General features: G+C 32.1%; 4 protein-coding genes, 1 non-coding gene and 1 pseudogene across 7 annotated transcripts; 2 read left to right on the top strand and 4 right to left on the bottom strand.

Annotated features, from left to right (window-relative positions):
• The first annotated feature begins 10,465 nt into the window (after positions 1-10,465).
• Positions 10,466-13,652, top strand: LOC146898768 (serine/threonine-protein kinase RHS3-like). The gene is made up of 4 exons (XM_085734832.1): positions 10,466-10,586; positions 11,499-11,580; positions 11,708-12,408; positions 12,625-13,652. The coding sequence occupies exons 2-4, from the start codon at positions 11,560-11,562 to the stop codon at positions 13,496-13,498; spliced, it is 1,596 nt and encodes a 531-aa protein (XP_085590958.1). The 5' UTR covers positions 10,466-10,586; positions 11,499-11,559; the 3' UTR covers positions 13,499-13,652.
• Positions 13,653-18,528: 4,876 nt separating this feature from the next.
• On the bottom strand, positions 18,529-22,698 carry LOC146898767 (putative disease resistance RPP13-like protein 1; annotated as a pseudogene). Its single transcript, XR_015022077.1, has 2 exons — positions 18,796-22,698; positions 18,529-18,664 (listed from the first exon to the last, which is right to left on the bottom strand). The product of XR_015022077.1 is annotated as a putative disease resistance RPP13-like protein 1 (transcript).
• A 6,657-nt stretch (positions 22,699-29,355) lies between these two features.
• On the top strand, positions 29,356-35,928 carry HUA1 (floral homeotic protein (HUA1)). Its single transcript, XM_085731754.1, has 11 exons — positions 29,356-29,772; positions 31,436-31,674; positions 33,014-33,073; positions 33,168-33,290; positions 33,535-33,750; positions 33,867-33,904; positions 34,008-34,054; positions 34,132-34,262; positions 34,592-34,651; positions 35,045-35,176; positions 35,537-35,928. Exons 1-11 carry the CDS (start codon positions 29,460-29,462, stop codon positions 35,720-35,722), a joined length of 1,545 nt encoding a protein of 514 aa, XP_085587880.1. The 5' UTR covers positions 29,356-29,459; the 3' UTR covers positions 35,723-35,928.
• Positions 35,929-37,433: 1,505 nt separating this feature from the next.
• TRNAD-GUC (transfer RNA aspartic acid (anticodon GUC)) lies at positions 37,434-37,505 on the bottom strand. Its single transcript has one exon. It is a non-coding gene; the product is annotated as a tRNA-Asp (tRNA).
• A 1,683-nt stretch (positions 37,506-39,188) lies between these two features.
• LOC146898764 (uncharacterized) lies at positions 39,189-47,209 on the bottom strand. Of its 2 annotated transcripts, none has more exons than XM_085739050.1 (22): positions 47,022-47,209; positions 45,687-45,853; positions 44,869-44,948; positions 44,490-44,576; positions 44,327-44,377; positions 44,113-44,230; positions 43,692-43,748; positions 43,516-43,580; positions 43,342-43,425; positions 43,203-43,253; positions 43,043-43,105; positions 42,856-42,902; positions 42,620-42,689; positions 42,446-42,508; positions 41,756-41,845; positions 41,623-41,661; positions 41,255-41,482; positions 41,071-41,156; positions 40,762-40,810; positions 40,598-40,678; positions 40,390-40,483; positions 39,189-39,575 (listed from the first exon to the last, which is right to left on the bottom strand). In XM_085739050.1, exons 2-22 carry the CDS (start codon positions 45,802-45,804, stop codon positions 39,400-39,402), a joined length of 1,797 nt encoding a protein of 598 aa, XP_085595176.1. In that variant the 5' UTR covers positions 45,805-45,853; positions 47,022-47,209; the 3' UTR covers positions 39,189-39,399. The 2 variants fall into 2 exon arrangements, with proteins under 2 accessions (XP_085595176.1, XP_085595177.1); XM_085739051.1 differs by lacking the exon at positions 47,022-47,209 and adding an exon at positions 45,942-47,011.
• Positions 47,210-64,867: 17,658 nt separating this feature from the next.
• Positions 64,868-71,123, bottom strand: LOC146898763 (auxin response factor 4-like). Its single transcript, XM_085733475.1, has 12 exons — positions 70,996-71,123; positions 70,770-70,870; positions 68,750-68,848; positions 68,596-68,652; positions 68,131-68,280; positions 67,528-67,612; positions 66,577-66,667; positions 66,221-66,394; positions 65,971-66,087; positions 65,599-65,671; positions 65,345-65,486; positions 64,868-65,224 (listed from the first exon to the last, which is right to left on the bottom strand). The coding sequence occupies exons 1-12, from the start codon at positions 71,036-71,038 to the stop codon at positions 65,055-65,057; spliced, it is 1,302 nt and encodes a 433-aa protein (XP_085589601.1). The 5' UTR covers positions 71,039-71,123; the 3' UTR covers positions 64,868-65,054.
• Between the last annotated feature and the right edge of the window lie 966 nt (positions 71,124-72,089).

Below are 72,089 nucleotides of genomic sequence, written 5' to 3'. Positions count from 1 at the left end.
GGATCATATAATGTGAAGTTAACTAGGGTGTAAGTGAAATTCGGATTGTTTAATCTGAATTCCTTCAGCATAGGATTCTTTTGTATGGTCCACTTTGCACCGACAATTTCTATGGTCCACAATGGCCAAATACCTCTATAAATAAGTGTTTTCAATTTTCATTTTCATTTCCAGCAAAGCACACAAACACACCAAATAAACCATGAAATTTTTTGTCATTATGCTGAAGATTTTTTCCGTACGGTCGCAAATAGATAGCTCTCTATTTGACTACATGATGAAGATCTTCAACATGCTGTCAAAAATATATAGATAGATAAATACAAAGAGGTTCTAACTCTTCATGAGCTAGATCTTGCTGCCTTGGTAATATAAATATCATGGTTGGAAAGGCAGCATGATTTAACTCAAAACAATCATCTTGAAACACTTTGTCTTTCAATGTTATGTTGCAGATCTGATTCTGAAAAGGTTCTTATGAACTTGATCAAGTGGGCATTCCGATCGAAATATGTCAGTTGGCAGGTCAGCTGGATCGAGTTCAAAAGCACCTCTTCGAACACCATCGTATAATATTATGTTGTTTTAAATTGTTTACTTGTTTTTATATGCATTTTTTAATTATTTTCTATGTCATCTTCCATGAAAACCCTCCAAAAATACAATCTGGTGCCGTTTGGGTTATATAATCAGATTTTTATTTTTTTTTTGTGAAATTTGGATTATATAATCCGAATACACTTAGTTTTTTTTGGATAGTAGCGTTTCACCAAAAAATTGGAGGGTTAGTGAAGTGTTTAATGCATTTTTGGACGGTTGGACGGTGAAACACGTTTTATTTGACTATAGTTATGATCTAAGATTTGTTTTAGCCTATGAATAGGCATGCATCTTCAACAAATTCCTTCATTCTCCACTTCACCTCTTTTCTTACATTTTCTTCAACATTTTTTAGTTTTTTAGGAGTGTTAATGGTGTCATGGTCAGTGTTGATCGTACATATAATTCCTGTAATTACTTTGCAGCTGATGCGGGGATTATACGACGGTCAACAGAGACCTTTAACATCAAAGAAAACACAAAAAATCACAGATCGAAGTAATTCAGATTGTATAATCTGAAAAAAGCTAACAATCTAGTTCGGATTATGAGCCCGTTTGTTATAGATTTTTTAAGGAAAAAATCACTTTTTAAAAAAGAAAATCTGTAAAATAAAGAGCACCCATAAAAAAAGGACTATTACTTTTCCCACCCTATGTCATTCACACGCGCCCTCCGTTTTTTTCCATTTGACCTTTGGTTCAGATACGATAATCCGAAAACTTCCGAAATTGCATGCTTCCAGACCAGCTTTGACATCAATGTCAAAAGGAGGGTGTAGGTTCGTTTGGAACATATAATCCAAACTTTTTTTACGTATTTCAAAATATATATTAACACTCTGCAAATCAAAAGGGCAGGAAAAGATGCGTAAGTTTTCAGATTCTATAATCCAAAAACTTTGAATATATATATATATATATATATATATATATATATATATATATATATATATATATATATATATTGAACCCAGAACCTAGCTGAAGTTCACCACATTTGTCACCAAACACTCCCTAAACCTCCAGAGACACACCATTTTGGGTGAAAATGTGATTTGGAGTAGCAATCTGGTTATCAAGATGCGTTAACATCATCATTTTCATCTGAATGCAAAGGTAATTTTTATATAAACCTTCCCTCATTCGATTTCTACGTGCTTTTATTTTGAATTTTGATCACGTCAACAAATCTATACTGGAGCATTTCGGATTATAAAATCTGAATTCTAACAATGTAGTTCGGATTATATAATTAGAACAACATCAGTGCAGAAACTGTTTGCATTTTCTGACCCTACTTTCGCATTGTTTCAGTAATGGATGTTCATGTTGATGCCTCCATTGAATTAACACTTGATATTGAACCTCCTACGGAGAAGTAACATGTCTCCTAATCCTCCTAAGCCAATTCCAGTTAAAGTCCACATACCACACAAAGAACAAATCCCACAATGGATGCATGAATTTATTGAAAAGGTGGTGGATGTAACTAGTGATGGTTATTGTGGGTTTCGAGAAGTTTCGGGTCTACGTAACTTGAGTGCTAACAATCACCAAATGATTTGTTACCAGTTGCACAAAGAGCTAATAGGTGAATGAAATGCTCGCTATCGGCAGATGATTTATGGTGATATGAGGTATAAAGAGGTCTTGGGCGCTATAACCTTTTTCGGTAATGGTCTTGAACCACCGGATAAATGGATGACCACGTCGTCGTTCTAATGTCTATTAAGAAAGAGCGATCTGAAACCTTTTTTCCTCTATAAGGTGTGAAGGGATTTCAAGAGAGGTTTTTCAAAATTTTAATCTCTTAGCGGAACAAATCTTTTTAAAACGAATCTTGATTAAATCATTAATCACAAATCTAACACATACTTAAACAATTTAAGGATCTATGTGTTTACCTCTTGAAGAGCAGAACCTTTGTAGCATAATTGTTTGAATCAAGGAAGGAAGGATGATAGTGCATTAGTGTTTAGGAGGAATCCCTAGGTTAGTGAACTAACTCCAAGTTCTTTTACTAGCCTAGTTTCCCAAAATATATCCACCCTTAACCTAAACCAAGTTATAACCCTCAAAGTCCTCTAAGTGTGTGAATAACTTTAACTTGACTGTTTATTTAGAATTGTTTCAAATTTATACATTCATGTGACGACTGGAGTGGGCAAATGTCATGACCAACCCCACTGGCTTTAGGAGATACATACATGTATCATAAAAAAGAGTATGGCTGAGAATATAGGTTCCTTTCACCAAGCCGAACCCGCTTGAATGTACTGTGGTAAGTTAGTTGCTGCTCTGCTATAAATGTGATGAATGAATCCTAAGAACAACTCCCGAAAAGGTATGTTTTCCTGAAAAAATGCTAAGAATAAATTATGTTTTTCTTTCGTTACTTGAGGGCAAGCAACATTTTAAGTTTGAGGTTGTGATGATAGGTCATCTTATGTTATTCTTAGCATGTTTTTCAGTTATTTTTAGTAGGTTTTAGTTGCAAAAAGGAGGAGTATTAGAACAATTACCTATGATTTTGGTACTTTTGTAATATTTTATATATTTGAGTCTACAATTCTAGTTTCCCGAAACATAACAATTTTAGGGGTTTTTAAAGTAATTCACAAAGAAATCATGCAAATCGGCAAATCAAGAACATCTAAAGAATTGTGAAGATTTACGAAGTCAAATAATAAAGACTCAAGAGGCCTCAGGAGACTTACAACAGAGAGGAATTTTGTTCCTAAATTCTGAGACAAGTTATTTGAAGTCGAAGACCTGAAACAACGGAAAATCAGAGAATTTGGGCCCAGGAGAAGACCCCATGCGCCTAGTATACGAGAATGTTCCTAGGACATGGAATTGGCATGCCATGTGCCTAGGGCATTATCCATGCGCCTAAGGCATGGCTTTTTCCATACACTCATGCGCTAGGCATGCTAGCCATCCGCCCCGTGCATCTAAAAATGCGGGGTGCAACCGTCTTTTCCTACTTTCGTGTTTGGTAAATCCCGCACTTTTAGCCCAAACACAGGTAGAAACTCTCACTATAAATATCATCCTTCCTCATTCAGAATTTCTCGTTCAGAAATGTGGCGGTTCAAGAGAAATGCAACTTTGGAGCTTCAGAAGAGTTTCTATCTTCTCTTTGATTTTCTAGGGTATGTTTTTATCTTTAGTAATTTGTTTTAAGTTACCATGTGTAACTAAATATTTTTAGGTTAGAGTTCTAAGATGAACCTCTATTTATTTTTGTTGGATATTTATTTAATATAATGTCGTTTTTATTTTATTTATCTTTTGTTCGCTATTATGTTTTATTAGGAAATTCCTTAGTTTATTTCTATAGTAGGTGCAACCCTAGATTAGATACTTAGGTTGTGACAGGACCTAATATTGTTAGTTTGCTTCTTATATCTTGATATTTATAACATTATACTAATAACTATTTGTTTAGGAAGTAATTAGTTAGTAATTAGCCAAAGATACCGAAAGAGAGTTTACCCTAGTAGTAACTACTTATGAGGTGACATTACAAAGATTGAGTAGTAAGTCTGCCGAACCTTGGATGTAACTGATTAGTAATTAAGGAAACAAGTATCTGCTTGAAGGAAATAAGTTGTAGCCTGATGAAACCATTCTCTTAAACCCTTAGTAAGGTAGACGTAGATTAGGGTTGTCTGTTTGTAGAACTACTAAGTAAGGGAGGGAGGGTGTGCTATGAGTGTCCTAAGATTCATAGATGGGTTGAACTAATGGAACCTTGGCCTTCATTGCCTTGGGAAAAACTAGAATGCCAATTTAAGTTTATTATTTCAATTACCTTAGAGACAGTAAGACCCCGCACATTAGGATCACCGTGCGATCAGTAGGTGCAACCAGACTTAGGAGGGATAAACCTAGTTAACTGGGATTTATAGACCCCACACGTAAGGATCACTATGTGATCAGCAGGTGCAGCTTCCAACCTTCTAGGTTAGTCACGTCCCAACGGCCTCATCACTTGTATAATCTACCTGCTAGGTTATTGAAAATCTTAATCCAGAAGATAAGGTTGTTGTTGGGAAGATGGTGTGAAGATTGAAAAGGAAGATAACTTTAATCTTGATGATCTTGACCAAGATCTTCAGGCGGTTTAGATTAAATGTATATCATTAGGTAAAATGTGTAATGATATAAATTCAATGTTTTTGGTATAATGATATATATATATATATAATGATTTATTTGTATAATTTTATCATAATTGTATTTTACATAATCTTATATCTTAAAAAAATAATGAATTCACAAAGACATGCAATTCTGTCCAGTTCTGTCTACATTGAGTGTGTTCGAATTTTATAATCCAAACTGAGTTCGGATTATAAAATCTGAAGGGTGTTTTCAGAATAAAACAGGGCGCACAAGTAACTCATAGGTGGGAAAAATAATAGTCTAAAAAGAGTAATAAAGACAGTCCAATATTTAGAAGGAGACCAACAAACATTATAGGCTAAGTCATCAAAATCAAATGGCCGATCTTTAAACAAAACACATGCATAACTTTATTCTTATTGTAGTCCAATATTTAGAAGGGCTAAGTCATCAAAGTCAAATGATGTAGATTTGGACTAATAAGATGAAAAATATCCGCTCCACCCAATGGGAATAAACTTTGTTCTTATTGTTGGGTTAGGCTACTTTGAAGTGAGCAACTCTATTTTAGAGAATAAATTGTGTAATATGAATTGTTGATATTATATGCACATGCATAACCAATTATAGGTGGTTATAATATTAACCCTTAATTTACTCATGATAGAAGAGTCAAATTCTACAGCGCACCACTTTAATAGTAAGGATAGACTAATACTTGAAAATCATTTGAAATAATAAATATAACTTTGTCTTTCAAAAGTAAAACCTCACCGTTGAGATGATAATTTGATTGGTCGTTGCTCGACGAAAAATTAACTATATTTATTAATTTGTGTGCAATGGCCCAAAAGTTTTATAATTTAAGATGGAAATTGAACTTGGATAGATGATAGTACAATACCTAATAAACATGAAACTAAATTAAGTGAATGCAATTACCTTATTAATTGCCTCCACCAACTATATAATGTGATAGTCCATTTCACATGAAAAGGATCAATTATTCTAACGATGACAAGAATTTGCAGATGTGGGAGAACTAATTGAAATGCTCCCAAATCCATTGATTCCGGTTATCACTACCATGTTTGACCCGTTTGAAGTGATTTGGACTATCTCATTCACATGTTGGTTGATTCAGTTAAAGAAAAGTAATTTGTGTGTTAATTTATTTGGAATGCTCCAAAATTTGACTAGTCACAATTTTGATTACAAACCTGAGCACTATGCACCATTCTGAGTGCACGAGATTGTATTTTGATTGTGTGATTTTTTAAGTTGTCATAGTTTTTGGGTTCTGCACCTGGGTCAGATTTGTGCAAACCGGTTGAGCCCTAAATCCATTTTAGACTTTACATGCATTATTTATCCATATAATGAACAATAACCTTATATATATGTACCTAATTTGAACAACGCCGGAAAGAATACACCGGTAAAACACTAAAATCAGAGACGTTGTCTAGTATCCTTTAGCAAGACAAGAGAAAACCAATAAGATAAAAGTTGTCATCGCAAAATACAAGAGAAAAAGAAGAGGTAGAAAGAAGGCTCTATCATGATGGGAGAAGATAAATAAATCAGAGCTAATGCTGGAAGAAACAACTTGAATGCAACCTATATAAAACCGGATCAACCCGTTACCAAACTGGATGAACAGTCACCCATCTCATTCCAGCAATAGTAGAAAATGCAGATGAATGCAGACAGAAAAATTAACCAAAAACCAACATGTGAAGCTGAAGCTAGCAGTGAAAATTGAATATGGAAGAAGAATATGTATTGTGATAACTGAGAAAAAAGAAGTAAAATAAATGAGGTTTGGGTTGAAACTTGATAAGATCAAATGAAGAGGATGATAGATGATAGATTCAAAGAAAATCTAATCTTTGTAGGGATACAATGTTGTTGTATGGGTGAGGGTGGTTAGGTTGTGTCTATTTATTATGGTTGAAACGCTTGGAGGGTAATGGTGAAGACTATAGAGGCATGCTCAGTGTGTGAGCAACTGGCAGTTTGTAAAATTGTGCAAAAAAAAAACAAACTGAGCAATTAAAAGTAAGATTAATTTCAAACACAAGCTTGGAAACTTGTCCTACTCTTGGCTTGACTCCCATGTGCATATGTACTAAACATATGGTAGCACCCCAACAGCATCCCCTATATAAATCAGTAGTACTATATATGCATGTGAAGGAGAAAATAACATAAGCAAAAATTAATTGCTTTTTTTTTTTTAACAATGATACATGTATACAGTAGGTTTTACAACACTTATCCACGATGATACATTTTTCCCACAATATGACAAATTAATATTTAAATTCCAATTGAAAGGGATGTCTACGTCGAAAACTATTACCTCCAATGAAGGGAACTTATGAAGAAAAAAAATTATTTAGAAATTTTTATTTACTTTAATTGTACTATTCTTGAATGCCAACATTGATATCCTAAATTTAAGGTAGACATAATGCAAGCATTTTATAATTAAGTGAAGCAAAGGTAAGAATGCAAAACGGGAAAGACATTGTGGCCTTATTTTCCATTTATTATTTTGTTGCAAATTTGTAATAACTTTTTAAGGAGTAGGAGAATATTAAGACATAGAATTATGAGGTTAGTTATAAAGGCAGTAACAAAGCAACGAAAGTTTTCAACATTTGATCAAGACAAGATTAGCATTAAACTAGTTGACCTTGCATTTTACCTTGTGCACTACACAAACCAATGTCAAGGCTACTAAAGCTCTCAATGTTTGCTAATGATAAGGCTACTAAAAATTATTGAAATAAAAGCTCAAGTAGTAAATCCAACTACAAACCATTTGATCAATCCAAACCCTTCCTATAAAAACTAATTTTAATCCATCATTTCCCTTTAATAATCTAATTAAAAACTAATCATATTAAACAGAGGATTTCCGTCAAAAAAGAGGGTTTTAATGACACATTAGAGGAATACATTTCCCATTAGCAAGGTTCAACATTTAAAAGGGAAATAATTTACAATTGAAGTCCTGAGAATATAACACTTCAATAATGCTCTAGCTCCTTCGCATAATCCATTGGAACTGTCCCACCATAGATCAATGCATACTTGATCTTACATGAAGAATTAAATCATAGATCATCATAAGAAAGAAACATTAAACCATTAGCTAAATAGCAACACCACCATGAAGAATGTCTAAGGAAGAAGTGTACTAATACTAATAACAGAAGAAGGAAACATATTTGATCTTCACATAACAATGTGCACGAAAAGATAAACATGCAATAATTCTGCAGAAACAAGCAATAATCACTGAATTTACACGTCCAAAAGTTGCTAACATTCTTCATTTCATGTCTTTCATTTCAAACTAGGTTTTTGAATTCTATTATTCTACGTTATATTTTTCCTGGCTCTTTGTAGCTGCATAAAGTTTGTAAAATATGATAAATTAAGCTCATTGAATATTTTATCTAATTATTTTCGACTTCCTGAAAAGTGAACATTGAATGATGTAATACAATATGCATAATTGGATTACATTTTCTGATATGAATACATCCCACCATGAGAAGGCTAATGATAAGGGTATTATGGGCAAACCCCAAACATGAAGTGTTTATGAAAGGAAGGCTAAGAAGACTAGTGACTAAGATTACTAGTGAAAGTGTTATAAGTAATCAACAAATAGTTAATTAGGTTTAAGTAGATTAATAGTAAGTGGCTCATTAAGATTAAATAATAAGAGGCTTGTTATGGTTAAATACTATAATGTCCTTTTTATTTGTATACTAGCGAAAAGACGGGCACTCCCGTCTTTTCGTTTTTTTTTATTCCACTAACATTTGAAAATTATGAACGGTATTTTTTTTATAAAATTTTGATTTTGTTTAAAACTAAAAATATAAATGTTTGTTGCTTTCAAGTTATAACAAACCAAACTAACCATGATTATCTATTTCAATGACACCCACAATATAACAAAAAAATATAATCTAATTTTTTTTAATGACACCAACAACAGTCTTTATTATAGAAAAAAATGTTTAAGGGTATAATTGGAATAATCAAAAAGTAAGTATAAATATACTCATCTACTTTGTTACAATTTTTAAATGATAAAGGAATAAAAAACCAGACATATATATATATTCATATCTTATTTGTTACATTTTTTTAATATTTAAATTTATTCTTATCTATTTGTTACATGTATTATTTGTATTGAAAATTGAGGGCGTTTTGAAAAGAGAAAAAACTAGCAAAAAAGAGCTGAAATGGATTGTTTTCTTTGTATATAGTAAAGATAAATGAAAATTCTTAAGAGTTATAGAGTATGACGGAGTAAGTTTTCTGTTATGTTTAAAGCTAGAGTATGATTTCCTCTCTAAGTTGTGTCGAAGCAAGCTTTTGCTCAGGGGAGTAGTTGGAGAAACACTCCCTACTATTATTATATATCGTTCTATTCATGTAGCAATAAATACTATTATTTATCCATTGTTTTGTCTTATTTCCATTATTGTTTGTTATTTTTTGGGTTCCTATCACCACTTCTTTCCCTATGCAAGCATTGGAGCCTATTCTATGATGGATGTCTCAGATCAAGTGTGTTTGATGGCTTAATTCTAATTTTGCTCCGGCTATTTTCATCATTTTGCATAATTTGTCTCCTTATTTTAAAATTGGAAAGGGATCAAATTACACCAAAGGGTTACAATAATTGTTACACTTATTTTGAACTTTGATGATATTTAGATATGATCTGATAGCTACAAATTGTCAATTTAATCAAGTCACATGACCCCCAAAATTTTTGTTAAGAGAATACACTTTTCTTGGGAGTCACGTGAGTCACTTAAATAGACAATTTGTAGCCATCAAATATAAATACCGTCAAGAATCAAAATTATGTGTAACAATTTGCATAAGTCTTTTGTGTAATTTGATCTCTCCTCTTTTTAAAATTTAACAATTTTGTTTCTCTTCCATATTTTTGAGCTATAAAATTGATGATGTTATATGTTTTAAAAGACATGAAAATATGATCGGATGGTGGAAGAAAATGAACATCCATAAAATTATAAGAAATTTTTCTTAAAAACTTCGTTTAAAACATGTCATATTATAGCGATTTTAAACCTAATATTTAATGGAGGGGCAATAACTATCAAATTTTAAAACAAATGAACCTTTACAAAATAGTGAATAAAGAGGGACCAAAATTGCTTGACAAAAAGAAAAAGAAAAAATAGGGACCAAAATTGCAATTCAATTTAAAATGTAATCTTGTTTAAAATCATAGCCACCTTGGAGATAAGTTTTGGCTAACACTATACCTGAATGTGATGTGAATTGATTTAGCAAAAACAAAACTACTATTTTTTATAGAGAGAAAAACGCCTATCCATCCGTATTCATGACCATTTCCTTTCTCTTCCTTCTTTCATTTGATGTATCTATGTATGTTTAGTTTGCTCATAAACACATTGATAATTTCATATAATTTTAATTTTCTATTTATACATGTATAAATGTGTGTTTTCTAATTTTTGGTTTTGTGATGATCTTCTCCCTTTTAATCCACATTTTCCTCTCAATTACTTCCTTCAACTGTTTAATTATGATGTTTGGTGCTGTTGGTCCAATCAAGAACTGAGCATCAACATTTTTTCATATCTCTCTATTCTTTTCTTCCTTTCTTTCATTTTTGTTCACTTTTTCAATGTTGCAAAATTCAAACAAATGAGAAATGTCTCTTCATTGATTATTACATGCAAAGGAAGGATTATCATTAAATTCTCTGTTCATTCTCAGAGATCTTAACAAGTTATCAAGTTTAATTTGCTGAAATTTCAGGTTTGATATGCTTTCCATAGCATCTATTTTCTGAGGGGTTCTCTTGTCTCTTTTTCTTATCATCACAACAATGTATATTATATATTCCACAATAGTTTTTCATGCCATTCATCAAATAGGTTAAAAACCCTTCAAAAAAAACAAAGAATTATGTTAAAATGATTTGATATGTAATTTGTGATTTTTATATATTGCAAAAAATTGAAGGCAAATGTCGCCTGTAAGCGGTCACAATTATAGTTACCGATGCAGACTATTTGGTAGCATTTGGTAACCATGTTATTGGTGTGAAGTATTTACCTATTTTATAATGACTAATCTTTTTCGATGAATCTAGTTGACCACCTTTAATGCAATCTCTTCCCCTAACCACATTTTTTTATCCACAAAGCTCGAACCTTAGAACTTAGTTGTGGTGAACTCTACCTTATGATGCTTGAAAGTGCAATTGTATTGGAAGTCAATTCCATTCGGACCAATGTAATGTTGGTAATAAGTAAATAATTTTATATGGATTCACATTAGAGACATAGTGCATGGTGATACTTATTATATTTCTTACATAAACTTGGTTGAATTCAACAACAATGAGAAATAAGTTAATTTCCTTTTTGTAGTCAACCCATCTTCATTAGAGTATTTGACTTCAATAGACACTCCAATGTATCTCCACGAGCCTACGATAAAACTAATTTTCGAGACAGCACGAACAAACGTTAAATTTATATGGAGTTAGACTATCTCCCAAATGCAGAATTCTAGAATTAAACTCCGATTCTTTTATGGAAAGAGTCATGTTACTAACTCTTCCGATACTCTTAAAATTAGCCCTCCATTTTTTTCTTTTGATTATGCATTGAATGTAACATTTTCTATTTATTATATTAACTTTATTTTGATATGCTCTTGCAGAAATTACTCCTGAGAGGTGCTATTGTGTTATAATCCATTGCTGGCCTCAAAGCCTATCAAAATGCCTGATTTACCTAATGATGTTAGTATTTCATATCAGTTAAATTTGTAAAACAAATAATTTGGTCCTAATAATTATTATTATGATTTTAGGAAGTGATTATCAAATTTTAAAACCTTCTATTTTACACATTATTAAATAAATGCAGATGAGTGACAACAGCTTATCTGAAGAAGCTCAGAAAACAGATCAAAGTTGTGCAAATGATCATACAGAAAATGATGATACTAAACAAGAGAACAATCAAGAAGCAATAGATGGTTTCACAAATCAAAACAATGCAAAGAAAACTACAAATAAACCAACATCATCACCAAGGCCACAAAAGTTAGAATCACTTATGAGAAATTTCTCCGAATTTTCCACAACTCCAAGACCAAGTCCAAGAATGATTTCAAGGAGTGGACCGAATTCACGTAGCGGTAGTCTAGAAAGCACAAGTGCACCGATATTTAAGCCTCATACAGGAGGTGATGTAAGGTGGGATGCAATCAACATGGTTTCAAGAGGGTCAAGTTCAAATCTTAACTTTGGTCATTTTCGGCTTGTGAAGCGTGTTGGTTACGGTGACATTGGAAGTGTGTATCTTGTTGAACTTAAAGGGACAGGAACATTCTATGCTATGAAATTAATGGATAAGGCTTCACTTGCTAGCAGAAATAAGCTTCTTAGAGCACATACTGAAAGGGAGATTCTTGGACTTCTTGATCATCCTTTCTTGCCAACTTTGTATTCCTATTTTGAAAATGAGAAGTATTATTGTTTGGTCATGGAGTTTTGTAGTTGTGGTAGTTTGCATAACCTCAGAATGAAGCAACCCAACAAGCATTTCACTGAAAATGCTGCAAGGTTAGTCACTTTTCTTTCAGTTCAATGGCATAAAAAACGAACTTCAGTTAGTAGAGGATCGCGAACTTCTACTTCTGAATCCAATTGTCAAATCAAAGTAGAAATCACAGATAAATATAATACATTATATAAAAAACAAAATGGTATAAAATTAAAAAAAATATATATATATTCAGTATGCTAAATGCTAATTAATGAAATTTTTGTGTCATGCAGGTTTTATTGTTCAGAGATTCTATTAGCAATGGAATACCTCCACATGTTAGGGATAGTATACAGAGACTTAAAACCCGAAAACGTCCTAGTCCGAGACAATGGCCACATAATGCTATCAGATTTTGACTTATCCCTCCGTTGTTCTGTCAGCCCCACCCTCGTCAAATCCTCCTCCGCGCACATAACCAGCACCACCACATCCATTGGAATCCTGGACGACGAACATGCAGTACAAGGTTGCATGCAACCATCAAGTTTCTTCTTCCCAAGAATCCTCCCATCCAAAAGAAACCGAAAATCAAAATCAGATTTCGGTCTTATGGTAGGTGGCCGTCTTCCAGAATTAATGGCAGAACCAACTAACGTTCGATCAATGTCATTCGTTGGAACACATGAGTATCTTGCTCCAGAAATCGTGCGTGGTGAAGGACATGGTAGTGCTGTTGATTGGTGGACATTTGGGATATTTTTATACGAGCTTTTATACGGAACAACACCGTTTAAAGGTAATGGAAACCGCGCTACGCTTTTTAATGTTGTAGGACAGCCTTTAAGGTTTCCTGACCATCCTTCCGCTAGTCCGGTAGCTAGGGATCTTATTAGAGGGTTGCTTGTTAAAGAGCCTCATAAGAGAATTGCTTATAAAAGAGGTGCTACTGAGATTAAACAACATCCATTTTTCGAAGGTGTTAATTGGGCTTTGATTCGAAGTTCTACTCCTCCGATTATACCTGAACCGTTTGATTTTAGTCAGTATGTTAGTAAAGAAACTGTTATGGCTGCTGCTGATAATAAGAAGATTGTTGATATTGTTAGTGATAAAAATAGTAAGATGCAGCATGATTCTTCTTATGAAGATTTTGAGTATTTTTAGAAGTTTAGGTGCTTTTAGTTTGAGTGTTTTCTTCTTTTATAAGGAGATTTTGGAAGGTATATAGGGTGAATAAACATCAACATTGTATACATATATATACATGTAAATTTTTATAAATATATCTTTTTTATTTATTTTTCCTTTAGAGGGTTAATTTCTTTTATAAGGAGATTTTGGAAAGCATCTCATAAGGCCTCAAAAGACCAAGAGGTGATTGAAACCAAACATGTTTTGGGTGCGTTTGTTTCAGCTTTAAAAAAAATAGATTTTATGTCAAAAGAATCTAGAGATATTTTTTTAGAGATTTTGAAAAAAATCTGAAGTTATTTTTGTTTGTCTACTATCCATAAAAATCCATTTAAAAATAAAAAAGTTTTAACTTGTACTACATATGTTGTCTCCTTGTTGTTCAAAAAAATAGATTTTGAGAAAAGCTAATCCTAATAGATTTTCATTTTCGGATCAAAATAGATTTTTCTGATAAAATGATTTTTCTAAATATCCTAAACAAACACTTAGAAATGAAAAAAGTGGTTTTTTTAAAAAAAATAAAAAATTTAAAAAAAATCTTAAACAAACGGGGTTTTTGTCCACAAACAATCTTTGAAAATGTGATACACATTTTCCGCAAATTCACCATACGCGGGCACAGAGTATCAATAACCAATTATTTATGAACTAGTTTCATCTTAGTCTATCATGAAGAATTATATAAACCAAGTGTATATATTTAGGGATGGTTCAAAAGTTTCAAAGCTTTGTCCAATGAGATGAGGTATTGTGAAGAGAAACGTGAGAAGTTGCTGCTTCTTGCCACTGCCTAATTGATGACTTCTCAATTTCGTAGGCAGAACATTGTAAAAACTCTCATAAAAAAAAATTAATTTTTTTTAAACTCCAACACTTATGTTCCTTGTTTTTAGAGGAAAAAAAAAACAATTATTTTGGAAAAGCTGCAAGGAATAGTTTTTCATTTTAAGATTAAAAATGATTTTTTTTTAACAAGTGATTTTTTCAAAAATCCAAAACAAATATTATTAAAATGATAAAAGTGGTTTTTTGGTAAAAAAAAAAAAAATAGATTTTCTCAACAAAAAAAAATCCCTAACAAACGGGCCATAATTAGATTAGATATTTTGTCAACATTTCAACACTAAATCTTAGAAGGGTATGACATCCACCTTAGGAGAAGCAATACAGGGTATATAGAATGTAATTTAGTAAAAGATGAAGTATTTTTACATTGGTGATGAAAGTTGGAGTCAAAGTAAACCACAAGCTACACGGTTTAAATATTTTGGGTTTATAGTACAAAACTAACGAAAAAAAATAGAAATAGATGTAAATCATTGTATTCAAGCTGAGTGATTGTAATGGAGAAGAACCTAAATAGTAAGATTACGGGTGTTGGGCGGTTAAGAACCAACACGGTATAAAAAAAATGTATAGCAAAGATTGTGATGTTACGTTGGATGTATGTTAAAACTATAAGAGATAAGATAAGAAATAACAACATGAGAGAGAGAGAGAGAGAGAGAGAGAGAGAGAGAGAGAGAGAGAGAGAGAGAGAGAGAGAGAGAGAGAGAGAGAGTTAGGATACATATATAGTAGAAAAGATGGTGGAAAATATACTTAGGTGGTTTAAACATGTATAGAGAGAGAGAGAGAGAGAGAGAGATAAGACATGTAGATTATACAGTGAGGAGAGTAGATCAAATAGAGGATAGTCATATCACGAGAGGCAGAGGAAGACATTGAAAAATTATAAGACAAACTACTAGATATAGAGATGAGTTGGATCCAAAATATTATTTATTGGTAGAACATTATGGTGTAATATGATTCATGTAATTGATCCACTTAGCGGGACAAGGATTGGTTGTTTTTGTTGTTTTCCAACACCAAACCAAACTACTTTTTTTTTTCATGTATAAAATCATTTTTACCTCGAGACCAATTCAAATCATGAGCTTTTGTTGCAAATCCGATGCAAAAGCAAAAGATAAAAAAGAGAAAAGAAACTACGAAGGGAGAAATCGAGTTTATATAGCATCAGTTACACAATATCGAAAAATGGGCTAAGGATAAGTAGGGATGATCCTAAGCTCATGAGAAAGCGACGTGCTCAGTTTAGTGAGTCAATTTGCATGAGTGTTCTGTTCATGTAGGGAATCAGCAAAAATAATGTGTCTTTGATAAGAGTTAATACCGTTTGAGAATCTGACTCACAAATGATATCTTTAAAATCGTGACCCCACGTGATTTGTAATCCAAAAGAAATAACATGAAGCTCAACATTGATATTAGTAATATGACCACGTCTTCCTGCAAAACCAGTTATCCAACCGCCTAGATAATTCCTGATGAGACCAATAAATCCTGATCTACAAGGATTACCAAACAAACTACCATCAAGATTAACTTTAATCACATCATCTGAAGGAGGGCGCCAATAAGCCAGTCTAGGAGTAGGGAAAGGAGAAGGACACCAAAAACCTTCTTAGTGAATTTGGGTAAGAATAACTCAAATCGAGTAATTAATAACAAAGAAAGCTTTGTCATTTCTAGACGTCCAACTAAATCAACATCCAATGAGAAAGAGTGTGTTATGTTGGTTGGTTGCATGCATCTTGAACCATAGCTCAAGATCATATGTATTAGAATCATTATGAAAGTCAAACATAAGCTTGTGTCAAACCTGCATGGCATTTGTCCAATCACGCAACAAGTGTAAAATGGTTTCTAACGATTCACCCACCGCGTAACTTTATGTTGGTTTTTTTTAACTTTCACCTAGTTATAGCTAGAGCAAAAGTTAGGAGGGTGACTCAAAATGTAATACTTGATTGGTCACAACACTAAGTAAAAATTATTTGGACAGAAACACATAAAATTATACATCTTTTAATTATTTTAAAAGTATGCATTATTTATTTTTTGTTTATATGCTTTATCCATTTTATGTAGGTGCGTGCGCCAAAATGTTGTGTCCAAACATTATGACTATGCAAGACCTTCACCTCAAAACAAGTGAATTTTGAAAAACTTTATCTTTTAGTGTATGTTTTCTTCGGCGTTGACAAAAGTTGATTCAAGCTAAAATTTAGGGTTAAGTGAAGTATGTTTAGAAACATACATGTAAAAGTGTGTTGAATTATAAATTTGAGTGTTAAAACCAATTCTAAAATAAAAAAACTCCAATTTCTAACTTCAAGTAGAAGGATCATAAGGAGTCCTCATAAGAAATCCTCGTACTTCAGAATTGCAAGATAACCAGTTCGAAATTATAACCAAAGATAAGATTCCTAAGGTGGCAAAAAAATTATTTGGAATTCATGTGCCAAAGGGAGAACAAAAAAACTCACTGAATCAATGTTGATAGACCACAACATTAATTGTAGCACACCTTGAGCAGCATCTAGGATAGGACAAGCTCATTCCCAATACAGTTGATTTCAAAATCAATTATTTTCACAAAACAGAATATTTGTGCCTCATTTTCTAAATCCTACAAGATACTTGAAGAGGACTAAAGTAAATAATAACAGCAGAAACCTCTAGAAGTCCTAGCTCAACTGGCAAATGCCGAAATTGCAAGGCCAGACGTTGTGACCCAGGTTCGAACCAGGGACCTCACAGTTGTGTGTGAGTTTAATTTCAGTGGATTACCACTTCATCTAAGACCAAAAAAAAAAGTCTACAGCAGATACAACTCATGAACAAAAACTTCGTAAAAATTAAACTAACATGAAACACCTAACATATAGCCAGAGGTAGAACCGAATTCATTTTGACTTTGAGCCAATCACTATTTCTCAAGAAAGAAAGATGAGCATTAGAACATGCACGTAGTAAATGGCGTAATGTTAAAACCTATCAAAGAGGAATTTTATACATTAGATTCCACTGCTGCAATCAATCCCACTTGAAGACCTTGGTATATCTTCAACCTGGATATAATATTTCAAAAACAAAGACTAATTAAGCCACCAGTTCTGGTATATGAAATGGTAAACAACTGAACATAGTCTCAAAAAACGTAATTTAGGATCAAATAACTCTCTTTTTGGAAAAAATAAAAACATTTGTATTCGTATCTTATCAATTTGAGGTGGTGTGTGGAAAAAACATAATGGATTTATCTATGAATGCACACACACAAAATAAAAAGGGTTAATAGAAAGAAGACCGTGTGAGCAACAAAGGTTGGTTGTAACTTGTAATGGTGAAATCTACAACCTAGGAGAGCAGCAAAGTATAAGCTCTGAATAGTAGAATTGTAGGGAAAGATGCTTACAGTTGGACAAACACATGTAGTATACTCCTAAATTCTTCCTATGATGCACTTCAGACATTCATAAATATTTTCCATATATTTTAAAAATCGGAAGGAAAACTGAGGTTGAAAAAAAGGAAACTTTATCTTTATCTGTCATACATGACAAGGAAGGGTAATAATAAATATCCTGAAAGATTGACATTTCTCTTAGACATTAGAATATCGCTGCGTATATTTAATTATTAATATCATGTCCAAAACTTGACAAATTAATCCACAGAACTGAAACAGTCACATAAACAGACAACGTATGCCGGTTTGGGATTTTTGACTTTGAATTTTACCAGGTGAAACCATTGGTTATAGAAGCATTACACCATACATGTTACATAACCATTTAGCTTACTAGTATTCCTTTATTTATTCACTTCTGATTTATTTGTTTTCATAAACAAGAAACTAAGATAAAAGATTATTTTTTGCACATGCATCACAGTTTATATTAAAACACGGGGAACAAATTAAACAAGGGAATATTAGTTAATCAAATTGAGTTTAACTTTTGAAAGTTAATAACCAACATCATTGGCGAAGGGTACGATAAATACTCACATAAAATTGAGACAGAGATGGATAAGTGCAACAGGTCGCCAGTGTTAGAGAAGAGGATGACAGCAACCTCAAAACCACAAAAATTGGAAGTCTGTTGGCCTAAGCAATCCAATTCAACCACAACCAACAAACACACACAATTGGAGAACTCTGCGCGTCTGTTCCTCATCGGTACAACATTTACTGGACTTGGTTTTTGGTCGTGAATGCAAATTTGGCTTCTGACAACAAGATTGGGCGGAACCAGCCAAGCAGGGGTGACACAGAACATAATTCTATGACGAAAAAAAAGAAGAGATAATTAGTGTTATGATAAAGTATTTTTATGTTACTATTGAAATTAACAATATTAAATGATAATGACAGAATAGGAACGAAACAAAAAACAAGTATTTCAGAGACTCACGACAAGAAAGTTATTTGATCAATTCGTCGTTGATAATTATGAAGGGAATGTGAGAAATCTTATTCCACTCTTTCCCTCGCTTCCTCCGCAAAATTCCTTCCAATAATGGACAACAAGTCACATTTAGTACTGAAAGAGAGGAAAGCAATTCTTTTTTTGGCAACGACTTGAGTTTGGGAGCGTTAACAATCTCAAGGTTTTGAAGAGAAGGAAGATGTTGAAGCCACTTCCCATCAAATCTTGTATCATCAAGACCAGAGATGCATAGTGTCACGAGAGATGCTGGTAGCAATGACGCCATGAATGTGTTTACCGTATCACCACCTTTAATTCGCAACACTACCAGGCAATTCAGACGTTCCCAAATTGAATCAATATTCCAGAAAAACCCTCCAACAGAGCCAATAGTCAGTTCCCGTAAACTAGTAGGCAAATCATTTAAGACAAAAGATTGAAGATTATCAATTTCCATTACTTGAAGGCCAGTTAGAGTGTACGGTTTAGGTAGCGAATGAAGCTTCTGACACTTCCACAATGCAATATAAAAGAGGTTTGGAGTGGCCAATCCACCTGGGGGGAAATGACTCCAGTTCATTACAATCCCATATTTTGATGCTTCTAAGAAATGACAGACTCTTCTGCGATGCATCTTCTACAGCTAATATTGATTTCAGATTTTTACAACCCTCAATAAACAGACTCTTGAGGATAGGGAGAGCGCCCAAGGTAAATGATATCATTGAATTACAGCTATAAGATATTTTCAATTCCTCAAGCGATGTGTAATTGTGCAAATATTCATGAGAATGGAACTCTAGATTCTGGCAATTGCTGATTATGAGAACTTTCAAGGTTTTTGGTAGACCTTCTGTTGGGAAAGACATTAGAGATGGAAAACCGTCTATGGTAAATTGCCGAAGAGAATTGAGAGGAAGCATCAATTGGCTGAATACATCCAACAATGGAAACATGATTATGCAATTGATATTATGATCTGAATGTTGTGAATTCACCAGTAGAGGACATCCTATTAACTCAAGTTTAGTTAAGCAGGAAGGAAGTTTGTCAGGTATATTTCCTCTCAGTTTCGGGCACTTACATAGTAACAAACTTTTTAGACTAGGAAACTGCGTAGTGGTACCTTCAACCATGCTCCACTCTTCCCACTCTGGCATATCCTCAAAGTGTAGAGTCTCCAATGAGGGAAATGGTTGAAATGAAGGATGACTATCATTTCCATAAAACTCTGTACCAACACTCTTTATGGAAAGCAACGAATCAATAACGAGTTCTTTCAAATTACCCAATTGTCCAAGGGATGGAAGCCATACACACTTGACACAATTTGAGATTCTTAAATACAACATGTTGCCAAATACATTATCACCCAACCAATTTGGAAAGCTGATTCCACCATAGCCTTTGATGGTGAGACTTTTCAAATTTGATGAAGGTTGCAAATGTTTAAGTACAGCACTATGAACTTGTGAATCTAAAAAAGTACTACCACAATCCCATTCTAAAGCTAACTCGTGTATTCGTTCTTTCGTATTCAAATTGGCTTGAAAAGCTTCAGAGGGGTCATTAACATTTTGTAGTTGCGAGATGTAAAGTTTTCCATGTAGATGAGGAAATTTTCCTAGCTCTGCAACCTTCAATCCACCATTATGTTTGCTGATAATGAAGTCAAACAAAGTGTGGAGATTTTCTAGTTTGGCTATTTGTATGGGCATCTCACTCAGTGCAGTGTCACTAACATCAAGGTGACGTAGATTGACCAATTTTCCAATGTCCCCTGGCAATTCAGTGAACCTTTTACAGCCTGACAACAACAAGAACTGCAGATTGTAAAGCTTGCATGTTTCAGAAGGCAACCTTTCAATCTTAGTATGAGAAAGATTCAAGTAGCGCAGGTGTAACAAATTTCCAATTGAGTTGGGAACCTCAGTGATACTCTTGTAGTTTGACAAAGACAGCATGCGTAACTGTTTCATTGTTGGCAGCAAGTCATGTACGACCTTGTTCGATAAGAAACAAAAAGGCAGTTGTTTCTGTATTGGTAATGCTAGAAAAGTACGTATACCTTTTACTCCATGCAATTTATCAAATTTACTAAATGAGTCGTATGGCCCTCTATTGTATGATAAATTATGTATCCTCTCAAGTAGGTTCTGTTCGTCCAACCTGATACAATATGAAGATGAAACCTTTGTAGCAAAATCATGAACGAGGTCATGCATTTCAAAGTTTGCTTCCCCATCACCAATTGATCGTTGATGTATCAAAGACCTTGACACTAGTTCATCAAAGTATTCTTCTCCGACTTTTTCCTGGTCTGCGACCGATTCTAATAAGCCTTCTGCAATCCACAATTGAACTACCACAGTTTTTTTTAAGATGGACTTCTTTGGGAAAATTGAACAAAATGCAAAGCACCGTTTTAAAGGAGTCAATAGATAACTGTAGATCAATTGTAGAGCACGGTGCACATCATAATCTACCAATTCCCAAATGTCATTTTCTAGCGCATAATTCCAGTAACTTGGGGACAAATCGAAGTGAAGAAAATCCCCAAGTGCTATTGCAGCTAATGGTATTCCGTAACATTTTCTTGCGATTTCTCTACCAATTTCTTCTAGATCAGACCGTTGCTGGTTGTTCCAAGCTCTAAATGCATGTCTGGCAACTAAAGACCAGCAATCTTCACTCTCCAGAGGTCTCAAATAGTGGACCGAATGAAAGGTTTGCATGGATGGTGGTGGTGCAACTCTTTCGTCTTGTGATGTGATGATGATCCTACTTCCTGTTTCTCCGACATTTAAGATGTTCATCAGATACAACCAACCAGCAAATTTTGCATCCCGCACATCATCCAATACAAGCAAAAAGATGTTAGTGCTTAGAATTTGTTGCAATGTCGCTAATAGAAGATTCAGGTAAACGTCACTAGTGTCATCTCTTTTTGTATTATTGCATTTAAGGAGCTGAGAATCCAGGTAAACATTACTGAACGTTTGTGAAGTGATAGATTCAAAAATGGTTTCCAAAACCGTGATAACAACAAAATTTGTTGGGACTCGTGCCCACCCTCTCACTCCAAATTTGTCCTTAACATCTGAATCATTGTAAAGGAAATTTGCAAGGGCTGTTTTACCAATCCCTGCCATACCCACAATGGAAATAGTTCTTGTTTTACTATCATCATCGTCATTATACAATAAAAGATGTTTAAGTTTGTTTATATCATTGTCTCTTCCATAAATAGAAGTTTTATCAACCACAGCAGAACAACATGGTGAAGGATTTCCAATACAAACACCTTTTTGTCCATTTCTTGAACTCAATAAAAATTCAAATCTTTCGATTAATGTTTGCAATTTAGAAGTAATCACGCTATCATACCGTTTGAAACGAGAAGGAAAAAATCTCTGCACCTTAGTAATCAATGCATCCACCCGTTTGAAAAGATAAGAAATATTTTTGAGCACCTGAGAGGTAGGAGTTAGGGCTTGATACTGAGCTTCCACTTCACGGCGCAACGCTTCGGTGTTGATTTTGTCAAACAAATTATCAACTTCAAAGACAGCATATCCCAGCATATCCTTGACATCATCGTCATCATCGTTAATTACAAGCTGAATCTGAATTGTATGCAGTGTTGTATTGATTTCTTCCAAGAGTGAAACGTCAAGCTTAGTGCTCGGGAAGTTGTTGACGAAGTCGTAAAGCTTGTTTAACAACACCTGCACAGAATTTGGGATGTGTTTTTCTCCCTTAATAGCCTCCATTATTAGATGCTTAGTTTGCAAGAAGAATAGATTCAGAAATCACAACCAACAATATGCAAGTTTATGTATAGAAAAAAAAAAAGATGTTCTTCTCTCTTTTATTTTCTGCAAGTCTACATTTCGTTATTCAATCACTCAATTTAACGTGTAAAAGGAAAAACGCGTAAGTCAACCTCAAAAAAAAAAAAAGACACATAGGTCATGGTGGGGTGGGCTATCATTATCAATGCTACGAGAGCAATGCTAAAACCAAAATTGGCCTCATTTTTTTTCTTTCTTTTTTACAAAAGTTTACCTCATTTTATAAGGGGAGGATAAGATATTTAACTCATTTTAATAAATCAATAATACATTGTTTTGATTTTGTCAAAAAAGAGAGAGCATAATATATATCATGTTTTTCTTTTATTTAAATAATTGATTTTAGTTCACATATTATCTTAATATTATCTTAGCTCAACTAACAAAAATTTGAAATTATTAGGTCCGACGTCTTGATCAGAGTTCGAACCCCGACTCATCCACATGTGTTTGTAAGTATTCAATGGCTTTTGCCGATTGGGTTGGTCTGATGGTGTTAGCTTGAAACTTAAGAGTATGTTCTTCTTAAGGTCTCAGTTTTGATTTTTATTGGTGCCAATTTCGATGGCTAGTTTGACTTCTTAAAAAAACCCAAAAAAAAAAAAAAGATTTTCACATAGTATTTTTTTTATGATTTCGCTATTTTAGTGCGACAATGTTTTGTTCCTCGTTTTTGTGCGGTATTGTTTTGCTTTTTGTTTTGTTGCAGTGTTTGTTTAATTCTAATTAACAAATTAACTTTGATATAATGTAGATTCAATCAATGATGTTGGCATGGTCAATGTTATAGATCTGGAGACATGAATATTACCAGCACTTTAACTTAGTCATATTTGTAATCTTTGTTATATTTGTAGACATTTTGTCATGTATACAAGTGTTGTGAGTTCATTCATATATTCATCCTTTTCGATTTTGAATTTGTGTTTGTAACACCCTAAATTGATTTTCTATAATATCATTTAGAGTGTTATATGTGATACTGGATAACCAAAAGTTTGTTAAATATGTATAGATATAACTACATTTTCGATTGTTTGGTGAACTTTTTAGTGTATTCAGATTATATAATCCAAAAATACATAAAACACGTTTCGAATTACTTCCTCTAGTCCTTTTGTTAAATAACAAAAGACATAAATCATCAAGATCAAGGAAACACATTGAAAATGGTTATTTTCAATATTCATATAAATTTCAATTTATTCCATGAATCCCCTTATATTAATACTCTTAAATTCCACTAACTTCCGTAATTTTAATATTCTCTCTCATAATAAATAAGAACACAAAGAATAGCACTAAGATTAATTTTTTTTTTCCCATAAAAAAGGGGGGCTAAAGATCCACACAAAGTCACAAACATTTACAAATGATGACAAACATAACAATAAGATGAAAATAAAAAAAAAAGAACAACACACATTGTAATTAGTTAACCCCACCCCCCCCCCCCCCCCCCCCCCCCAACAAGCAAATTCTCACTGCTTCTTATCACCTAAGATGAAATTGTAGTTCATCTTATAGTAGTCTTCAATCTCTTTGACGGTTCTTGTGCTTCCAATTTCATCAAGAGCCTCCTTAATCTTGCCAATGTCTTTGTCATGATACTCCTTGTTGTTGTCCAACACACTTCAAATATATGAAATAAAAACATTATTATAAGATGCAACCGTGTTGTAAGGGATAGGATTTGAAATATTTTTGTAGAAGTGTGGATGATATAAAGGAGCAAGGAAATTTAGTTTATGTGATAAACAAGAGTTTTCAATCTTTTGGGACACACCCTTCCCAAAATGGTTGGTACGTATGCAGTTTACATGAACTTAGAAAAATTTATGATCATTATGGATTTGTATCAATTTAGCATCTTTGCTTAAGAAAAGCTTACGATAAATAAAATATACAAAAAATATATAAGTAGAAAAATAAAGATGAAATACTTACGTTATCTCTTGAGCAGTCCACTTAGTTATTTCAAGAGCAAGGTGACCAAACCTAATTGCATGCATGTCTCCCTCTAATTCAATGTACCTTTCAATCAGTTCGGAGGGAGTTCTGCCAGGCAACAAGGCCGCCATTTGTTGATATCGGAGCATATTCAGGGATATCATAACATGCAAGTTCGAAAATGTGGTTTTCTTCAAAAGTCCAAGGTTTGTTGTTTGTTCCAGACATTTTGAAGAGGAAGAAAAGAAGAGAAAAATGTAATGTGTTGGGAAAATTGAGAAACACACATACGTTTCAATAGATCAGAGAAGAAAAGAAAGAAATATCGTACGTGAGGGGGACCCATTACCAAGAGTTGCCAGGACACACTAGTCAAAGAAAGAAAGTGATAAAGCTCTTATTCTTTTTTGGAATTCATTCCTTTTCTAATTTCTAATTCTTAACGTTGAGTTGTGTGAATCGAATAAGTGAAAAACTATTGTATTGTACTAATCTATAGAATTAAATTAAACTAAACACACAATATTCACAACCCTCAATTGATGTGCATGGCAAAAAATGCTCCATACTTATAAGTGTTTACCACATTTTAATTATATTAAAAAATTGGCGGTGTCATTAATTTGTAGAATTTATATATTACTTTTTTTGACAAAAATAATATATGTATTGCTAAGTAACTCATTATGTTCGTTCAAAAAAAAAAAAGTAACTATGTATAAATATATGCAATGCTGATTTTTTTTAGATTCTAATACAAATTGGTAATATTGATAAAATATATATTTAAAAATGAAATTATAAATCTATATAAAAAAATTATGAAGAGTTTTATTTTATTTTTTTTGAAAGACTATGAAGAGCCTTATATTTTGTTATATATAAAAAGAGAATCTTATCTTATATTCAAGAATAAAATATCTTCTTACAATATTGTGTAATTTGAAACGGGGGAGTAACATCCGAATCAGTCTTTGATATTTTCATTCATTTTGAAGACAAAATAATTCCTTGGTTTTGTTAAAAATAAAATATTCCTTGGTTAATTTTGATTTATTACAAAAGAGACATTAATTTGTTCTATTATACAAATATCAAAGACTACTTAAACATTATCTTTTCTTGGAAATTGAATTAAACCTTAAAAAAGTTACAAAAAATACTCGACTCAAAAGATTAATATTTAAAGTTGTGAAAAGGATATTCGATTCAGATAAAAAAAAAATTAGTTTTTAGTTTAAATTAAATATATAGTAAATAAATAGAATTTATTCAAATAAAAATTTATCTGTGATGGTTTCTTTTTTACATTAATTAATCAGTCAAGTTAGTTATCATTGAAGCACAACAGTTACATATCCAATTGTAGGATAGAGATAGATCAAAGACTTTAACCATGTGTCTCAATTAAGGATTTATGGATATTCAATCTCCACTGTTAATTTTATATTTTTGTTTCACTCTTTCAATCTCAGCCACAAGTAAAAAGCACAATCCTTGTGCCTTGTGTTTCAACCCAATGATAAAGATTCTAACTCCTGCATGTTTCAACAACAGAAAAACCAGAGATTCCTCTGCCAACCAAACCAACTCCTCCAACTGTATATAAGTACGTTTTGTTTGCAGCATGCACTCATGTTTTCAATTCATGCAGTACTCGTTTTTATTTTTTGGGTTAAATTTTTCTTTTGGGTGAAAATCTCATGCAGATACTCACTCGTATTAAGTACTAACAGCTAATATTCCTAGTATTATATTTGAATAACCAATAGTAAGACAACAGGTAATTAAAGAACCAGGATTATTCTCACAAGAGTTCATCAAGAAAATGGAACTTCATCAACAAACCAAAAATAAAATGAAATAAAAGGTAATACTTGGTTAGTCACTAAGTAAAATTTATTTGGACATAAACAAATAAAATTATACATATTTTAATTATTTTACGGTATTTTTAGAAATTTTGTTTGGTTATTATAATATTCCTAAAAACCTTTGTAATATTGAGGTTAATAGTAGGGGTGTTCAAAACCGAACCAATCCAATAGAAAAACAGCAAACTGAACCAACCCAAACCGAAACCGCAAAAAACCGCATTTGGTTTGGATGTATTCAGATCACTTTTTTACTCAACCGCATGGTTTGGTTTGGTTTGCGGTTTTCATTTTACCATCCGAACCAAACCAAATCAAACCGCAACATAATAAAAACACTAATTAAAATTTATGTCACCTAGATCAATACTAATAGAAACTCAATGGAAACTTTAGTAAAATGACATGTTTTTTCTCTTGTTAAGTTTCTTCTTTGCTTTTTATTTCAAAAATGTATTTATGTGCTACTTGAACTTTTAGAGATTGATAAAATCTTGGTATTTTACATTTCTTGCATAATAGAATTAATTTTTGTCGACGTTTTTAATTTGGTTTATGTTGTTTGATGAAAATGAAAATGTACTGTGTGAAATGAAATTAAAAACATTGTCGGAAAATTGTTGAATGTGTTTTACGTTTTTAACTCGTTTTTAATGTTCGAAACAAAAAATTCTATTGTCCCGAAAAAACCGCACCAACCGATCCAACCCAAACCGCATTGGTTTGGTTCAGATTGTATTTTAAAAGTCAATCGAACCAAACCAAATCGCATGCTTTTTTATCTAGCGGTTCGGATGAGTTTTAATCTCAAAACCGAACCAAACCGCACCGCGAACACCCCTAGTTAATAGGTAATACATAAATGTATTCTCATATTCATCAGAATTTTATTCCCAACCTTAACTTTGGAAAAAAAATAAATCTATTCCCAAGAACATTGATTTTATACTTAAAAATAAAATTTAATAAACTTATAACAAACGTGAAAAGATATATTTATATCATTTTATTCTCAGGAATCAACAAAAATAACTTACAATTTTTTTTGAAACGTTACAGTTAACCTCTAACCAACTCTAAGACAAAATATAGTTGCAATCCTGACTAACTTATATTACATCAATAACTGATTCTAGTTACTTTAATATCCCAAGCTTCCTCAAGGAAGGCTTAGGCATCTTTACATGAGGAAATTTATCAACTAATAAAGCAAAAGATAAAGATTAGGTATCAACTAAACTTGAGGGTTTTACACAATGGTTAGTAGCTTTATGAGTATAGATTGGTATACATTAGAATTAGAATAAGCATGTAACAGCCAAGTTATATGGATGTGGCAATAATGGATGACATGTCTACTCATTAACTCAATATATATGTGGAATATTTTTTTATCGGTGGGTCTTGGTTTTCAATACATAATACTTTTTTTATAAGATAGAGACTAATTTAATTTATCTTTTGAGATAATATTTTTTAATAAAAATGCAAAAGGAATTTTCACTAGTTAATCAATTAGGTACAAGGTATACCTATAACAATCTCTATGCAAGAATAGTGCTTGCAATACACTATTTAACATATATTTTTCAACACATTCTCTTTAATTGATTAAATTAATATGAATTCTTTCAAATCATGTGAGTTCTATATAAATTTGGTGAAATCCATGTAAATTTTAACCAATCAAAAAGAGATAAAAGTGTGTTTTAGCATTACACCACTAGGTTATAGTGTGTGCTTCAATTAGAACTTCAATTACTTCTTGAGAGTGTCTCAAGAATGTCAAATTAGATGAGATACATTTTGAAAATATATCTATAAGTGAAAAACATCTTCACTTTACAATTTAATTTGTAAGAATTAATTTTTACCAACCCTAATTGTGTGTTTGGTTCAATAGTGACAAAAACTGATTTCATAAATAAATTTTAGTTTTAAGTTAAACATGAAGTGTTTAAGTTAGAATATATTCACATAAAAATGTATAGTACAATAAATTTAAACCTAAAAATCACGTGTGAAGTTAAAAACAACAAATCATGACTTCATATTAGAACGATTATATAGGCAAGATTAAATTTACATATAACAATCAAATATGTCAAAATTATTTTTGCGTCCTTAAACCCAAATTTACCCATCCAAAAATGAAATCAAACATATACTAAATAATAGAAAAGTAGACAATTGGAGGCCTGATTTTTTAAGGAATAAAAATCTAATTCATCACAATTTTCTTGTGGCCAAGTTTAGTCTCCTATTGCTCCCAAAAAAAAGTTGTCTCTTACAAAAAATAATATCAAATTAGCCTTTTAACATTTTTATACAAAAGGATAAATTAGTCTCTAAGTCATTATTATATTAGAGAGTAATTTGTATGTGGTTTAAAATTATCAAAGATTAAATTGAAAAAGCACTTGAATGAAATGATAATGAATCTCTTTCAAATTAACCAAATATCTAATCATAAATCCATCTTTATGAATTGACAATGTTAAATCTCTTAATTTATGAATCGGCAATTTTAAATCTCTTAAAAAAGAGTTTTGGTACTCATTGCAACGTATCTAACTTAAATGAATAATCTTTACGGTTGCGTACAAAGATATTTGATCAAAGGGTGTCTTTGATATGCTAAAAGATAAACACCAAACAAGATAACACAACACAAAAAAAACACAAAATGTAACAAAACATGACAAACTTGTATGGTATTAGATGTTTGTCTCTTATTTTTTAACAGATAATTGTAGTTGTTTTTACGGTTATTTATACATAAATAAAAATAGTGAATAAAAAAAAAAAGAAAAGCGTAAAATGGATAGTTAGTTAGCCAAAGAAAATAATATCAATATGCTCTGCAATCATTCATTTCTCATATGATTTTCAAATGAACCAATTCAACATGAGATTGACACCACCAATACCATCCTTTTCTCATTTCTCTGAAAAATAAAAACCAAAACAAATGGAAAACCGAATCTACACATCTTCTTACAACATCCCAACCGGAGCAGCTCCATCAACAACATCCCCGACCCAATATTACGACCCGAATACAATGTTCCTCACTCACTATCGCCGCACCGCCGAAGCCGCCGCCGCTGCTTCCTCCATTCGCTACTCCTCCGATTTCGACATTGCTCCTCCTGGAGTTGCGTCTAGAATCTCCACCACTAATCCTTGGGCGAATGCTTTCCCCTCCGCCGCTGCCGCCGTCGCCGCCGCTGCAACGAATGTCGCCTCTGCCGCTTCACTTGATCTTAAACGCTCTTCTGATGGTTAGTTTTCTTTTCTTTCACTTCTTCAATTCTTTGTTTTTGTCTTAGTGATTAATGGATATTAATTAATTATCATGAGTGATGTGGATTATGACACTTTTGTAGTTTTTTTTTTTTTTAATTTGATGAATGATTGATTGTTGGAACGGTTTTAGAGTTGGATTTGTTTTAAATTGCAGTAATTAATGCATGATTAATGATTTGTTTATAATTGTTGAATTAAATGATTGGTTTCTTCATTTTTTTTCTTCCCGATTATTGAATGCTTATGCTTAAATGATTGGGGAAGGGAAATTTTTTATTAAAGTGACACTGATAGCGCTAATTTACAACCGTCCCGACGGGATTTGAACTGGGAACCTTAGACGCCGGTAATAATTTAAGAAAATGAATGTGATTGAATGCAATCATATGTGTCTGTATTAAACGCTAGACACACCTTCAATTTGAAGTATTGGAGATGAAGAATGGTGGACCTTAGTTAGGTTTTTTAAGGGAGCTACATTAAGTATCATTTATTTTTGTTATCAACAATTAATAGTTTAGTTAAGATGATGTAGTGTTATTAAGTTTTATTGCGAGGTTAGAGGTTCGAATTCACCTCTTTAGTTCTGGGGGAGAATGGTTAAAACATAGCACACCAGAGTCGAATATGAGATACACTGGCTCCTTAACAATACACTAATAGCTACGCCATTCCTAAGAGCTGGTATATATTTTAAAATAATAATATACATATTTGATGAAAAAATAAATAAAATTTGGGGGAGCCATGTCTCCCACCTGTCATAGAGAAGATCCGCTACTGGTCCTACATGTGTAAATCTCAACATTCCCATGCGTGCATTGGTTATTGCATATTTAGTTTACTTTACCTTTTCATTTTTATATCTACTTGAATGTTTTCAAATTATATTTTCTGTGATTATGATTCTAGTGGCATTGGCTTAGGTGGGGTTTATGTAGTTCTTGCAGTGTTGTCAATCATAATTGCAGCAAATAACAATTTGTTCGAATTCCGTGACTACAGACTACAGTGCTATAGCCACTATTTGATAATACTTTTACTTAATAGCATATTACAGCAGAGAAACTATTTTGTTCAAGTTTCGCTACTCTATATCACCATATGTAGCGCCACTATGGCTGCTATTTGACAGCATTGAGTTCTAGGAATTATGCACGGTACGAATTTGTGGCCTGTGTAGAACATTAGCAAAGAGCAAAAGATATAGTCATATAGACACATAATTTAATGTGTGATAGGTGATGTGAAGTTGTGAACAATGACAATTAATAGCAATGTTAAAAAAAAAAAAAAAAACCTCTAGAGTTGACTTCTTATTTAAGTGTTTCACTACTTACTAACCAAACTTCAAACAGAAGGCACAGTGTTGCTATTTTCAATATTTTCTGGATTATGTTGTTTATATGCCAGATTTATGTATGTTATTTTGATATAATTTTGACAAACATATACTTAAAGCTTTTATATAATCTTAATGAACTTCAGTTATCTTAATTTTTAGATGAAATATATTATTTATAGTTACTAAGCTTATGCTCTTTGTCAAAATTATTTTCTAAGTCAAACTTATAAAGTAACATTATTTATACATTTGCTTTGGTTTCCATGTATATACACTTCTATTATGTACTATAGCGCTCTACCATCCATCCATTTTGAGTACAATTGGGCAAAACGAAGCTTGGTATACGTCGAACTCACTGGCCAAGCGCCCTAGATATGAAACCGGAAGTACTTTGCCTATTTATCCTCAGAGGCCAGGAGAGAAGGATTGTGCCCACTATATGCTAACAAGAACCTGTAAATTTGGAGAGAGCTGCAAGTTCGATCATCCTATTTGGGTTCCTGCGGGTGGAATCCCAGATTGGAAAGAGGTGACTATTGTTACTATTTATGCCTATGAAAATTATATTTTTATTGTATAGTACATTTACTATGGGTTATTGCAAAGTAACATGTATTTTAAGATATAGAAAGCATATATGAATATATAATGGAGTGGTGTATTATATACTATTTCTTACCGTTTATATGTATATTTGTAGTAAAACCTTTGATTTCAATGTATGTCAGTTATCAACACTGTAAAGCTTTTAATGAATTATAATAGAATAAAAAGTACAACATATATGTAATTGTAAAGTATAATAGTACTCGTAGTACAACAATAAACAAACTAACAATATTAAAGACTAGTAACTAATTCTAGCATCTCAACATTTTGTCCCAAGATGGAGCATATAAATCGTATGTGTCAAGCTTGCTACAGATTTAAGTTTTAACTAGCTTGGTAACTTCTAAGAAACTGAATAATAATGAGTGGAGATTCATGTTTCTAAGTCATCTGAACTAAAAAAAGCTAGTAGAGATCAATTCTTCACCAGATCTACATAAAATGATCGTCCACTAATTATTTGGTCCTCTCATTATAAACGTAGTTGATGCAATGTGTAAAGCAGTTTGGTTATCACATCAGTTGCATCTGTAGAACTTACCCAAATTTTCTATTCTTAGAACATCTGTTTTACTCACATCAATTTATGGGAAAGTTGGTTACAGTTACAGATCTTCAAAGTGATGCATTTTCTTGCCTTCTCTTATTTCCTTTTCTATATTTTGTTTCCTTTTTCTGTCACAAAGGGTGAGTGATATTGAGAAACCTGTATCAATCAGGAACTGTGTTGATAATCCAGTATAACATATTCAGATTTTTGTCAATAGTAGTGACTAGTAAGAGCTTATGATTTAGGAGCTGTGATGGAATTCTGTCATAATGCCAATTTCTTTTTATATCCTTGCTTTTGTAAATCTGTTTATACTAATGAAGCTGTTTTTTATGGTGTCGCATGATTGTTTACAACTATTTCACTAATTTGATGTTGAGTAACTTACATATATCAGTCAATGCAATGGTGAATGTAGTACACATGTAACTGTATTAGAATGATATTTTACTATGATGTCAACTTGTCTATCAATTTTTGTTCTAGTAGTATCCAGTGCCCAATGAAATTTAGGATGTGTGTGAGAGGCTGTGTTAGATCATTTGCTACGATAACTTTGTTCCCGTTAATTCATATAATCAGCTAAATATGTTACCTCTGTTTTGGTTGCAAAAGGTGAATTATAATCACCTAGAAATTTGAATTCTTAAATATATAATTGGTTTACTGATTTGTTACAATGTATGTGGTTTATTCATAACTGCTTTAGGTTCCAAATATTGTTCCAAGTGAAACTCTTCCCGAGAGACCTGGAGAACCAGATTGTCCAGTGAGTAGAATTTGCAATTACTCTTTTTGCTTCTTTTTTTTCGTCAGACACACTTGATCGTTTTCTCATTCATTTTGAGTCAATTACATCGCAGTTCTTTCTGAAAACTCAAAAATGCAAGTTTGGTACAAAGTGCAAATTTAATCATCCAAATGTTCCCTCTGAAAATGCCGATGTTTCTGGCTTACCTGAGAGGCCACAGGAGCCCCCTTGCGCGGTTAGATATTGATCTTTGAGTTATGCTAGCAACACACTAGTTTATTGGTTGAAATTCATTTGGGCTCCACTGAGTTTATGTGGCGCCTACATGATTTAGTAGAATCGATTTGAATTTCAACCAATAGAAGATTGTATGTTGAGTAGCGTGTTAGAGAGTGTGTTGCTAGAACTCCTTTTATCTTTTGCATGAATACTTGAGACATTATTTATATATGGCGTATTTCTGTTTTATATTTATGTAGTTTTACTTGAAAACTGGAAAATGTAAATACGGTGCTGCATGCAAATTCCATCACCCCAAGGATATCCAAATTCAACTATCTGATGATTTGAGCCGTAATGTTGAGCAGACACAAACAAATTCTTCTGTGTTTGATGGGGCAATAGGAGATACACAGTCAACTATGCCTCTTATATCTCCACTGTCGCATAATAGCAAAGGGCTTCCTGTGAGACCGGTATTAATTTTCTCTTCAAGTTCTTTGGTGTTTATTCACTGTTTCATAATAGCTAAAACACATAACCTAAACATCGCCTAAGCCTGGTTTTTCATGATACAAATCTTTGGTGACAGGGGGAAGTGGATTGTCCATTCTACATGAAAACTGGAAGGTAAATATTGATTTTCTTTTTCTTGAAGTGGAAATATTGATTTCTGTTTAATTTTATGGATTAAATGTCCTTACTTTTTTTATACCATTCGTATATAAATCAGTTGCAAGTTCGGTGCCAGTTGCCGCTACAATCATCCTGACATGAATGGTATGTATAATGTTTGGATGTTAGCACTTTTTCATGTTTCTTAAACTATCATTTCATATGTTTGTGCTTTGGTGCAGCCATTAATCCACCTGTGTCTGCATTGGGCCCTTCTGTTTTGGCGTCCTCAACTGCTAATCTTAACATTGGAGCTATTAATCCAGCTGCATCTTTTTATCAAGCTTTTGACCCCAGTCTGTCAAATCCAATGGTAATGTGGAAGTTTATACTGTACTTAATCTCTTGGTGAATAGACTAATGCAAATTGCAAATAATGTAAACAAACACCTGTTGGTCATTCTTGTGGGGTATGGGAGTTGTTTAAAACAAATTAATGTTTCAGGTTCTTAAAATTTACGGGTAACCTCAAAGTTATTGTTTTTTCGGTGTACTACTTTTGCAATAGCTCTACTTAGAGAGAATTGTTATCAGCTTACAAAAGTTGCCATTCTTAGATTATTGTAATTTATATTCCCAAGAGGTATCATCCAGAATATACTTGGAAGTCTAATTCATCTCATCTGGTTATTTGTTCTCCAGTCTCAGGTGGGAGTAACAGGGACTATCTATCCTCAGCGCCCTGGACAGATTGAATGTGATGTAAGCACTTGCCTTTTTTTTCCCAGTGATATTATTATACTTCATTGCCCAATATCTATTAGGGATCACTTGCCTTTGTTGCTTGTGAAAAATGATGGGGGCTAGGGGATCAGTTTCCGCTTGACAATCTATCTGTTTATTGACGACCACTAACATGCTTTAGGCTGCCAGTAGCTCATTCCATTACTGGTCTTACCCCAAAACCTTGTACTTCTTCCCTTTATCTATTCAAGAACCGATCTGGTTTAAAAAATATTTGATTCTTACAAAATAACACTGTTGTTCAACTTCCCGCAAGCTTATAATTATTTGCTTAACTCTGCATGCAAAGCCAGTCTCTGCATAAAACATCTAATTTCCTTTTACATTTCTATTTAATTATTTTCCATGCAGTTCTATATGAAATCTGGCATATGTAAATTTGGGGAAAGATGCAAGTACCATCACCCAATCGACCGCACAACATCACTGTCAAAACTGCAATCAAATGTTAAACTTACTGCTGCAGGGTTACCAAGAAGAGAGGTATGTTTGTTCATTTTCACATGCATACATGTTACAAAATCGCGAATTCTTTGCATTTCATTTCCATTAACAAATTGATTTTATGTTTCCAAAAAAGTGCATGGTTACTTGGATTTTTACATATTACGTGTGATGGAAAATTTTCAAGTCATTCTTAGTAGATGCTGATTGTTAAATGCTTGAGTAGTTTGTTCAAACAATGTGTCGAAGAAAACAGCTCTTGTGCACTATTCTTGTAGCCATTAACTTCATCAACTTAGCTAGCCTCAAATTTTTATCAGAAATTCATGATACTAGTGATTTCATATTCAATATTAAGTGATGTGTAAAACTATTGACATCTAACTTTTTGTCCTGAAGGGTGTTGAGATCTGTCCATATTATTTGAAAACTGCAACGTGCAAGTTTGGCGCAACATGCAAATTTGACCATCCACCACCCGGAGAAGTGATGGAGATGGCTAAGTCACAAGGAGCTTCTACAACCAATGGAGGAGAAACGGAGACCAACGAAGATGTGCCTGGTTCTGCTCCGGAACAATATTGAGATCATGCTTGAAATTACAGTCTATTTTCGAGTCTTTTTCACCTTGTTTTATTTCATTACATGTCTTGAATAAACTCTATGAGAAGACCTGTTTTACTTTCTTTACTGGCAAATTTCTCTCTGGATTGGTATCAGTGCTTATTTGGATAGTTGACCTATGAAAGTTATGGTCAACTATAGTTTTATAATCATAATCATTAACATAATTTTAGACCATTTGTAAAAATAAAAAAAAAAAATAGTCTAATTTTTTTTTCTAACAAGTTAATGTTCCGAAAAAATAAATAACTGAACATGTTTATCGTGTGTGTGCTTCTAAAATGACATCATGTGTTGCATGGTATTAGAAATGTATAAAGCAATTGGCCTATTATACGTGAATTTGATCAAATTCATGTACAAGAATTCCAATAATACAAGAATTGGAATATCATGTCATAATTCGCATTGCCCAACTTCATATTTCTCATTGCCTAACTAATACAATTGTTTTTTATGATACTTTTTTAAGACGGATTAATATTTTTTATGGGTGGATTCTAAGGTGAGGGAGCAATTAAGTCCCTCGCCGGTGGACCATGTATAATATACCATTAGATCTTTAAAAATTATCTAAAGGTTTAGATTTTGTTAAAAAGAGAGAGACACATATGCCTTTCTCCAGCCAATCCCTACTCTCCTCTTCTTTATTTTTCTTCAGAAAAACGTCATCGTTCTCTTTCTTCTTGAATGTCTTCTTTCTTTTTCTACAAGGCTGAGAAAATCTCAAATCAAAGAAACTTCAAACTTTTTTTAAGGCCAAAAACTTCAAGCATTGTAACAATGGAAAGAGAAAACCCAAATCAAATAAACTTCAAACCTAACAACAGTGGTTCAAGTTTGACAATTTTTAAAAAAAAGCACAATTCAAACGGATTCCATAAGGCTTAACATTTCAGATCTAAAGATTCGTGCAAAAATTTGTTTAATTTTTATTGGCAATTGTTAAAAAAACACAACGATTGGAAATCTTAAAATTTATTCAAAGCATTTTGCCAAAATTTACACTTAAATGTAATGTTTAATATATATGAAGTCATAATTTTTTATTTATTGCAAATATTCTAAACTTGATGATCGTTGATGTGTTCTATTGGCAAGAGACCAGCATCCTCATGTTCATCAACTATGACAAGATATTCAGGATCATCAACTGCAAGAGATCGTTATTTTTTGGTGGTTAGCACCCCATTGAAGAAGCCAATTAGGAGGAGGGATTGGGTGGAAAAAGACATACGTGTTACTCTCTTTGCTTTAATGAAATCTGAACCCTTAAATCATTTTTAAAGATCTAATGGTATAATATACATGGTCCACCGGTGAGGGACTTAATTGCTCCCTCACCTTAGAATCCACCTTTTTTATGACTTTTAAAAAACCAATATTAATATGTTAATTATTAATTTGATAATATTTGTTGGGGTTTAAATGAAACCCGAGACCATCTTATATTCATTAACTTTTTAGCCACAAATAAGAACTTTCCTCGACCAAAAAAAAAACAGAAAATTCCTTTAACTTATCAATCATGCATTTTTTGGTCGAAAGTTAATCCATCACATTAGCAAATTCCAGAGGGTATTGCACTACCCGTTCTAATATGGGTCCCAACAGAAACATAAAACGGGCCTACCCGGTCAAAGGATCAATTTGTCAATAATTAAAAAAAAATCGCCGTTGCCGGGGATCGAACCCGGGTCACCCGCGTGACAGGCGGGAATACTTACCACTATACTACAACGACTCAATTATAACATTCAACATGTTTCAACAACCTTGTTGTATTGTAGGTATGTTAACAACACTTGCCTTTGCTTAGCCTGTGTTGCCACAGGTAATTATGACAGTAACCTTTTAATTACTGAGTTAATTAATTAGACATATTAACAAAGAAAATAACAGTCGTCGCGATGAATTATCCGTAGGTAGCTAAAGCCAATTAAATTAATTAGTCTTGGTAATGAATTAGCCAAAATTGTTTGAGAAGCATTTCGTTTGCTGTCAAATTTTGCCTGCTTTTTGATTTGTCATCAATTGTTGATGATAATAGATATTTCTTTGACCGAATAACACCAAATAAATGGAAATTTCTCTTCTCGCTTTTCAAATTTCTCATAAACATACCTGAACGGCAGTTAATTGCCGTTCGGCTCTCCAACCACAGTTACATCACTTCTTAAAACGGTTCAATCACTTTTCAAACTTCTTATGCGGGAACACTAGAGTCAACTCAAATTTACTTCAGCAACATGTCCACATCTATATATATTTTGTTACACTATCTTAGTCCCCTTTTACCTCAACCAATGCTTGAAAATATCCTTGTAGACACCTCCCCGTGTTCTAGTCATAGAACATTTAAAGGGAGGTCAGTGTCCATTTTCAAACTAGATGTAATTTTCCCAAAATTTAGTTATACATGCATGACCAAAATTTAGTTTAAAGTGCTTATGATTTTAAAAATTTGAGCTCATTAAAGTATTTCAATAGCTATTCCGAGATCTCTATTTCAATCAACCATTTTAATCATTTACGTAATATTGAGACACCAGGGCAGGGTTTACAAGACTTGTTCAATAGCTTCTGGGATGCTTCGAATGAAAGGGAGAACTTGCAGAAACAACTTCAAACATGTTTAAAAGTTGTTTTCGACTTATTTCATAAGCTATCTAAGATAGCTTATGAAAATAGCAGCTTATACAAAAATAGTTTTAACTGTATTTTATCTTTTGTTATACAAATAGCTTATACATAAGCACTTATCATGATAAGCACTTATGCTATAAGATGTTTATCATTTCATGACCTGGATTTCTGGAAAGAAGCTTGTAAAGGGTGGGGAATGTTGCTTTTAAATTTCTAAATATCATTTGGAGAGTGGATAATGGATCTAGAATTAACTTCACTAATCAATGGGTTCCAAAGGAATAAGTGATTGCAGAGAGCTCACTCAACCCCTATATCCATAGTTGAATATACTGCATCACTCAGGAATATGTTACATACCTAGATGAGTGGGACTTGGGTCTTCTATGAAGTCTGCTCCATCAAAAAATTATTTTATTATAGTTTACCCTCCTTCTGAGTGGGACTTAGGTTTTCCAGGATGCTTTGCTGCTTACCCTTCCACACACAAAAAATGACATTGCATTCACTCATGCACCTTTTTCAATGTGTATGATAGCCCAGAAATGATGGTTTCATACACCTTAATAAAGATTGACAAGTGAGAAATTTAAAACTTGTTTCATTAGTCATTTTACTGTGGTCAAGAATCAGCTGAAATATTTCAGAAGAAAAATTCAAAAGACAATGAAAGTGGTTTTTTCCCTGTAAAGTAGAAATGGTTTTTAAATTAAAATTCATCACATTTATTACAGGGAAAAAACCACTATTTTAATCCAATGTAAGAGCCAAAACAAAAATATCATCCATAAGCTTCACCTAATATGCTTAGAAACAAGTTGTTGCACCCAAAATTTGCTTCATGCTGAAACATAAAGCTATGTAGATAAAGCTCAAACTTAACTATCCAACCACTCAAACTGTACAAGCTAACCAAAGACAAAAATGTGTTTGGAGAAAACCAAAGCACAATTGTAAGCTAAAAAGGTTGATGACTAAACTCCCTATTCCACTTAAACACCGTTGCCATTAGGACTTGCACCATTTGCAGAACCATTGGAAGATATGAACCCATTTGCATTTTGTGCTTTCGAAGTTGGAGAGTGTGATTCATGTACTCCATTGGTTAAATTTGCATTTCCTTTGTTATTTGAAACAACTGCCTTCTTACATGCTGCTTCTATTAATCCTGTTGTTACAATAAGGTATTCATTTAGAGTGCATCGATGGAACCAAATTAAAATATCAAAACAACAAAAAAGATTATATGATTCAATGGAGCACATGAAAGGTATTCGAAGAAATATTAACAATTGCACCTTAATGACCATATTTTAATACTTGGCATCATTTTAAGTAAAGAAAATTGACCAACCATCCAAACCTAGGGAATACAGATTCTTCATGATTACATATTTATGTGACACAAGCAAGTGAAAAATTCTACCTCAACACAAGACATTAAAATTTGTGAATGCAAACAATTTTTAAATGACCTTATCAGGATCTATTCCCCAGAACATCATTCGGTGAAATGGGATATGTTTATGTTTGTCACAGTTTTTTTATAAAAAAAAAAAAAAAAAATCACTTTTCTAGAAAGAAAATAAATAAATGATAAGAAGCAGTTTTCATGCATTTGTTACTACTTTTTTTTAAAAAAAAAAAAAAAAAGTTTGAAGAAAAAATGAGAATCTGAAAAAGAGACTAAAAACTGCTTCAAATGTGAAGTTGTTTAATGTAGCTTCTCTTGAAAATCATTTTTGATAAATATTTTTTCTAAAAAAAAGTGATTTTCATTACAGTAAACAAAAACTAAATAGCTTCAGTGATCATTCCATCAAAGTAGAGAAGACCAGGATATAAGATACATGTATAGATGTGTAGAAAACATAAATAATGGAAGCATCGCATTTAACAACTGACGAAAAAGGTGAGGGGATTACAAAGGCATGAACTAGGAGAATGAAAAGTGACACGGAATAACTTTGAAAGAAAAATACCTGAGAATAGTGGAGAAGGTTTCCCTGGTCTCGACTTGAACTCAGGGTGAAACTGAGCACCGATAAAGAAAGGATGACCACGCATTTCAACTATCTGCAATTGTATCATGGAGGACACAATTACAATAAAAAAATCAGTCATAAATGGTCGGTCTCAAGATCGTCGATAAAAGATTTTCAAATTTCAATTTAATGCAAATACACATACCTCCATTCGCCTCCCAGTTTCGTCTTTGCCAACAAAAGTTAGACCAGCAGTCTCAAGTTGTGATATCATGTCAGGATTAACCTGTACAGTACAACCACCATTGCACATGAACAATGTTGATTTTTTCACATAAACAAAGCTTTTTGAATGAAAACACTACTAACCTCGTATCTATGGCGATGTCGCTCATCAATAAAATTTGCATTTCCATACCTGCCCAAAATTAAAATATAGCATCACAAATGAGATATAGATGTCTGGTGAAGATCCATAACACACATTTTAAATAATTTTTTATTATAAATGTGAAAAATGAATCATCTCGTTGCATTAAATTAATGATTAAGAGATATTTTCACATAAATTTAAATGCAAGAGCACATTCATCAGTTGAGTTACCCTCAATAGATGATAACATATGCAACATGTTTGTATATGTACCAATAAACTGGAGTTTAGTTTTTGATTCTTACAACTTGGCTGATTTGCAGTCAGCAACCTGAAAATAAGTTCTCCTTGAACCAAGACGCATGGTTCCACCCATATGTGTCTTTGAACCCTATCAATAGAAAAGCAGTTTAATTAAATTCTAAACTAAAATGAATAACATTATGAAATCGTAACTACAGATATATATTGGAGTATCAGCAAACATACTTCGGGCATAAATATGACACAAGGATTTTTGGTTTCGGGATCAAATTCGGTGCTATTAGCATCGTGAAGACCCAGAACAGATCTTGCAAATTCAACGACAGCAATTTGCATGCCCAAGCAAATGCCCAGAAACGGAACATTGTTTTCTCGAGCATACTTAGCAGCAAGAGTTTTCCCTTGCACTCCTCTATCACCAAAACCTCCCGGAACTAGAATTCCATTAGCACCCTGCAATGAAAACCCATTTAGGTAACATCTGAGGATACAATATCATATTTAAATACAATTAAGTCGGTGTAGTAGTGAAGAAATGCATTTAGTGCATAAAAGTGCAAACAGTAGAAACAATAAAAAAAAAAAAAAAAAACCTCTAGAAGACTCCAAGCAGCTTTATATGCATCAGGATTCTGAAAACAATAAATTAATCATCAGAGGCTTGGAATAAAGTAAAACAAAACAGTTAACATTTGCAGAAACAATAGTAGAAAGTTTAGTTATTACCTCTTTCAAGGTATCATCTTCAAGATCCCCAGCAGGAACCCAGTCCACAACTAGCTTGCGGTTGCAAGCAACAGAAGCGTGCAGAAGTGCCTGCACAAAAGACCAATTTTATATGATGTTTCAATTAAGCATATCATATTACACACAGTACACGCCCAAAGCCATCCATATAAATCATTTGTGAATTATTATATGCATTTTCAAGAATAGAACCTCACTGGCCTATCCTCACAACAAACTTAGTCAGAGTCACTTAATCAGTCACTTAATCCGTTCCCTTGACTACCCATTGACTACGACCGTAACGTCGTGTCTGTACACTTATATAAATATCTATTCGGTTTCAACTTTAAACAGCAAAGAAAAATTCATCACAAGTATCCCTGAAATTTGGATAAAATTCAGGTTTTCATGCATAAGAATTGTAACTAGTCATACGGATACTCAGTACTAATGATATTGGCGCATATCAACAATCCTAAGTGTATCTAAACTCAAGATAATAGCATCAGCACCAAAATCAATAAACTCGTGATTAAACTATTACATGAGAAACAAAATAAAGATGGTGAATTGGACACCATACCATTTTAGATGAGAAATCTCACGCTGCCTTTTCTTAACAAAATAAACTACTAAAACTGCAAGTTGCTGAGAATGAAAAAAAAAAATTATTGATGAGTAATGCACCTTCAATACAGATAGATATGCATCTGAAAGGCCAGTATATTTTCCCACCATTGCAATTCTAACCTGTGAAGAACATAATAGGTGTGAGGTCAATAGATAGCACTGTTCGGCAAGGTGAATATCTAGTACTGTATTATAATTTTTAAAGTATATATCAGAAATATAAAAACCTACAGATTCATGAAATTTGTGATAAACTTTTGTTGTGGTGATCCACGCCTTAAAATCAGGCTCTGTAGCAACACTGCAAATAATAACAAAATCAGTTCGAAGACAATCATTTTTTAAGGTAACTGGTGTCATAACTAACAATAAAATCTCTAAAAATCAACACCGGGATAAGGATTTCTTTATGGGGGTAGGGATAAATGAAGATTACACCAAAACAAGAATGAGTTTGTCAAACAAACCCTTGAAGGTTTAATGTTTTCAGGATTGCCTCATGTGCCTTCTGGTCCTATTCATAACAAAACAATATCAAAAGAAAAACTTCTAGTTAATATATGAATCACGGAACATAAAAAGAAATTCAATTCAACCATCTAGGCAAAAGAGATATTAGAAAAAAGTTTCACAAAGTATCATAGAATTACTTACTCTTAACAGCAAAGGAATGTGCCAGATATTTGGAACATCACAGAGAGTGAGTATGTTTGATAACTGCAGATACATAAGTTTGCATTGAGAATATATGTATACATAAGGCTTTAAGAATAAGTAAAGTGAATAAGTCTTGAAGTTATTTTGTATCAGTTACCGGCACATGACAAAATTGAGAAAGTTTTCCCTTGACATTATCATCAAGTTCCTGGTAAGGAACAAATACAAATATTCCATCATATTATTTCTGAGAACCAGCAGTGCTGAAAAGAAAAACCAAAGATCAAGAGACAGACCTTTGAACTGCGACAAGCAAGAAGATTTGGGATCAACCCTAACCCTCTAAGTTGACGGACACTGTGCTGGGTTGGTTTTGTTTTCTGTAGATTAAGATTCTGAATTAGTAAGAAAAACCTAAAATATACTATTAAATTACAATGTCCATTGATAGAATACAGTTTGCAGTGTACCTGTTCACCAACAACATTAAGAACAGGCACGAGGCTAACATGAACCAAACAGAAGTTGCTAGGGCCTAGAAAAATAAATAAACAATGAGATAAGATTCCTTAGCAAAAGAACAGCCAACCAAAATATGTTGATATAATTCAGTATACTATAAGGTCTCAGGTATGACAAACATTACCTACGCGGTACGAAAATTGGCCAAGTGCTTCAATAAAGGGCATCGACTCGATGTCCCCTACATCAAAGTAAAATCATTTTATATTAGCACTCTAGATTACTACTAAAATAAAGACTTCATGTTTAATGTTTGTCAAGTAGAACAAGCCTGATTTTATGATTCGGAAAGTACTGAAAATCAAATTCAACCTCAGCATTTAGAGAAAACAGGACATGTGTCGTCAGTGTAAACTAATTTTACACTTACGTCCAATGAGAATCCAGTATGTTGCAGTTAGTTTTAAAATGTGGTTACAAAGTGGATTTATGTGGCGATATAGCGAGTTCTCATCGGATGGTGCTGTTAAACTAATTTACACTTACAATGTATCATCACTAAACTCTACTAAGTATTCGAATTTGTTGGAAAAATAAAAATTTACCTATAGTTCCACCCAATTCAATGACACAAACATCAGCAGGGCCTTCTTTTCCATCAACCGGTACCTGTGCTACACGTTCTATCCACTCTTGGATAGCATCTGTGATGTGTGGAACAACCTATGAATACAGCGGAGGTAATCAAAATTCAAAACCAAGGGACAAACAACCATAACAAATAAATTCGGAAGGAAAAATCAGAACCACTAAACATACCTGGACAGTTTTGCCAAGATAATCTCCTCTTCTTTCCTTCTCAACAACAGACTATTAAGCATTCAAAACAATAACCAAAATTAAGAAACCGAAAGCGCTCTTAGTAAACGAAGACAAAATAAAAATAAAACAGTTAATTAGAAGAAACAAATGTTTTGTCCACCTGATAAATTTTTCCAGTTGTGATATTATTGTCGCGAGTTAATTTGATGTCCAAAAAACGTTCATAGTTTCCAAGATCAAGGTCAACCTTCAACCAAGAAAAAAAATTGAAAATAGAACATGAGTAAAAAGGGAATGCTATTACCATTATAACTAAACAAACTACTATTGTGACCTTAAAACAAATAAAGCAACATTTTCAAATGAGCTGCAAAATCAAATACATTAAGTTGAGTTTCACATTAAAATGGCTGATGCCACGTTATCAAAAATTGGAATTCTACAATCTCAAGTCACCAACTTAATGCCTGAAAGGAACAAATAAGATTCATCCCATGACAGGAAAAAAAAAAAAATAGAAGGTTGACTAGTATATTTACCTCACCACCATCATCTAACACAAACACCTCCCCATGCTCAAAAGGAGACATTGTCCCTGCATCAGTGTTCAGGTAGGGATCTGCGAGTAACAGAAACTTTACATTTTAATACATCTAAAATAATTACTAATAAAAAGGAATATTTTGCACAATATCAAAAGATTAGTTTCACAAGAAATAAGACTTTTCTGATTCAAAAACATTCTTCTATTTTCGTTTTAATTATAAAACTATCAATCTGTCACCTTATTTTCAATGTTTCTTGCAATGTTGTCAATTGCAGATTGCGGAAAATAGTGTTTTTTTTTCTTTCAATACTGTTAGACTACAGTACTATAGCAGTTACTTCACAATGTTTTGCAGGTAATTGTGTATGGAGGAGGAACAACAGTGTTTTGTTAAAATTTTGCTACGCAATAGTGCTATAGCCGTTATTTGACAACACTTGTTTCTTGTACTCAAAAACATGTACACTATGTGTGTTTTCACTATTTTCTATACAAATATTCGAAAGCAGGGACAAAATGAAAACAAAATAATTTCATAATCAAAAGCAAAAACACAATAAAACAAAAAAAGTTTTGTTAAACCAAACAGGCCAAGTTTCTACCGACTTTATCGGCTCAAAAAGAGCAAACAGATCCTCTACTTCATACCAGCCGACTTTATCAGCTCAAAAAGAGCAAACACATCCTCTCCTTCACACCAACTCGGATACGTAAAAATGCAATCAACCGTAGTAATTCGCATTGCAATCCATCAAATGTTTATCAAAAGGAAAAAAAAAAGTGAGAATTCAATTCTAAGGGGAAAAATACCAATTTTGATAGAAGTAACTCGAAAGCCACAAGCCTGAAGGAGTACTCCAATGCTGCTAGCAGTCACTCCTTTGCCAAGTCCACTAACAACTCCACCAGTCACCAAAACATACTTCATTTTCTCCTCAATTTATTTACTACAAACGATTCCTCTTTAGCTGCTTATCCTATGCAACATGCACAAAACCATATATCAGTATCATTACAAAAAACAACACAAGAATAAAACACAATGATTTAGTGTCATCTCATCACCTCATTCCTTTTTGGATTAACTTATTGGAACTTATCTACTAATATAAGCATTGTGAGACTGTTTACGAGAACTTAAAGAAACAGGTTATGACATATCTATAAACTATTTTCAGCTTACTTCCATAAACCCTACAATATAGCTCACAAAAACATAGCTCATGAATACAACTTATATCTAATATATAAAAGGTTTAACTTTATTTTATCTTTTGCTATAGAAATAGCTTACACATAAGCATTTATATGGTAAGTACTTATACCACAAGCGCTTAATTAAGTGAATGTTTGGTTCCTCTTCTAAAGGGGTTAACACTGATTCTGGCATGTTTGGTTGCAACACACAAATTGATTATGGCTCTAGAATCGATTCTACTTGAATCTATAGCTTTTGATTCTAGAATTGATTTTTCCACACAAATTTATAATTCAACTCACGTTTACATAAATGTATCCAAAGATAAACCATTTTACCTTCAACTCACTTTTAGTCAGAATCAATTTACATAATCAATTCACCCACAGAACCAAACATACACCCGAAACTAATTATGGAGATTTAGAATTGATTTTGACATGTATGGTTGTTTTCGAGTAGAATTGATTCTAATTGAAGTTCGGATTTGTAAGCTTTGATTCTATAATTGATTTTTACACAAATTTAAAGTTCAATTTGTTTTTACGTGAATGTATCCAAACAGAAATCACTTTATCTCCAACTCACTTTTATTCATAATCAATTTTACAAAATCAATTCACTCAAAATCAACTTTTATCACCACAAAACCAATCATGCACTAAATAGTTAATCCAAAAGGGCATGATTATCTTTGAATAAATTATTATACTTTTAACCTTTTTGAAAAGAGCCTATAAGAAACTGACAAAACCCTATAAGTAGGTTATTTTTTGAGATCCATTTTTCAAAACTAAAACAATAAAACAAATATGAACACATAATAAAATAGATAAAAGGGCAATGAGAAAACACAACATGCAACAGAAAAAAAACGAAACTTTAGAACAAAAGAAAAAATGGGTTGTGAAAAAAAAAATAGCAAAGAAATGAGAATAATGAGAAACCTTGTTGGTAATGGGAGATTATATGAGTGAATGAATGAGAAGCAATGTGCATGCAAGGAAATGGAAAAGAGGGTTGTTGTGTGAATCCAAAAGAAGAAGCGCTTTTCAGAATAATCGCTTTTCAGGTTTCGCTTTTCGGCGCTCTCACTCTCTTCTCCTTGTTTCTTGTTTTCAGGCGGCGGGGAAACAATGAAGCAAAGGTTTCACCTTTCAACTTATACAACAAGCTAAACCCCACAAACAAATTAAATAAAAAAATATAAATATTTTTTATCTTCCTCTAAAAAAAGATTTATTTTATGATGTCGCACTAAAGAGTAAATACTAAACAGGACAGCGCAACACAAACAATGTACGACAAACTTTTATTGTATTGAATAGTTTTTGCTCATATATGATTTTTTATTGATATAATATTATTTTAGTATTTTAGAAAATTTGTACCTTAGCAAAAAGTTGTGCCGTGGTTTAGTAAAAAAACAAAATTTCAATCTTTGTCATCTCCTTTGGCTTTAGTTTGTTTTGTCCTTGTAAAAGTTTTATAAATTAAACACTATACAAATGAAGTTGTTAAGTCTATCATTCGTTTTTTAGTGGATCAAACACATCATTATTGTAGTTGTTTTTAGGTTGTTTATCTTATTGTTACTAGCGGAAAGAGGGGCACGAGTCCGCTCTTTCTACTGCTCTAACGCATGTGATTATTTTATTACGTTTGTTTGTATAATTTTGATTTAAATTTTTAAATTTTTAAATATTAAAGAAAATTATTGATATATTGATTTATAAACAAAATATTGTCAAGGCATATAACAATTATTTATGAACTCAACATATTTTAGTTTGTCTGCATATAAAATAAAGATAAAACAATGATCTTTCATTGTTTATTCTAATAGTAATTAGTAACATCATAACATAAATGTATAAATTACATGTTATGTAAAAGAAACATTGTTGTGATTGTGATAAAAGAATATCTTTAAAAACTAAATTTTTCGTAAAGTCTCCATCTTCTCTTTCTATTTTCCCTTCTTTAATGATAACTTTTGTTGAATTTTGAGAAACTCCTCTTGATAAAGCTACATATAATTGACCATTGCGAAAAACATGTCATGGAAGATAGATTCCGACATTGGGAATGGTCTGCCCTTGTGACTTATTTATGGTAATAGCAAACCTTAGTTTAATGGAAAACTGTTTTCTACTACTCACAAAGTGAAGTTATGAACCCACATTTGTTTTTAATTTAATTATGGGAAAGAATGCTTTTTTCCAGCATTGCTTCCTGTTAGGATTTTCACATCCAACATATTCTTAAATAAACCACGACATAACAATTGTGTCCCATTACACAACCCATATCTAGGGTCTATGTTTCGCAACAACATCAAAGGTGCACCTTTTTTTTACCTTTAAAATATGTGGTGAGATACTTCCTTGAGCAATTGAATTTAAGAATTCATGTTGATATAAGTTATGAGTATCCCCTTCAACCTCGCCAAATGACAACAAAGTACTTTGTTCTCATGGAAACTGAATGATAATTAAAGTCCAATCTTTAACATTATTTTTTGCTCAAGTTTGTTACTAATCTTTCTTTTAGAGGATTTAAAGTTCAATCTTTAACATTATATTTTGCTCATGTTTGTTACTAATCTTTTTTTTAGAGGATTTAAAGTACAATCTTTAACATTATTATTTGCTCACGTTTGTTACTAATCTTTTTTTCAGAGGATTTAAAGTACAATCTTTAACATTATTTTTTGCTCACGTTTGTTACTAATCTTTTTTTAGAGGATTTAAAGTCCGATCTTTAACATTATTTTTTGCTCACGTTTTTGTCACTAATTTTTTTCTAGAGGATTTATAGTCTAATCTTTAGCAATATTTTTTTCTCACGTTTGTCACTAATAACTTTTTAGAGGCTTTAAAGTCCAATCTTTAACAATATTTCTTTGCTCACATTTGTTACTAATCTTTTTTTTAGAGGATTTAAAGTCCAATATTTAACATTATTTTTAGCTCACGTTTGTTACTAATATTTTTTTTGGTGGATTTAAAGTCCAATTTTTACCATTATTTTTTTCTCACGTTTGTTACAATATTTTTTTAGAGGATTTAAAGTCCAATCTTTGACATTATTTTTTGCTCTTTACTAATATTTTTTTTAGAGGATTTATAGTCTAATCTTTAACAATATTTTTTGCTCACGTTTGTTACTAATATTTTTTTAGAGGCTTTAAAGTCCAATCTTTAACAATATTTTTTGCTCACGTTTATTACTAATATTTTTTTAAAGGATTTAAAGTCCAACCTTTAACATTATTTTAAGCTCACGTTTGTTACTAATATTTTTTTTTGTGGATTTAAAGTCCAATCTTTACCATTATTTTTTGTACGTGTTTGTTACAATTGATCAACGGCTAAGGAAGAGTAACTTATATTAATAAAATAATATGGAAATATTGTTTTTTGTGGAAAGGATATGAAAATACTTGGCAATATTTGTAGGTTGTATTGAGGGAAACAACACAGATGTACAATATAAAAGCGGCTGATAAAAAAGTAACATGAGTTTTTGTTTTGTGCTAGTTTTTTGTGAGTTTGATCTTTGGTTAATGGAAGTAAAAGAGGGTTAACGGGGACGATTAGTGACATGGATTACTAATCCACGTGTTATTTTATAATTGGCTATTTGTATTTAAAAGGATTACTAATCCATGTGCTATTTTATAATTGACTATTTGTATTTAAAATTAAGGGTATTTTTGGAAAGAAAATTCCAACCCAAAAGTGTGCTGAAAGGGGTAGTTTTCTTTATATATAGTATAGATAAATGCATTTTTATATATAAATTACAAATACTTATTTTAATTACTGCTAGTATGGTTACCCGTTGGAATACACCAGATCAACTGACGAAGACCTACGATTTAGTCTACATCAATCTCATGTAAGATTTTTTAAATAATGGTTAGATTTTTTTTCAAGTCAGTTTTGATAAGCAAAGCAAGTCTCATTGATCTATTAGTCCGTTGGTTTATTTAAACATAAGCAAAATTACTTGGAGCATGCTTGTTATAGCTTTTTTTAAGGGAAAAATCATTTTTATTTTAATCTGCAACAAACGGACCCTTATTTAAACAAATTCAAATGAAATAGGCTTTTCGATAGGCCGCCAAGCCGACCAGGCTTTATAAAAAGGTCATACACATGCCTAAAAATAAATCGATGTCTTACTACATATTAGACGTAGACCTTGATTTGTTTGAATTCTGCTCTTTACCCAACACATTTTGCTCATTCCCAACTGAAATTCCAAAAATACTCTTGTGTGAGTTAACTCACGCTAGTGTTAATCTCTGCGTGAGTTAACTCACACTAGTTAATAATTCCAAAAGCATGAGAAATTTTCACTTCCATGATGGTTTCCTCCATAATGGTTTCTTCCAATTACATGCTTCTAATAATGGTTTCTTTCAACACATTCACACATGTATACATACTTCCATTGCATCTTTCTTCCACGTATCAATCCATGCATTTTTCCTCTTTCTCATTTTCACTACCCCCCACACACACACACGCACACACATATATATAAGGCAGGATCCGTTGACACCAGGTGTAAGTCTAAAGAGTTACACCAAATCTCAGCCGATAAATTAAGTTAATCCAATGGCTCCCATTTATCGAATTAAAAAAAAAACTAAATGAGTCACATACAATTTTGTTTCCTGTTCTCTTCTCAAAAGGTTAATTGAACCTATGCGCAACGCATCTCAAATTTGCAGACCACTTTGTTGGACATTTTTCCCTCGTAATCATATATTACTTCTTGCTTGATTGCCTTTTTTCCAAATTGCCTACTAAATCAATTGATTGTGATCTGCATAATAAAAAAGATTAAATCGTTATTTTTATCTCAAATTGGGGGTCCTCATATAAACTCACTATGTAGGGATTTTGTACACTCGATCGAACATTATTTTAAGTTAGTGATTTTAATCGTATATCAATGATTTATTCTATTAAGATCTATATGGATCTCAGAATTGTTTACGGTTGCAATCATACTGATCTTTTTTTTTTTTAAGGAAACAATCATACTGATCTTGTTGAAGGCGTTTGCGAAGGTGTATATTATAAGTAAATTTAGATATCAATAACCGTAGGATTAAATAAATCAACGATCGAGATTTGGTCTCAGCCTTCGTAATATAACTAGTGACTCAAAAGTTATCATCTTCCTTTTTCACTGTCACACACAATATAACTAGTGATATAGAGACAGCAAAGACAGTTTTGCATAATATATAAATCATAGAATTTCTGCGTGCTATATACCGTTTGACACTTTTGAATAGTTGGTTACAATTACTTTTGTCAAGCATATAGCAGTTAGTTAGTTATCAACTCTGTTAATAGCTTTAGGTATGGTACCGTACATATTATGTTGCACTAGTATAGTGCCCCAGTGGAAGAATATAAACTCTCCTTCATTCCATCTCATCTAGAATTTTCGGATATTCATCGCTATATTGTCATATTACACCTGGTGTCAACGGATCATGCCTATATATATATATATATATATATGTATATGAGGGCAGGGGGCATATCATGTGAGAATAACAAAGTTATGTGAGAATGATAAGAATGATTATGGGCCTTTGGATTAAAATTGATAGCAGGGATTAAAAGGTCATACTTAATGGCTCACGTGACTGGTTTTCTTATTCTTGGCAACAAAATATCGCTGACGTCATTTTCATGTTTTCCAAGACTACACTGCTGTGAATCTCTTTCTTATCTCTTGCTCACGGCTCATATATCACTATCACCAGCAAGTTCACAACTACACATTTCACCATGATCTTTTCATATTCATTTTTTATCCATAATTCTCTCATGTTTGATATTTTTTCTTCAAAATTCTCTCGCGATTCCAGCCCATAAAATTTGTTGAACCTGTGAATTGAAGCTCGGGAATGACCGTCGGAAAGTCTAGATCGGATGAGTTGAAATATATCCCAAGTTATGCCCATCGACGATGTGGGTATCCATGGCGGTTCATGAAGTTTCGACGTGTGAGGTGGGGACAGATTAGCGTTTGGAGACTGGATAATTTGCATTTGGAAATTATAATTTATTTATATTTTTTTTGGAATAAATTAATTCAACAAACATATAATAATAGAATTAAAGAATACAATAAATCTATGGTGGTGGTGGCTATGGCAGTTTCACGATAATGGTGGAAGTTCTGATTTATTTTTCTTCTTTCAATTCATACAAAATAAACCAATGACAGAGTAAAATGGAACAGAAACAACGATGAGGTGAGAACACAAGTCACGTGAGCAATTAAATATGACCTTTTAATCTCTGCCATCAATTCTAATCCAAAGGCCCATAATCATTCCTATCATTCTCATATAACTTTGTCATTCTCACATGATATGCCCCCTACGAGGGCATATCAAGTGAGAGGAGTAACTTAAATGAGAGATGAGAGGAGCTAATATCATCCGTTGGATCAAAATACACGTTCATGATCAAATTCCATTAAAAAAGGATTGGCACACTTGAATAAACAAAAATACGTTTCCTATGCTCATGAAACGCGATGCTTCCTCTTCTATTTTTCCTGGTTTTCTTCCTCTCACACAAGTCCCACGCATTCGTTTTCCTCTTCAATTTTTTTAATCTGCGATTGGACTTGACAGTTATGCCAACGGCTTCACATGAGACACCATGCATCAACTTCCTATGTATTATTAATTTCTATGTATCAACTTCTCACCAATCCAATTGCTTATTAGCTGTAATGGAATTCTTCAATTTCACCTTTATTGAAGCATGTTCCAATTGGTTATTTGAACTTTATCATGATTACTCAGAAAGAAAAATTAAATTCTAATTGGTTTTTCAAACATTTTTATAATTACTCTGGTTGAAAAATTTCAATTTTTATATTTTGAAAAGCACATGTAGATGTAGTGGCTGAGCTGAGATCGTTGGTAGTGAACGTTATAATGATTTAGATTTAAGGTGGATGACAGATTTGGATTTTTTAATTGGAAGAGAAGGAGATCGAACAAAGGAAGAAGACAATCAAAAGAGCTGTGTATTTTGATACAACGGATGATATTAGCTCCTCTCATCTCTCATTTAAGTTACTCCTCTCACTTGATATGCCCTATATACATATATATATATATATATATATATATGTGTGTGTGTGTGTGTGTGTGTGTGTGTGTGTATACATGTATACATATATATATGTGTACATGTATATGTATACATATACATATGTATATATGAGATTTGCTAGAACACACCTACTAGTTTTTATGTGGAATTTGATCATGAACGTGTATTTTGATCCAACGGATGATATTAGCTCCTCTCATCTCTCATTTAAGTTACTCCTCTCACTTGATATGCCCTATATACATATATGTGTACATGTATACATATATATGTGTACATGTACATATGTGTATATGTATACATATACATATGTATATATGGGATTTGCTAGAACACACCTACTAGTTTTTATGTGGGAGTGTTTTAGCAAGCTACATCTTAAGGTGCATTTAACTACTTTTTAGTTATAACTTGCTAAAACACACCTTCTAAAAAATAAGTTGGTGTATTCTAGCAAATGCCTATAGGAGTTTCTAACACCTACTTATTTTTTAAGAAAGTGTGTTTTAGCAACATTCACCTTAAGATGTATTTAACAACTTTTTAGTTATATATTTGCTAAAACACACCTTAATAAAAACTAGTGGGTGTATCCTAGCAAACATACATACATATATATATATATATATATATATATATATATATATATATATATATATATATATATATGAATAATAACAAGAACCATGTATATCTACCGGAAGATATTTCTAAAAGTCTAAAATAACTTTTGCTTAAGGAGAAGAATTATGCTCTTTACCCAAACGGTTCTGCTCATTCCCAAAGTAAATGACCAAAATGCCCCTGCGTGAGTTAACTCACGCCAGTATAAATTTCCAAATTTTTCACGTGACTTAAGTCACGCTTGCTGAAAAACAACAAACTTCTCCATGCCAACCAGATATGTATTTTAAAGAATTACTTCAAGTCTCTTCTAACAATCGAATCTTCTTTCTCACATTCGTCTTCAACACCCACCTCCGCCCCTTCAATGGCTTCTTTGTTCATTATCCCACCAGCCACAGTGATACCCATACGACCTTGTTCCTTCTGTTTGTGTGTCAAATTGAATTGATGTTGATGAACACTCTTGTCTCAATTCATTGGATTAAATTCAATTTCATTTAATTGAAGATATTTATTTTTTGCAGATTTTGATTTGAATGGCTAAAATTAACTAATAATTACTTGATTTGCATCGTTGAGAGAAGAAAAGAAGGGGCAAGATTTGAATAGCTAAAATTAACTAATAATTACTTGCATCTCTTGTATTACTATCCCTCTTTTTTACCATGCTTTTTCGATTCAGTGTTGTATTACCCCTTTTTGAATTGATGAAGATGACTTTGTTCTTGAAGATGAGCAAAACCATTTGGGTAAAGAGCAGAATTCCAAGGAGAAACCACTTTAATCCCATAAAAAAAAATTGAGACACATCCGAGATCAAAATCTTGTTTATTACACAACTTAACAAAAACTAAAAATTTCAAAGCCATCATCTTGATGTCTTACTATATTACAACATACACAAAGTTGGTGTAGTGTAATGTAGATATACAACACACACAGAGAACAACAAAAAATACGTGGTGTCTTACTATATTACAACATACACAAAGTTGGTGTAGTGTAATGTAGATATACAACACACATAGACAACAACAAAAAATACGTCAGCTCCAAAGATTTGGTATGCACACCCTTCCACTGGATTCTGTTGTTCTTTCCATATTCTTCTTGTGACTCTTAATGTCAGTTCCTTCCTATCACCACCAGAGAAAATGGAGTAGTGAAAATGGGAAAGAGGAAAAATGCATGGATTGATACGTGGAAGAAAGATGGAATGGAAGTATGTATACGTGTGTGATACGTGGAAGAAAGATGGAATGGAAGTATGTATACGTGTGTTAATGTGTTGAAAGAAACCATTATTAGAAGCATGTAAGTGGAAGAAACCATTATGGAGGAAAGTAAAAATTGGAATATGGGTGAAAGAAACCAGTGTGAGTTAACTCAGTGTGTGTTTTCGGCGTGAGTTAAGTCACGCATATTTAACACTAGCGTGAGTTAACTCACACAGGGATATTTTTGGAATTTCAGTTGGGAATGAGTAAAATGTGTTGAGTAAAGAGCAGAATTCGATTTTTTTTTTTATCAAACTAAACTTTGGTCTTGCATACTCTAATTTGGCTCTGCCTATTCAAACCTTCAAACTGCCTAGTATTAGCTGACTCGGGATCAAAATATGTTTACTCATTATCTTAAATAAACCTATATACCCTAGAGCAATGATAAGTGAACACAAAAATATAGACACAAATACGACACCAGGGATAGATTGGTAATTTCCTTTAAAATACAATGGCATAATTGAAATTCTAGCTGAAAAATGAGGGGTATTTTTTAATTGATTTCACTTTTTTTTTATTCTTTTTCAACCATCGCTGCTGTTCACTCACCATCATCCTACCACCCTCACACCATTGTCCAACCATCACACACCATCACCATCCTCCTTGTTGTCGTCGCCGCCGCACCATTAGACTTCTCTGGCGCCGCTCATTTGACCACCGCCTACTGAAACTCACAGATCCGCCGCCCCAAAACAGATCTGCATCGGCGAAGGCGAGGTCTGTGAGATTCTCAGTCGCGAAAACACTGTAAAAGATTGGTCGCCGGTGATGAGGACAGAACGGTAGCCGTTGTTTAGGACAGAACGGTCGCCGGTGAATTTGGTAGATCGGTGCCGGTGAGAGAACGAGAGAAAACTGTGTTTGATTTGATAAGAGTGGAGGAGACATGTACTGGTGTGAGAGGATGAGAAAATAAAAAAAAAAAAACAAAAAAAATAATGTATAAGTGAACAGTGAAATATGGTGTTGTATTTGTGTCTATGTTTTTGTGTTTGTTTATCATTTCTCTATACCCTATATGTTTACTTTTGTTGCTTGTTTTCAGGCGGCGGGGAAACAATGAAGCAAAGGTTTCACCTTTCAACTTATACAACAAGCTAAACCCACAAACAAACAAAGTAAATAAAATAAATAAATATTTTTTATCTTCCTCTAAAAAAGATGGCTTAAATGCAGTTTTTACCCCCTATTTTGATTGAATTTGAATTTTGTTCCTCCTATTTTAAAACTCAGAATTTTACCCCTTTGTTTAAGGTTTTTCAGGATTTTGTCCTCGTGAGCTTAGCTCAGTTTGTAGAGACAATGTATAAAATATGTAAGGTCCGGGGTTTGAACCCTGGCCACCACAAAAAAAAAAGGTTTTTCAGGATTTTCCTCCCCCATCCACCACATTTGAGTTCATTTTGGCTAATGTGGTAGTGCTAACTTGGTTTAAATTATATTATAAAAATATTCACCTAATTAATTATTTATATAAAATGTATATTTTTATTTTTATTTTTCTAATGAAAAATTTAAATAATTTTTTTCTTTAGAAAAAACAAAAAGATATAGGATAAACAAAAAAAAATGTAAGGCTAGAATTTTTTTTAAAAAATAAGAAAATAAAGAAGCAATAAAAAAATATTAATTCAGCAAAAAATAAAAAGGAAACCATTAAACGCAAACAAAAATACTAAAATTCAAGTAAAAATACATGAAAAAACTAGTTTGCACCTCTAAATATTTGCTATTTTCATACTATGCATTTTTATCCTGCTTTTTCTCCAATTTTTTTTATTGCATTGTTTTAGTATTTTTCTGTTTTTTTCTATTTTTTTGAAAAAAATTATTCAAAGTTTTTTCATAAAAAAATAAATAAAAAGAAGAAGAACATTTAATATAAATAATTAATTATGTAAATATTTATATAATATAATTTAAGTCAAAATAAACTCATATGTGGTGGGGGACAAAATCCTGAAAAACATAAAACAGGAGGGGAAAATTCCAAATTTTAAAATAAGGGGGGCAAAATCTGGATTTAATCAAAATAGAGGGGTAAAATTCCGAGTTTTAAAATAGGGGGGCAAAATTCAAATTCAATCAAAACAGGGGGTAAAACTGCACTTAAGCCAAAAAAGATTTATCTTATGATGCCATAGTTAAAGAGTAAGTATTGAATAGAGCAGCACAACACAAACAACTAGGGGTGTACATGGGTCAGTTTGGGTTGAGTTTGGCCAAACCCAAGACCCGAACCATATATGGTACTCCAATTTGGGTGAGTTAAAATAACCACCCGATACATTATTGGGTTGGTAAACCCATTAATTTCTTGTTTGGGTTGGGTTGGGTATTGGGTTACCAAATTTATTTATTTTTTGTGTTTTTGTTAAATTAAATGGTTAAATGATGAGTCCTTGTATATTTTTCATAAAAATTACTCGTTTTTTTTAAAAAATTGTGTAACCCATTTTCACTATATTTTAGCGTCAAAAAATAATAAATGCTAATATCAAATAATAAATTTCATCATAAAATACTTGCAACAAATTAAAGTTGCATGACATAAAATTGCATTAGCATCAAAATAACCAAAAAGTGCACCATCCTAATTGATAACTCTAACATGCTTGAATTTTCAATATAGATGATACCTTGTTTCAATTTTGAAAATTAGACTTGATTTATGACCAAAAGTTTTGGTATTTTCTTCGTTCCCGTGAAAATAAAATTAAAATGTGTGTATTATTGGGTAAGTGGCTTCATTGGGTTTGGGTCTGGTTTTACCCAAAACCCGTTATTTTTTATGGGTTTTACATTTTTGAAAACCATACCCATCCAATGACCCAACCCAACCCACTTTTTTGAGTTTTTTGGGTGGGTTTGACCCGATTTTTTTTGTTGACCCAACCCATGTACACCCTTACAAACAACACAGAACAAATTTTTATTGTATTGATTCGTTTTTGATCTTATACGATTTTTTATTGATAGAATGTTATTTTAGTATCTTAGACAAATTGTACCTCAGTAAAAAGTTGTGTCATGGTTTAGGAAAAGATAAAATTTCAATTTTTATCATATCTTTTGCCTCTAGTTTGTTTTGTCCCTATAAAAGTTTTATAAATCAAACATTATATAACTGAAGTTGTCATGTCATGTCCTTCGTTTTTTAGCGGATCAAACACGTCATTATTATAGTTTTATCTTTTTTTTTGAGCAAAAATTATTATAGTTGTTTTATATATAAATTACAAATACTTATTTTAATTACTGCTAGTATGGTGATTTGTCGGAATAGACCATATCAACCGATAAAGACCTACAATTTAGTCTACATCAATTTTATATAAAGGTTAGATTTTTTTATAGTCAATTTTTTGATAAACAAGTCTCGTTGATCTATTAGCTTGTTAGTTTATTTAAACATAAGCAAAATTACTTATTTAAACAAGTTCAAATGAAATAGGCTTGTCGGTAGGCTGTCAGGCCGATCAGACTTTAAAAATGGTCATTATAGACCTAAAAATAAGTCGATGACATACTAGATATTAGACCTAGACCTTATTTTTTTTTTTTTTTTTATCAAACCAAACTTTGGTTTTGCATACGATAATTTGGCTTTGCCTATTCCAACCTTTCAACATGCCCAGAATTAGGTGACTCGGGATCAAAATATGTTTACTCATTATGTTAAACAAACTTATATACTTAACTAACTTTGTGAATGAAGATTTTTTTATCAATTCAAGTGGTATTCATGATTATGTTATAATTTTTTTTTTTTGAAGGAATGATTATGTTATAATTGTTTTTTAGGGAATTTAATTATACTGCTGAGAACATCCACATTAGAGACATGGCTGATTTAAGGGGGGTTGCAACTAAGGCAAGGGTTTTAGGCGCCTAAATTTTTAAGCCTCATATTAGTCTTCTAGATCTTTTTTGCTTTAAATATGTTTATCTAAGTTAAATTCTTTATACATTATCATGCTTAGACTCGGCTAGTAGTTCAATGGAGAGTTGTAAACTTGTCGTTTATGTTGTAAGTTTGATCCTAAAGGTAGCTATTTTATATGTTATATGTATCTTAATTTTTTTTTCTTTCATATATCTATGAATATGATGTTATTTGTTGGAATTATATTAAGACAAATTGTGTGCAACCAAACTATGCGCACAAACGTTTGTTTTTAAAAAGTTCTCGCACTAACGGGGTTGAGTCTAATAGAATGAGTTAGACTCTCACGACATGATGCATCATTATTCGAATATTGACTAGGAGTGGTATCCATATGTAGTGTTCGAAATGCCTCAAATAAAATTATACATTTAGTATTCTTAATTTTTATGTTTCTCTACCAAACACACTTAAAAGACCCCAATTTAAAACTCGTTTTAGGCCTACAAATGCATTGAATCGTCCCTGAATCGAAATATCCACTTTTGGGTACTTAATTGGGTCTCACTTATACATATCATTCATTTATAATTTTTAAATAGTAATACCTAATAAGCACTCAATCCATCTAACACATCATATTATACAAATTTTTTAAAGGGAACCACTAATTATCTATCATTAACTTATCATTACATTTAATTTTTTTGAATATTTTTAAATTGTGGGACCCACAAAAAGAGGGTATATGCTTAGACCATTTGCAATGGTTGTTTAATCTGTGTTGAAAGCCACAATAAACAAGTGAGTGCCTTGCAATGGCTGTTTAATCTGTGTTGAAAAGGAAAAAATGTTGAGAGAATTAAACCGTTTAAAGCCTGCCACAGAGGGACACGCGTCGCGCTAACTTTGGCCAAGCCAGGCGCGTGTAAGACACGCGCCGACAGTGGCGCGTCAGCGCAGGGAGGGAAGAAAGAGAAAATGAAAAACGGATAATTTGTAACACGTGGCCTGTTTTTATTGGCTGTCCGGATTCTTATCATTTCAATACTTTCACCTCAATTATTTCGTCCAAAATTAATTCAAAAAAAAAAAAAAATACCAAAATTCATGATTTTTTTTTCTCTATAAATAGAGACTTGGTTCATTTGATTTGGACACAGAAAAAAAAACCAAGTTTTTCACTATATTAGTCTTATTATTATCTTTCAATTAGCAAAATTAGTGAAGTTGTTAACTTTTTTTGTTGTGAAATGGAGAACAATAATAACAATTTCAACAACCAGAATTCTTCTAGTTACCCACATGGCTACCAAAATCCCAACAATTTTCAAAATCAAAATCATCAAAAAGGAAGCATCAAAATCAAAATCCCAACAATTATAATTGATATTTTTATTTTTATGTAATTAAAAATATAAAAATATAAAATTAAATAATAAAATTAAATAAGAATATGAATTAAAAAAGTGGTGGGGTAGAGTGTTGGTGGGGTAGATTGTTTAATGTTGTTTAACCATTGGAGAGGGTTATTTGTGAATGTTTGTTTAATGTTTAGGTGGAAGAGAGAGAAAATGATGTGGAGTGTTGGGAAGTGAAAAAGTGGATGTTTAAACAAAAAATGATGTTTAACCATTGTAGATGGTCTTACTTAAGGAGTAATGATATTTTGACATCCATTTGATGACAACTTTGTTGACAACCTTGTTTTTCTCACTTCTTATTGGTCAAAAACAATCGAGAGAGAGAAAAAGGAAGAGAGAGGATAACAACATCATGTGAGTATGAGAGAGAAAGTTGTCAAAAAGTTGTCAAAAAGTGGTTGTCAAAATATCATTTCTCTTACTTAAGACCCTCACCTCATTAAGAACTCAAATTGTTTTCCCCCAGATAATGATACTTAATAAGTACCTACGCTTATGGAGTTGGAGTTACAAGACTAAATTTTTCCATTGACGTAACACCTTATGGATAAATTTATCTAAATTAAAAATAATCATTTAAATTAATTACATGAAAACAACTGCATCTTAAATCAACTTTAAAAAAAGAACTGTAACTGAAATCACATATATTCAAATTTAACATTATTATAATAAATTTTCCCCTAAAAAAATTTTGTAATAAATTTTAAAAGTATTCAAAAAAACTATGATGCTACTTATAAAAAAAAAATTAATATGTTTTTAATCATTATATGTATATCAGTTTTCTTTTTTTAGTTCTTTAAAACATGTCTTTCGAACTTTACTTCCTCTAAATTTTCTGTCACTAATTGTAGTCCCTGTATTTTTATAAAATTTCATGTCACATGTTTCAAATAACTTTTTTATGACACATCATTGATAAGACCTTATAATATCATTAGGTTAATAATTTAATTATATAATCTTTATTAATTTATCTATAACTTCCAATTGAAGATTTCATTGTTAAATTAGAGATTAAATGATTTCTTTTGATTACACGGAAAAGGAAAGAACATAAACAAGCAAAACTAGCTAAATCGTTGCTTCAATTTGCGGAGGGGGATAGACCTACAACTTTAAACTAAAATCCAGTTGAACATTATGTTTAGCCAACCGATCAACACAATCATTTCCTTATCTCAATGTATGATTGAAAAGCAAGGACTAATCTTGTGACATGAAGGTACGAATCCGACCGAGAACAATATCATGAGGGTGGTAAGTAGCATCGATATCAAGAATAAGATCAAGAGCCGATTTAGAATCAGATTCCAAAGTAATGATTCTAAAACCTAAATCCAAAGCCAATTGAAGCCCTAGCATGAAGGCGAAACCAATCATGAATGTCATTGGAGAGAAAACATGAAAAGTTGGGCAAATGACTAGCTATCCAAACTACAAGGGAAATAGGACAATCACGAAGAGTGTGGAGCGTAGTTTCATGTAATTGGTTGCATCTCAAACAATACGAGTTAGTAGTACAGTGGCAAGAACCTGTAACTTTCACAACTAAGATGTCGTATAATTCCCATTTGAAGAACCTTTCCAATGATATAATATGGCCTTAACAATGACATGCCATCAAAACAAAGTCACTTGGAATATGCAGTATCAAATTTTGTAAAAAGTTATAGACTAAACATGGTAAAAGAAAATTTAAAGAGACCAAAACTTGAAAGAAGTTTTCAGACGAACAAAAATAAAAATTAGTATATTTAACTGGTGTAAAAACATATTTAACCAATAAAAATAATTAATTTGGACTGGGTTTTATAATATTTTCTTATGAAATACGAACCAAATTCTAAAACCGTTGCAAAAAAAAAAAAAAAATCTAACCAATGAAAAATATGTTCAATCGAGTTAATAATTTTACAAATTTTAGAAACTTATTTCTAAAAGTCTAAATATAATTAATTTGGTTGAACATTATAGATTTGCATACTAATAAATGAAGCACATAAGCTACAATAAATTATAACTAGATCTTTGACCCGTGCGCCGCACGGGTCTTATCATCCAAGATAATCAGATATACAATAAAACAAAACATGTTGTAATGAATTGTAAAAAAATAAAAAAATATAAACAATTTTTTCGAAGTCACTACAAAATCGAATATAGCATAATATTACATTACAAAATATTAATGTTAAAACTAAAAGATGGAAATAGTTTAAAGACAATGTAGCATATATTAAAGAGAATTATACATTTCGAAATACTTCTTCATACACAACGTTAGATGTCACATCAATGAAACAATGTATAAATTGCATTAAGTTTAAATCACACAAAAAATATATATCTGATAAAGCACACTCTAAATATGTCATATATGTCTTTTAAAAATTGAAAATACGTAACATTATTAAACCATTTATTTGTTCATTTTCCATGATAAACTACAGATTTTAATGAACTTGGGCAAATTATTAGTACAAATTATTCATTAGATTAATTTAAATAATGGAATACAAATCACGTTTATCATATAACTTAATATAAATCACCAATAAAAAAAATAAAATATAAATCACCAACAAAACTATCAAAGTTCCTCAATAGTATATTTGATAAACATGTTTAGCCAATAACTTGATCTCAGTCAAGTTGCATAACTTTCTTTTCTCCTTATTATGTCATGCAGATTATAATTTGAAATTAAGCAAAGTCTATTATAAAAAACGATGGAATAATCAGTTTATGCAGGGATGAATAAGTTTCAATTTTTTTCCATATACTTTGCTGATACATTGCACTATAACATGCATCAATGAAACATGAATATAGCTGACAGATTTCATTCAGTACTATAAAATCGATTGAAAAATAAATAAGGTACTGTCGCATACCAGAAAACCTTTGGTAACATCATATTCAGTCAATCTTTTTGCAAAATCTATATGCATGTCACTGATAATGTGACAATATATGTTATAAGAGAAGTAAAGGGAGGTAGATGGTCATTGAATGCAAGCTGGACACTTGATTTGTCAACAACAAAACGCATTGGAGGGTCAAATACATGACACTTAATTGTCTTCCCAAATCTATCCTCCAATGCCATCGCAAAATGACCTTGGCCAACAAAAACCAGTGTAACCTACGCCCACAATCCTATTTCGTAAAAATCACAGATCGCCGTCCATCCCTTTGAGAAAAAAACGATACCAAAGTTGCAAAGCGAGTAATCTGGTCGCCAAAGTCATCGGCAAACATTTTCGGAAGCTGACAACTCCCTAAGACAAAAACAACTCGAATTAGAATCTTTCATATCAAACAAATGAACATAAAAAATCTGCATGTAAGAAAACATAATAAAAAAAAAATGCTCACTAACATCTTCAACATCATACTCAACCATGTATGACCTATATTTCCTTCTCAGCTTGTTGATTGCCTTGTCTAGATCTGAAATAGGGTTATTCACTAAATGACCGGTCAGGCAGTGTTATGAAAGCAAATTTTCAATATTTCGTAGAGCCATGTTTGGTATTTCAGATTGGATGAATATGAATGGATGCTTTCAAAACCTTTCAGTCTTTCACGTATAAATAGCAGGATGAGAGAGTGAATAGACGCACATAAATGCTTTGGGAATTGCCAAGGGTATTATAAACGTGATATTTACACCCTCCGGTCACTATTATAAGCAAAAAACTACATTTTAGATTCATTCATTAAATGATGTATGTGGTTTATAATAAAGACCACATACATCATTTAATGAATGAATCTAAAATGTAGTTTTTTGCTTGTAATAGTGACCGGAGGGTGTATGTGCATGATAAAAGTGCTATTCCCAAATATCAGTAAGGCACACGCATAGAAAAGGGAAAATAACATCTTTCAAGCCAAAATTTGAAATTCAAATTTACCATGTATTAGGAGGGAAAAATTAGGTTAACTAATTAAGTCATTAGCAATTAATGGCAAGGATTTAGAGGGAAAAAATTAGGTTAACTAATAGCATGACCTAATAAGCTTTAAGAGTAAGTGATGATTTTCTATTACAACAAACATAAACTCAAAACTTTGTAAATGACTCAATAGTAGCAACGAAGTTCTACTTAACAAATTGTTTGGAGTAACATCGACAGCATGCAACTAGTTTGGGAATAACGAGTTTGGTTACAATAAAATTATAGTAATGGTTATTACTATTTATTACAACAAATGGAGAGGATCTCAACTTAAATGTAGCACCCACTTTGAGTTGTGCACTGGTTTAAACATATATGGGTGTTCCTCACTCTCTCTCCATTTTCATTCCATGCTCAACTATTTATCCCAACATAGAAAGGTACTAAGATAAAATAAAAAGATTTGAAAAAGAATATGAAAATAGTCGAGTATGACCAAACATAATTGTGTTTTCTTGCACCTTTCATCTAAAGGTGAACTTTATTAATATATCGATAGAAACAAACTTATGCACCATACAACATTTGCTTCACTTATGCAACATAGAACTAGTTCAAGTTTGTTCACTCAGTTGTTTATGTCTTTGTTACTTAGGTTATTTTTTTTATTGAAATAATTATAGAAGAGGACGAAAGAGAAAAATTACAAATGTAAAAAAGCAAAGACATATAAAGAAAGCAATGATGAAAAAGTTTGACTTTTCATCATTTCCAGCATTGTATTGTTGACCTTCCAAGTCCATATCCACTTTGTGATATTCAGGTTTAGAAGAACTCCCAGCTATATCTGATAACAATAAGAGAATTCAATCAACACAATGATTATAGTAAACACAACATATTAGCAAAAACGTAAAATTAATATCAAAACATCTAAAATTTAAGAAATGAAAGAATAATAACTAACCCTCGTTAAAAAAGTTAAGTATATCTGTTTTATTTGATAAAGGGAGAATTGGAATGCCCTTCAGCATAATCTTGGGAGATCCAAAAGGCTCAATCCACCATGGACAAACCCTCTCAATATTTGGTATGAAATCCCATTGCACCTAAAAGGAGATGTAATTAAATTTATTTAAATCAATCAAGTTAAAAGAAAAATGTATTAACTAAAACATCATGGGTACTAATTCTAAAGCATAGTAAGATATTTGATTTTACCTTGATACATCTCCATTCTGAACCAGGCCACCTAATGGGATCAATATCTTCATTACCAACTATTGTACCATACCTATAAAGTAAAACAAAAATGTAAAAATACAAAATTATTACAAATAGTTACCTTTATAGACTATAAGTATCATAAACAGTTTTGTCATAGATGCATATATTTCAAATCAAAACACGAAAAATGCTAGCAATACACTCTTTTTATTACGTCTTTGTATTTACTAAAATTCATATGGGTCTGACTAACTGACAGAAAGACGAATATTGAAAAATCTATGTTAAAATGTATATTATTCGCACTTCTCATAAAAGTGATAAAACAATCATGAATTAACCATAGTAATTTGACATTATGATCACCTTCTTGGACATCCTTCAACTTCAGACAACATCTGTACCCTCCTTCCAACTGAGTAGTCTTTCTCAATGGACTCAGCATAAGTTTTCAGAGGAATCATAAATTCAAAGGGAGTAACCCTACAAAAGATGTGTATTAGTGCTAACATTCTTTCAAAACAGATTCTCAAAGATCATATATTTACAAATTTGCATTGCTTGAAAAAAAAAATGTTCATAAATATTTCAAATTGTAAAATCATTGGTATCTCACCAAGGGTGGTATTGGACATGGAACAAACTTCCAATAGAAACAGCATGGACAACAGCAGCCAATGCTCCAAGTTGAATGTTTTGACTTGATGATAGTTGAGGCAATTTTGTGCATATATGGCTATGTTGATTCATTGCTCGACGAATCCCAATACCAATTTCACCATTCTCTCCCCTACAATAACATAAGAATTATCCACGTAATTTTCTATGACATAAAATTAATGTGTACAAAATGAATAATAATGTTATTGGTAGATGCATAAATTGTCAATTACAAGAGAATTTATAGATTGAAATGAATTTTTGAATCCCATGGAATACAATGAAATAAAAATGAAGAAAAAAAGAGAGAACCTGACAAAAATGCATGAATCTCCAGGAAGAAGGTTTTTAGAGTTGACAAATGTGCTCCAACCATTAGTAAGAAAGTGTGCTCTCTCATCATCTGCATTTCATGTTATAAGAATATATAACTTAGAAAGAAAAATAAATAAATAATGATTCCATTCTTGAAATAAAATAGTTGTATTTCGGGAGAGAAAAATAAATAAAACTTGGAGAATGGGCAATTGTTATTACAGTGACACTACGATCATTTTACAATTTTCTCTGAAGAAATTTAACGGCTAAATTACATCAAAGGTCCTTTAAGTTATTTAATTATAACAAATTTGTCATTTTAAGTTTTTATTTACTTTTTTTTTTCTGAATCAAGAGCGAGGAAGACATCAAAGAGCCGTTGGACATCCCGACTAGGTCGGCACCTCCAGGGAACTCAAATCCTCTGCCGCTCACCCATAATATATATATAGAATAAAAAAAGGAAAAATATGTATAAGAGGGCGGCCAAACCGAACCCTCAAAAGGAAAAAAAAAACGAAAATAAAATATGGAAAACAAAAGTTAGGTAATCCATAACGGTCCCTAAAAAAATCCCCCCGAACAAAATCATGCATACGTTCCTACCAAACCGTGTCTAAACAGTGTGAAGAAGGTTAGACCAGCCCTAAGTTTTTTTGTACCACTTAGGTCTTTAAGTTAATTAATTGTAATAAGTTAGTTCTTCAAGTTTTTTCCATACCAATTAAGTCGTTTTAAGTTTTAAACTCTCGTAGACATTGGACAACATTAGAGAGACTCAATTATCACCAAACAATACCATCAACCCCAAAACATCCCCCTTTCTATTTATATGAAACAAAGATGATTTTGTGCATGACAAGTAGTTATATATGTCAATCATAAACTCTTTTAGGTTAACAATGAAGGTAATACTAATGTTTAAATAAAACAACTTAAACTTACCACGATAAATATGTCGAAAATTCCATTCAATTCCATGCATGTCCTTCGCCACTAGATCTTGCATTGGTGGTTGAAGGGTCATGTCCTATAACAAAGTAACAAAAACATGAAACTAAAACAAAATTCTTAAAAAAATAAACGAATTTTTTTTGGTAAAAACTTAACACAAGTGTAGATAGATACATACATTCATGGTTTCAATATGTCCCTGCAGATGAGTTCAAGATGTCCGTATAGAATTTATGGTTTTTGATATTTGGTCTCGATATAAAGTTTGTACAACTTTCATCCTTATTTTGCTTTATAAGGACTAAATACTAACAAAATACTAACATTTTTTGTTTAAGAAAACAATTTCAAGTACTAAGATAATTTTTTTGTATAAATTCATAAAAATATGCGAGGACAACATTTGAATAAAACTTATACAAGTGTTAACAAAAAAATTTAATTCTATAGGAACTAAAAATATATTTAACCTTGTATATACGATGAAGGATAGAATGACATTGACAATTGAAAATTATGTCATGTTAATCAAAGAAAATACACAATAACATTATCAAAGGCAATAAAGAATCACAAGCATAAACTAAAACAAACCAGATGGGGGAAGCATCTATCTGCATGTTGCTTTGGAATATAAAGTCCACCATGTGTACTTGTTTCCATTGAAGTGAGCAACTCACTAAAAGAGTAGATTTCATTAGGACCATGAAGTGCATGATTGTCCTCTAATGCATATTCTTGTTGCTGCAATCATCCAGTAATAACCGAAATTATATTCATTTTTTTTTTTTTTTTATCTTTACGCTCACGATATTAGAAGAGTTAAATGTTTTTAATTTAAATAAAGTTATGGATCATTCAAATTGAGTCTCTATATAAAATTTGAGTCATTATATATTTTATAAAAACATGTGGTTTGAGTCCTACGGAGAGAGATTAAAATTAATCGTTTTTATAAAAAAGTATGGACTAAAATCTCACGTTTTATTTAAGATAGTGAAAAAAAGAATATCTATAGTCACTAAACACATATTTACAACCAAATTTGAAATAACTAACCTCGAGCAATGGAAATAATGTAACCAGAGAAAAAATCTCATCTGTATCAACTTTTACCTACAATACCAAATAAGTATATTATTATATTATTTACAACATGCGTTAAATATTTTAAGTTAATAAAAACAATAAACTTATAGAAAGATGACAATACCTTTAATTGAACACCCACAACTACGCATAAAATTTTAGAAGGCAAATGATAGTTAGGAATTTCCATGTTGTGATTTTGCTGATATTGAAGTATTGCGACCTATTCCAAATTTTCATCATTAGACACATAAAAGAAAAATATATTAGACCATAAAATAGTAATCGGTTACATTTTATATAATAATAGAGAACTTATATTTATACACTCTTAATTTTTGTAACTTATTCAACACTTAATTTTCTCTATACCTTTCTTCATATCACAATTTTTGTAACTTATCCAACACTTAATATTCTCAATACCTTTCTTCATATCACATCATCAATATATGGATAATGCGTGGGAGTTTCTGCGCCAGTTAATGAGTCAGGTTACTGGTCTATGGTGTATTATTTGCGACTTTAACGAGATTATGGATGCTAATGAGAAGCGGGGTAGAACTAGTCGTTTAAATTGGTTGATTAACATATTTAGGCAAGCGGTTCTCGACTCTGGTTTGTCTGATGTGCAGGTAGAGGGATATCCGTACACTTGGTTTAAAAGTTTGAGCACCCCCGGAATGTTGAGTAGAGGTTAGATTGTGCCTTGGCTAATTCAGCTTGGTTCAATATGTTTCTTGAAGCAAAGCTTGCAAATTTGGTAGCCTCAATGTCAGATCACTGCCCTATTTTGTTAGGCCATAACCCTGTGCAGTGACCTCATTTGTCTAGACATATCTTTAGATTTGGAAAAGCTTAGAAGCTTGAACCTGGTTTTGATCTATGGTTAAGGTGAGTTGGCAGGGGTATATGGATCGATATGTGCTTCCTAGGCTACATATGTGCGCAGAGGCCATGTCGAGCAGGAAACATTGTAATAAGAGGAAACTCGACATTGAGGATTGTCGTCGCCAGTTGGATCATACTCGTAGCACTAAGTACATGGGAGGTAAATACATTTATATTAGAAAATAAATCCACTAAGTAATACCATAATATTTTTTTCAATAATTCTCAAAATAATTCCTAAAATTAAAATTGTTAAAAATAATACCAAAATAGTAAAAATAATCTATAATATACTATACCCGTTAAAAAAAAGATTTTTTTTGTTGCTTTTAATAGGTTCTCTCAACAAGAGGAAATTCTATTCGAGACGTGTGGTAAAAAAACTAGATTAAATATGATTTTTCTCTAAATTTAAAGATTAAATAAAATGAGTACTTGAATAAATAATGGGTTTTTTTTTGTTGATAAGCAATAAATAATGGGTTGTTGTGAGTTAAACATGTATACTTGTTGGATTTATCTTTTGACTTGAGTCGTTGCATTTATTTGATGTATTCAATTGGTATACCGTAAAAAATTTCTAAGCAAATATACATTTTTTTCCATAAAACAAATCAGTCTTTTTGAAAGAAAATAAAGGAGAGTCAAACACCTTTAATATATTATTATTAGTATTATAGTAGTTTTCTGTATAAATAAAAAGACTAGTAAAAACTTGACCAAAAATAAAATAAAATAAAAGACTAGTAAAACTTTTACCAACAAAAAAAAGACTAGTAAAACAAAAAAAAATATATAACATTGAAAAATTTTGCAATAAAAAATTTATGAAAATTTTATCTAAAATAAAAATTCTGTTTCGGTGTGGCTAATTTATGGTGAATATATATTAAAATCCTTTAACAAATATTCAACTATTTAATCCAATTTTTATTTTTGCTAAAATTTTAACAAGTATTGAAATTATACAAACACAAATTGGATTATTTATGATAATAAAGAAAATATTTTATGGTGTTTGTGAGCATATCTCAATTAGCATGGATAACAAAGCATGCAACGGTCGAAGTTCGAATCTCAAATTTCTCACTTATTCACCCCAATATTTCAAGCTAAGATCTTTTCAATAAAAAGGATTTGACAACGATAGGAAAGTTAACATATTTGTTTTACAACTAAGATAAAAGATCTCGACACAGAAAAAACAGGGCAAGAGTTCAAAATATAATTTTTTTTTGGAGAGAAGACGGAACCTGCTCTGAGTGTCCTTGAGGGAAATAGAAAACCTTCTCCCCAACCGTAGGGATGTACACAGATCCGGAACATGCATGCCACAGTTGAGCACATAGATCATCTTTCACAACAAAATAAAAAAATTAAAAAAATTAAAAGACCAACATGATGGTGAAAAAATAAATGGTTGAACAAAAGTGATAAAAATCCAAAAAAAAATAATGAAAATAAATTTATGTCGTTTACCAGAGACTAAACGAGATGCACCATCTCTTCCTGCAGAATCCATATCTCTCTCTCTCTCTATCTCTCTCTCTCTCTCTCTCTCTCTCTCTCTCTCTCTCTCTCTCTCTCTCTCATTCAATGGTTCTGAATGAAGGTGGAGAAACCAAACCGATATAATATATAGAGAGAGAACAAAAGAAACCTACGATATATAGGAACAAAAATATAATAAAAAAACAAAGAGAACCGAAACACAGCAGAAAATAACAAATGATATTAACGAGTCGCGTGTTTCCAAAGCAGAAATAAACAACAAAAATGTTTCGCAAAATGGGATCAAGTTTCGCAAAATGGGATCAAGTTTCGCAAAATGGGATCAAGTTTATGTGGACCCGCCTTTCCCTGACAACGAAGAGAAAGTCTCATTTACCCTCCTCAATTATTAGGCCAACATGAAGTAAATGTTGAACAATTTGTTTTAAATGTTATTGATGATACGAAAGTGGAAATTAAATGAGTTAATGAGGTGAGTGTTGGAGTGGTTTTAGATACCATGACAAAAATTAATAACAAAAATTTACGAAGAAAAAATATGAAATTTCTCTCTAATTCTCTAACTAAATTTCTCTCTTCATGGTCAGGTTACCATGTCCAAGGAAGATGTGCCTAACTGCCTATCACGCTGCCTATTATTTGTGAGAAGACATAAAAGTTTTGGATGGTTATTGGAAAATTGAGGATGGTCCCACTTATTAAAGGATTCTACGAAATTCTTTCTCATATGAGTAAATATATGTGTAGTGTTTGAAACATTGGCACATCGAGTCTCAAATTGGATTTGATGCAATTACCTTTTTGGACCACAAATTTTAATTCGGACTTAATTAAGAACAATAATGTGTAATTTTGGGACTTATATTACTACAATTAGATATTGAATCAAAATGTACAACTCAAAAAAGCAATGTTTTGCTATGGAGAATTAGTTATTGTTCATCGAACCTTTGTTAACCACCTAAAACACCACCACCTCCACCTGCAACCACTAAATGGCTTCCAAACCATTTCCAATCCGTTCAATTTTCCTTGCTGATTTAGATGAACCTAAGATTGCC

This window comes from Medicago sativa, chromosome 8 (assembly GCF_051527215.1).
Source record: "Medicago sativa cultivar Bolivia chromosome 8, Bolivia_mono, whole genome shotgun sequence".
Classification (NCBI taxonomy): Eukaryota; Viridiplantae; Streptophyta; class Magnoliopsida; order Fabales; family Fabaceae; genus Medicago; species Medicago sativa.
The sequence above is the reverse complement of the archived record's forward strand: the minus strand, read 5'-3'. Positions and strand labels throughout refer to the sequence as shown.

Excerpts from the sequence above, each read along its gene's own strand:
- HUA1 (XM_085731754.1), top strand. The coding sequence starts at position 29,460 with ATGGAAAACCGAATCTACACATCTTCTTACAACATCCCAACCGGAGCA. Across the intron at positions 33,751-33,866 it reads AAGGGCTTCCTGTGAGACCG|GGGGAAGTGGATTGTCCATT; the intron begins GTATTAATTTTC and ends CTTTGGTGACAG. Across the intron at positions 33,905-34,007 it reads TTCTACATGAAAACTGGAAG|TTGCAAGTTCGGTGCCAGTT; the intron begins GTAAATATTGAT and ends TATATAAATCAG.
- LOC146898764 (XM_085739050.1), bottom strand. The coding sequence starts at position 45,804 with ATGAAGTATGTTTTGGTGACTGGTGGAGTTGTTAGTGGACTTGGCAAA. Across the intron at positions 43,749-44,112 it reads TGAATTGGGTGGAACTATAG|GGGACATCGAGTCGATGCCC; the intron begins GTAAATTTTTAT and ends ACTTTGATGTAG. Across the intron at positions 42,509-42,619 it reads ATCACAAATTTCATGAATCT|GTTAGAATTGCAATGGTGGG; the intron begins GTAGGTTTTTAT and ends TGTTCTTCACAG.
- LOC146898768 (XM_085734832.1), top strand. The coding sequence starts at position 11,560 with ATGCCTGATTTACCTAATGAT. Across the intron at positions 11,581-11,707 it reads TGCCTGATTTACCTAATGAT|ATGAGTGACAACAGCTTATC; the intron begins GTTAGTATTTCA and ends AAATAAATGCAG. Across the intron at positions 12,409-12,624 it reads TTCACTGAAAATGCTGCAAG|GTTTTATTGTTCAGAGATTC; the intron begins GTTAGTCACTTT and ends TGTGTCATGCAG.
- LOC146898763 (XM_085733475.1), bottom strand. The coding sequence starts at position 71,038 with ATGGATTCTGCAGGAAGAGATGGTGCATCTCGTTTAGTCTCTG. Across the intron at positions 68,849-70,769 it reads CTCAAGGACACTCAGAGCAG|GTCGCAATACTTCAATATCA; the intron begins GTTCCGTCTTCT and ends AATTTGGAATAG. Across the intron at positions 65,225-65,344 it reads ACTTAACTTTTTTAACGAGG|ATATAGCTGGGAGTTCTTCT; the intron begins GTTAGTTATTAT and ends TATTGTTATCAG.